General features: G+C 49.0%; 1 protein-coding gene across 2 annotated transcripts; it reads left to right on the forward strand.

The window, feature by feature from the left end:
* Nucleotides 1-3,011: 3,011 nt before the first annotated feature.
* Nucleotides 3,012-37,354, forward strand: NDUFA10 (NADH:ubiquinone oxidoreductase subunit A10). 2 transcript variants are annotated; one of them, XM_080632111.1, is made up of 10 exons: nucleotides 3,012-3,138; nucleotides 4,038-4,206; nucleotides 4,712-4,927; nucleotides 6,195-6,281; nucleotides 7,236-7,357; nucleotides 9,630-9,709; nucleotides 13,134-13,188; nucleotides 16,687-16,772; nucleotides 23,355-23,463; nucleotides 36,797-37,354. In XM_080632111.1, exons 1-10 carry the CDS (start codon nucleotides 3,058-3,060, stop codon nucleotides 36,863-36,865), a joined length of 1,074 nt encoding a protein of 357 aa, XP_080488237.1. In that variant the 5' UTR covers nucleotides 3,012-3,057; the 3' UTR covers nucleotides 36,866-37,354. The 2 variants fall into 2 exon arrangements, with proteins under 2 accessions (XP_080488237.1, XP_080488238.1); XM_080632112.1 differs by lacking the exon at nucleotides 3,012-3,138 and adding an exon at nucleotides 3,206-3,403.
* The last annotated feature ends 32,840 nt before the right edge of the window (nucleotides 37,355-70,194 follow it).

Consider the following 70,194-nt stretch of genomic DNA (forward strand, 5'->3'; position numbering starts at 1 on the left):
TCTCCAACATGAGTTCTTCCCACAGGCTGCAGCTCTTCATAATCTGCTCCAGTATGGAAACCTCCCATGGGGTGCAGTCCTTCAGGAACAGGCTGCTTTGAGCATCCCCCTGCTCTGTTGTGCATGGGGACCTTCATGGGCTGCAGGTGAATATCTGCTCCCCCATGGACTTCCATGGGCTGTGGGGCACAGCCTGCCTCACCATGGGTTGCACCATGGGCACCTCTGCTCTGGCGCTTGGAGCACCTCCTGCCTCCATCTGCGCTGACTTTAGCATCTGCAGGGCTGTTTCTATCCCATATTCTCACTCCTCTCTCTGCTGCCATTGCATAGGGGTTTTTCCCCTTCTTAGCTATGTTATCTCAGAGGTGCTGCCACCGTCACTGGTGAGCTTGGGCTTGGCCAGAGATGGAATTGTCTTGGAGCTGGTTGGGATTGGCTCCATCAGACACAGGGAAACCTTCCAGCAGCTTCTCACAGAAGCCACCTCTGTAGCCCCCCTGCTACCAAACCCTTGCCATACAAACCCAATACAGCTCCGTGCTCAGATGGTCACCGTGCCTGGGGAGCCGCTCTGCCCCAGTGCTCACTTCCCACTGTGCCTGTTAGCCACCACGCATGGGGCCCACCAAACCCTGAGAGCCCACCAAACCCTGGGCCAGCCCTTTATACAGAGGTGACCACTTCAGAGGAGCTTCCATGCATGTCTGCTGCAGGTCAATGTTCACCCGCAGGCTCACGGTGCTGCTCTCCACGTAGGATGCTCGATCACTGCGTTGTTCCTCCCCAGTGCAGGCAGGCTGGTGTAGGCTGGGAGATGTAGTCTTGCCCAGCGGCCACAGTCCCTGTGTGCTACTGGAGACACCTGAATTACTGCTCTGTTTCAACACCGACATGTTCTGTCATGCAGCCACCAGTGAAGAATGCAAAACTGAGCGGAAGGATGCAGAGAAATCCCTCATTGTCCTGCTCCATGGAATAAACATCCCCTTCTTCCTAACCCTGCCATGACTCCAGGGCTGTGCAAGATAAGCCTCCCCATCTCCCAGAGCCTGATCTTCTCACTGGGCCCAGCAAAAGTCATCCTGTTGCCTCTCACTTTATATTGCCTTGAGTTAACTCTGTCCAAAGCTTTTGCTCTTCCACCCAAAAGCCACCTTTGAAACTGAAACAGGGGATTCCCACCTGCATCACTTTTACAGTGAACAGGACCTGCTGCTTTATTGCTCTATCCTACAAGACCCCTTTAACATCATCCCTAAGATGAGTAACCACCACCAAACACAGCCTTCTCCCCATTCACACCCTATTCAGGACACTGGTGTCAAACACCAGAGTATGACCTGCTGGTGCTATGCGAACAGCACTCATTCCCATGTGGGTCCATGACACCATGGTCCTCAAGAGTCACTCTGGTCACCCCTTCAGCATCCTGACAGCCCTACAGCCTCCACTGCTGCGTTGTCCCTATCCTCTCACTGGACGGACTTGCCTAAAATGCCAGCTATGATATTCAGAGCTATTAAGGACAGAGAGCCAGAGGCAGACACAACATACATGGGTTGTTTGGGGTTGTTTTCAAGCTGTTTACAAATCCCAAGGATGAATTGTTGAAATGAATCTTGATCGCTTCTTGCCAAGGGGCGAAGCAGCAGCAGCTAATGGCATCAGAAACAGCCCAGGTCAGCAGAGCTGATGGCAGGTTCATGGGAAGCATGCTAATACGTTTGGTTATGACCTTCACAGACGCTATAGAAAGACCCAGCCATTTAGTCATGTCCTTCAATAAGGCAGGCAAGGATCCAGCTCAGCCCTGGAATCACACTCCCGTGTCTCCATCACACGGAGAAGGGAAACTGCAGGAGCAGGGCTGCCCAGTGTCTCAGCGGCAGAGCCCATGGACACCCCCAGGGTTGGGAAGGACACACATAGTTCAGCCTGTCTTTGCGCCCAATGCTCTCCTCATGGATTTCTTCTCCCCAGCTTCTACAAATGCCTTTCCAAAGCAGCTCTGCCTCGCTCTTCTACATGCACTGCCTGCTTTCCTTTGGGAAAACCACCTAGTTTACCTTTTTCCACCCATTTGGGATGGACTTTGTGTCAGAGATAGGGCAGCTTTGAGCACATCGACATCTCCTGTAAGGCACAGTCAGGCTGGGGGCACTGCACATGTTTCAAGCCTGAAAAGCAGGAACCCTTCAGGGGTGTCTCTGGCACTACCGAATGCAGCAGGAATGGGGCTGTGAATGTTCTACCTGAGCTGAAGGCCCTAAATTCAGGTGCGTGGAGCTGTATTGAACAAGAGGCAAAGCCATACAGCTGTAGCTGTATTCTGCCTGTTGGGGATGGAGAAGTGAATCACTTATCAGGCAGAAGCAGGAATATGGTTATTGATGTAAAACAGTGATTTAACACAGTTTGATAGTGAATGTGACAGTGGTTTAACAAGACTCGATGGCAAGATTTAGGTTAGACCTTGGGAAGAAGTTCCCAAGCCAGAGGGCTGGGAAACGCAAGCTCTTGCCTACTTGGGCATTGGAATACTCAAGGAAAGGGTCAGCTTGAAGGTGCATGAATTAGCACCCGAGCTTGGCATTTGATGCTTTGGGATTCAATTCCAACACTGAACCATGGAATGCTTTGGGTTGAAGGGACCTTAAAGCTCATCCAGTTCCAACCCCCTGTTATGTGCAGGGACACCTCCCCTTAGAGCAGGTTGCTCCAGTGGAACTGGATGAGCTCTAAGGTCCTTTCCAACCCAAACCGTTCCATGATCCTGTGATCCTGGACACGGGGATGTTACGGTTTGCCGGGCACAGCATCCAGGAGAGGCTGGGATAGGAGAGGATGCCCCTCGTTCTGCCTGATCCCTGCCTGCAGAGCCAGGGCAGGCAGGGCTGCTGCCGAGGGGGCGTGGCCTATGGGATGGGGGCGTGGTCTGCAGTGCGGGGGCGTGGCCGTGGCGCTTACGCTCCGCCTCTCTTCCCTGACGTCATCCTCCTGCGCCCTCCCTTCCCGTCGCGCCGAGGCGGGCCGCGTCCGCTCAGCGCCGCCGCCATGTCCTTGTGGCTGGGGAAGCTGCGCCCTGCCGCGGCTGCCGCCGCCCGGGGCCGCCCGGGAAGCGCTGTGCTACCGGCGGTGAGCGGGGCCGGGGCGGGTAGGGGTGGTTCCTGCGCTCTGTGCGGCTGCCATGGCCGCTGCGGCCTGCGGAAGGGCTCACCTTGGGGTGCCCCCACCGCGGGGATGGCGGCTGCCGGCGGTCTGTGGTGGTGGCGCCGGTTCGGCCTCCGGAGGAGCGGGATTGCGGCTCCCGGGGGGCCGTGTCTGTGGGGCTGGTTCTGCTGTGGAGGTGCCCGTGAGGAGGGGACGTTCCCCTCGTTCAGGTTTAAGGTGAAGACATAAGGTAATGCCTAGAGTGGAGCGTGGTGACTTTTAGCTGGTGAATGGGGTCTTCGGTGTAAGCAGAATATGCAGTAAAAGCTCGTGTGTAAGTGAGGCCTTTACATTGCTTAGAAGAAGGGTTATTTGGTTGTTACGAGGGTGGCATTGCTGAGCAGGGCCAGGTTTACAGGTCAGGTGGATATGTGTTTCCACTCATAAGGAGCTGTGTTGTGCAGAACTGAAGCTGTAACCCTCCTGAGAGACTGGGAGAAGGTTTGTTGTTAACATACACCCACCAACAAGCAAGAATACAAGCGAAAGCCTACTGCAGTATTTCCCTTGAGAATGGAGGTCACATCGTGTATCCATGGCCTTCAGTAAGCCTGGGGACTCTCAGTCATTGGGTAGGTTCCAGAGCAGAGTTCTGGCTTCAGGTTTAAAAAGCACTGGAAGTGGTTGTTCTCACCTGTTCGTAAAGAGCTTCTCAGCCTAAATACAGTCTCAGCTGCTAAGCTGAGGTGGCAGCACTAACTTCCTGTATGAAAGCCCCTTGTCTTAGGTGTGTGAGTGTTTATCCTCCTGCAGAAGGGCTGCAAAAGCCGCGCTTTTGAGGTGAGAAAACTGAAACATGCTCTATTGTTTGTGTTTTCTTTCAGGCAAGAATCCATCTCAGCCCCGTGCAGAACCTGGAGTATGGGTGGCTGGCTTATATGTTGGGAGACAGAGCTACAAAGAAGTTCACTGAATCCAGCAAGGTCTTTACAGTGGAGGGGAACTTATCTTCTGGGAAGGGCAAGCTTGCACAACAGATAGCAGAAAAACTAGGTACTGCTTTGGCTTATTTCTTGAACAACTAATAGGATTTAATGGTAGGATTTTTGTGTAAAACAAGTTCACTGAACCAGCAGTTCTTGACTAGCAAATTCTTAGGGAATGCCACAGTTCATGTGGAAGGCTTGTGGTTACAGGGAGAAGAGAATGTTGGTGAGGCTTTACATGACAACAGGTTGTTTGTTGCATCTGTGGGATACTTGTCTCACTGAGCTCCTTGAGAGGTGGGCTTTTCTGCATGGGTCTTTGCAGAGCATCAGGGCGATCAGAGGACGGGTGGCAAAAAGCGTTGGTTTAGAGCATAGCTCAGCTGTCACTGGTGAGGCGGAAGGTGACAATAGTTCAAATAAGGGTTTGTCTGCCCTCCATGATGTGATTGACCAAAGGATTTTGGGCTGTTGTCAAGAGCTGTTTCAAGTCCCAGCCTTTCATTTTAACCAAGTGAATAGATTCTTGCTGTAAAAGACTATTTCTGATGTGGTGGTTTCTGTTTTGTCAGGCATGAAATATTTCCCAGAAGCTGACATCCATTACCTGAACAGGATCACAGGAGATGGAACACTGCTGCCTGAGAAGTTTAATGGTTTCTGTAACCTGGAGAGGTTTTACAATGACCCCAAATGCTCCGATGGACACTCGTATCGGCTGCAGGCGTGGCTGTTTGGCAATCGTGTTTTGCAGTATGCTGATGCCTTGGAGCATCTGCTGAGCACAGGTTAGACTTCACAGTAGATAAACTCCAGTTCTAAACTAACTTCTGAGTACAAAGTGTGAGTAAGCTGCTTTGAAGGGCTTTGCTAGTAGCTTCCATTGTCTGAAGGGGGCTACAAGGATGCAGAGAGGGACTCTTTGTCAGGAATTGTAGTGATAAGACAAGGGGTGATGGGTTCAAACTGAAACAGGGGAAGTTCAGGTTGGAGATAAGGCAGAAGCTCTTCCCTGTGAGGGTGCTGAGGCGATGGCACGGGGTGCCCAAGAGAATCTGTGGCTGCCCCATACCTGACAGTGTTCAAGGCCAGGTTGGATGGGGCTTGGAGCAACCTGCTCTAATGGAAGGCATCCCTGCCCGTGGCAGGGGATTGGAACTGGATAAGCTCTGAGTCGGGTCCCTTCCAACCCAAACCATTCCATGATTCTGTGATCTGCATTTTAAAATGAAAGGCTCTCATATTCTTAAGCTTTTTATATCCCCCCCCGTACAAGTTAACAGCCCATTTAGAAAACCATCTTGCACATTGTCTGTTAGAAGGTATTTTATGTCCTTTCTAGCAAAGGAAATGTCAGTTACCAATTTAATTAGTTCTTTGGCAATCATAGACTGGATTGGGTTGGAAAGGACCTTAAGATCATGCAATTCCAACCCCCTGCTGTGTGGAGGGTTCTCTTCTCCAGGCTGAACAGCTCCAGTTTTCTCAGTCTGTCTTCATATGAGAGGTGCTCCAGCCCCTGAGCATCCTTGTGGCCTCCTCTGGGAAATAAAGCTCAATCCCTGATCTTGATTTTCAGAAAGGCATTTTAAATGTGCCAGGATAGCTGTGGGTTGTACAGCCCTTCTAAACCTTTCCCTAGGCTTGGTTCCTGATGGTGTCTTTGGTTCAGTCTTCTGGTTTCCATTAAGTACTACATTGTCATTGCATTGTTGTAATTTGAATGTCTTGTTGTGCAAAAAGATTTCCTGTGCCAACAGTGACTTACCTGCTGCTTGTGCTTTAATAAATGTTTTCTGAAAAGGGTCGAAAGTTTCAGGCACATACATAAATGTACTCCTTATATAGAGTAGTACTTCTGATGGGCACAGAAGGAGAATACATGGGTGAGACAGGCATGGTCCACACACGTACCCAGTAAGTTTCTGTGAGCCAAAACCTTGTTCTTCTGTTTTGTTTAACAAAGGCATTCAGAAAATAGACTGTAAGAGCAGTACTGTCTCTAATTTTCCATCTCTTTGAGCCGTGCTGACTGGAAGCTCCCTTCCATTGCAGGACAAGGTGTGGTGTTGGAGCGCTCTCCCTACAGCGACTTTGTGTTCTTGAATGCAATGTTCAAACAAGGCTATATCCACAAGCGATGTAAGTTCCTTGCACTCATCTCTGAAGTGTGGTAAGTCAGTTCTTCAAAAAGAAATAAGAATGCCTGCTGGGAAGATGGACTCCTTTTAAACATTCAGAGTTGTTCATAAGGTGCTTAGCATCTTGCAGTTGCAGGCATCAAGGACTAATCTCAAGCCATGAGACTTTATTCAACACTTTGGTTTTGCTTGTCATAAAATCACAGGATGTTTTAGGCTGGAAGGGGCCATAAAACTCATCCAGTGCCAGCCCCTGCCACAGGCAGGGACCCCTTCCACTGGAGCAGCTTGCTCCAAGCCCCTGTGTCCAACCTGGCCTTGAACACTGCCAGGGATGGGGCAGCCACAGCTTCTCTGGGCACCCTGGGCCAGCGCCTCAGCACCCTCACAGGGAAGAGCTTCTGCCTAAGAGCTCATCTCAATCTCCCCTGTTCTGGCAGGTTAAAGCCATTCCCCTTGTCCTGCCCCTACAGGCCCTTGTCCAAAGCCCCTCTCCAGCTTTCCTATAACCCCTTTAGGCACTGGAGCTATTCTAAGGTCTGTCTGGAGGGGACTCACTCCGACAGCTCCATGTGCTTCCTATGTTGGGGGCCCCAGAGCTGGATGCAGGACTGTGGGGAAGAGGAGTTGTCTCTATATGGTAGAACCACCCAGTTGCATAGACCCAACCTATTCCTCTTTAGATCCATTTTTCTGCATGGGAAGGTGAGGTACTCTACTTCTGTCCTCCAAAGCGGGGTCTGGTGGTTGTGGTTTTGGAGAGGAGGTCTGCTGTTGCTCAATAGCTCTGTGGTCTGCACAGGCAACAAAAACCACTCCAAAAATGACTGTAGATTCATAACGCAGTAGGTTATAATTTTAATGCTGTTCCTATTGCACTTGTCCTCATTTGCAGTGACTCTTCAGATGGGTTGCCTTTAGCTCTGCAGTGTGTTTGGTTTTGTTCTTTATATAGGCCTTGATCACTACAAGGAGATCAAAGAGATCAGCATTTGTGAATTCCTGCCACCTCACTTGGTCATTTACATAGATGTACCTGTTCCAGAGGTGCAGAAGAGGATTCAAGAGAAAGGCGAGGTAATTTTACCTCTTGCTGATACTACTGCCTGTTACTGTCTGTTTGTAGTTGTGCCCTTGTGCTTAAGTCCTGTGGGGTTTTACAGAATCAGAGAATGGTTTGGGTTGAAAGGGACCTTAAAGCTCATTCAGCTCCAACTGCTGCCATGGACAGGGACACCTTCCACTAGAGCAGCTTGCTCCAAGCCCCTGTGTCCAACCTGGCCTTGAACAGTGCCAGGGATGGGGCAGCCACAGCTTCTCTGGGCACCCTGGGCCAGCGCCTCAGCACCCTCACAGGGAAGAGCTTCTGCCTAAGAGCTCATCTCAATCTCCCCTGTTCTGGCAGGTTAAAGCCTTGTCCTGTCCCTACAGGCCCTTGTCCAAAGCCCCTCTCCAGGTTTCCTGTAGCCCCTTTAGGCAATGGGAGCTGCTTTAAGGTCTTACAGTAGCTTTCTCTTCTCCAGGCTGAGCCAGCTCAGCTCTCTCAGCCTGGCTCGAAAGAGAGCAGAGGCTCCAGCCCTCAGAGCATCTTCTGTTACTGAAGTTGCTAAAATTGAAAAGCTATGATTTTCCCATCAGGAGCAATATCTTGTTCATTGAAGCAGACACATTCAGTCATTGTCTAAACTACTGGAGGGCAGAAGGGCAGAATCACTCAAGCAGCAAACTAAGCAACTCCAGCCACGCAGATAATGAAGCAGCAAGGGCAGCCTTACATTTATGGCTTTGAATTCACTTCAGCAATCACCAGCTTCCCTCTTAAATGAGCAGGAAACTGCAAACCAAACTGCTACAAGCTCGCCCTAACAAGGATCATTTTATTACACTAGCCAAAAAGCACCCTGCATTTTCTGTCTCATGGAATACCTGTAGAACGTTAGTTTTAAGTTTGAAATGGGTTGTTTTGCTGTGTTAACACAAAAGCACCAAGCCATAATTTTCTTCATCTCAGAAAATGAACTGGATTTGCTGATCACAAGTGACCCACACGTTAATGTCTGAAAACCCTGTGTTGGAAAGCTGTTTGTTTGAAAACTCTTCCCTGTGAGGGTGCTGAGGCGCTGGCACAGGGTGCCCAGAGAAGCTGTGGCTGCCCCATCCCTGGCAGTGTTCAAGGCCAGGTTGGACACAGGCTTGGAGCAAGCTGCTCTAGTGGAAGGGGTCCCTGCCCGTGTCAGAGGGTTGGAACTGATTGAGCTTTAAAGGTCCCTTTCAACCCAAAGCAGTCTGGGATTTGATGGACCTGGGAGTTCTTTGCTCTTGTGAACACAAGTTTTGATGGCAATTTTGAGACCTTTAGGCAGAAATTGCTGGTGTAACTTTTTGGGTCAGTGGCATTGCTAAAGACTGAAGTGCTTGTTTGAGGCTGGTATTGGGGGAATTCTGCTTTCTCAGTGGATGGCGTCTTGGGTATTCAGTATGCTGTTGTTGCAGAGCAGTGGAAAAAGAAAAGCCAACTCACAGACACAGATCATTCCAACATGATGGGCATCTTGGATGAGCATTTCAAGCAGGAAATGTACTTAAGTTTTAGGATTGAATTGAAGGAATACACGGTAGATTAGAGAAATTCTTGGTATTTTGCAAATGCAGCATTAAACTACAGTGTGTAGAGAGAAACTGTTTGATAGTAGGTATGATATCCGTGCAATTAAAAGAAAAGCTTTTGAAGGAGGTGCTTGCCCACTCCTCTGGCCCCTTTAGGCACTGGAAGCTGCTCCAAGGGCACATTTGCCCTCTTATTGGAAAGGCAAACTGAGAGTCTTCAGTTTTCTGGCTATGACTTCTTTGAGCATGCAGGTAGGTAGAGTTGCTCAGGCCTTAGAAAGCTGATATTTTTGATGCTGGTGATGTATGGTTCTCTTATGTGATCTCAAGGAAAATGAGATGTTTCCTGTTACAGGCTGAAATTGGAAGAAACCTTTTCATTTTGACATTCTTCCCTTGAACCTGCTTTTCCCTTTCTAGATTCACAAGCATATAAGAAGGATCATACTCCTATGGCTAATCATTCAAACCATGGCTGTAGCAGTGCAGGGCAAAGCAGTGATTAACACAGACTGCCTTGTGGTTTAGGGCACTTTCAATATTTAGTGCCACATAAGAGATTCTGAACACTCCAAATGTCTCCATTCTCCTAATGCCCATTAACGTGTATGTGGTTCACTTGGATGTTTGACTGCTAATACAGGGCAAGCTGGTATAGCAGCACTTTCTGCTTAGGCTGGTGTCTGTACTGGTTGGAAAAGAAAGAAGACTCATTTTACAACCTTTTCTGTTTCTTTTTTAGCCATATGAGAAGAAGGTGTCTCCTTCCTATCTCCAGCACATTGAGGATGCTTACAAGAAAACCTTCTTACCAGAGATCAGGTGAGCAAACCTGAATGTTTTGTCTCTTATGTCTTCGAGTAACACATGTGCAGATCCTCAGATCTCTGCCAATGGAAGTAAGTCAACTCATGTCATGTGAGAAATCCTCCTTGTGCCATGTACAGTGTTATTTCTTAGTGATGTGGTATCACATTCCTGGCATCAACTCTGTGTTCTTGTGTGTAGTTACCTCTGGCACTGGGAAGCCTGATGCCACTGTTACAAGGTTGGAAGCTTAAAAATGAAGTCATTTTAGGTGTGAGCCTTCTAAAATAGTGCTTTGTTTCTTAATGGGTTCAGAGTGGGGAAAGTGTTGTGCAATAGTAAATGGATTGGATTTCATTGATCTATATGGTTCAAAGCTAAGGAGCCCTCATCTGCAGTAAGGTGTCATCCTGCTGGCTTGGAACATTGGAACATTGCAACTTTGCTGTCACAGAGTTGGGTACAAAGAAGCATCTACTTGTTCATAGTTAAAAGAGCACTGCAGGAGCAAAGCTGGTCTGTTTGCTCGGCAAAACCAAGTTCTGTCTCTTGACAGCACTCAGCATGTGTTTGGCATCAGTACCTTTCATTCTGTTAGCTTGCAGGAGTGGTTGGAATGCTTTCGTGGCACGATGTCCAAAATGCCATAGCTATAGCTGGGTGTTTGCATGACCTTAGAGTGTGATGAAATCCAAGGTCTTTTGGGAGAGTTCGGATGTTTTCTGTCCTAAAACCTCCTTTCAGTTGGCATAGCTTTGGCTGGTTTCTTGGTAGTGGTATGAAGGAATAGGAAGAAGTTTACCAGGGAAGGGACTGTTCCCTTTTCTAGCATTGGTTCTCCACCTCCTGAGGCATACCCATGATAGCCTTCTGCATTGAAAAGCGTTTGATGGATTCTTTAGTGCTGGTAAGTAAAGACTACAGTGCTACCCATTCTGAGAGACTAAAGGTGCTCTGCTCTGAGCTCCCCTGGCTTTCTCTTGCTTCCCTGTTAGAATGTGTGCTCTGTGAACTTGAGATGAGACTATTACAGTTTGCCAGCTCTCCCAATTGTTATGAAAGAGCTCTATCCGTAATCAAATAATCCTAAATTCCTAAACAAATGGATTTCTGGAAGGGAAACTCTTACAGGTCACAGAGCTAGGCCTACTATACGTGAAAACAATCTGTAATCACTCAAGGTTCATGTGCGCATGAAGCTGACTGAGTTACACTTAGGTGTAAGTAGATCTTTGGGTATGTTGTGGCCTGCTTGTTTCCCGCTTGCTTTCTTGCTCCATCTCCCAGTTTAACTGCACTGTCAGCAGCTGACTGAATAACCTTGTACAGAAGTTGTCATTCACACAAGGCGGTGTGATGTATGGTCAGCTGCATCCCAGTGTATTAGCAGCCAGCACATGGCTCTCAGAAGGGAATGATGGAGGCTAAGGATGGAGAGGAAGGGTGGGAAGTCTTGAGTCTGTCATTGCCCTTAGGGGAGAACTGGTTTGAATGTATTGGTGAGGAGCAAAATGCTGCTTGTTCTTTGAATCAAATCAAGTGGTGTTGCACGAGGCTAAAGCTAGAGCTGGTCCTGCTGTGATTTCAACTCTTTCCCCTCTGTCTCTGCATGGTCAGTACACTTGGAAAGCAAACACCCTCTGGTCGGCACCCTCCTCAGCAGATGGGCTCGCAGGAGCTTGTCAGATCAATCTTTGTGCTTGGATCTGAAGGATGCCTCTGCCCTCTTGATGTAGGGGAGTTGTGATGGTGTGAAGCTTCAGCTTTGTGTGTCTCTGGACCTCACTGTTGGCTTGTTTATTGGATGAATATATCCAAGCTTCAACTGTCTTTAACTGTTTGTTTGCCGAAGTGATCTAAAGGCTGTTAGTCTTTGAGCAGACTAAGAAGTATTTGATTCTGTAACTCTTGAGGATAACCAAAATCTGATTAAAATAGGCTTTCCTGGACCAAAGCCTTAAGATTCCTAATGTTCTCTTTCATATCCAATACTGCCTCCACTGAGCAGCTCTTTGCTCTTAATGAAAGCTCTAAGAAGCTGCAGAGTCAAAGCAAGAGCTGAAATCAAGTGATTATAAATGAACTTTCTTATCAGGGCAGTTTTGACTGACAAGTGTTCATGCAGACCAGGAACTAGTTTGGCGTGCTGCAATTATGGGTTGTTTGATACTGTGACTACTTAGAGCAACCAAGGTTGCTGGCTTTAATGTGATTGAACTTGGGAGTGCCTGGGCTAAGCAGCAGTCTCCATGCTCTTCAGCTTTTCAGTGTGGTGTCTGCTCTGCTGCATATTTGGCAGCTATTTTATTTTCTCTTCAGTTTTTGTTAGCTAAAGGAAAGGTTTTCCAGAGCAACTGGTGCAGGTTTGGGATCAACTCTTGGAGCAGGTTTTGGAGCAGCTCTGCTCTGGAGCCAGGCTGAAAGAGCTGGGCTGGTTCAGCCTGAAGAGGAGAAGGCTTCTTAAGTGGAGACCTTAGAGCAGCTCCAGTGCCTAAAGGGGCTACAGGAAGCCTGGAGAGGGGCTTGGGACAAGAGCCTGTAGGGACAGGCCAAGGGGAATGGCTTGAACCTGCCAGAGGGGAGACTGAGCTGAGCTCTTAGGCAGAAGCTCTTCCCTGTGAGGGTGCTGAGGCGCTGGCCCAGGGTGCCCAGAGAAGCTGTGGCTGCCCCATCCCTGGCAGTGTTCAAGGCCAGGTTGGACACAGGGGCTTGGAGCAAGCTGCTCCAGTGGAAGGGGTCCCTGCCCGTGGCAGGGGGTTGGAACTGGATGAGCTTTCATGTTACTGAGGGTGCCTCTAAGTATGTAGTAGTGAAATATGTTCATATAGGAGCTCCTGTTGTGGCTCTGCTCTGCAAGTGACTCTTCCGTGCTGTATGAATAAGAAAATAATCATGTAACCAGGAAGCTCTTACCTGTTTTAAGTGTTCTTATACTTACAGATCCTGCTGCCTGCTGTAATAGTGGTTGAGGTAGCTCAGTCATGGTAAATAATGATGAATGAAGCTATTCTTCTCTTAAAAATTACCCCCAGGTATTAATGTGCTTTTAAAAAAGAAGGTCTATGGAAGTTTGGAGTTAGACTGGTTGAAAGTTTCACTTGGCCTCAAACAGATTGGGAATTGTAATTGGGGCCAGTTATCCCCAGTAGTGAAATGGAAACAAAGAAATAGGTGGGATTTTGATTAATTTTCAAGTTTGAACTGAAACTCTGTAGGTACCATAAGCCATTTGTTCTTTAAAAGCAATTTTCCACCAGGAAAGAAGCAGCTTACAGGTCTGACAGGAATTCAGTGGCAAGACCTCTATAAGCACTCTGAAATAATGATTCTGGTTCTGTGTGTGGGCCTTTTCACTTCATTTCTGCTTCATTTTGGAGCAGGGGGAGAGGATGGGTAGAGCAATGAGATCAGGGCGATTCACTCTTTCTCCTCTTTGCAGTGAGACCAGTGAAGTTCTGCAGTACACAGCAAGTGAGGCAGAGGATGTGGAGAAGGTAAGAGTTTGCTGTGTATAACAATTAGTTGTTAAACTTTTAAGACTGAAATGTAAAGAGGACATAATGCAAAGAGGTGAGTCACCCCCAGCATTCAACTGAGACTTTGTCTTCCAGTCTAAGGTCTGTCTTGGCTTCTGTCATTGTGCAGCTTCCTATGATCCGGGTTGGTGCAGAGGTTCCTATATGATAAGGTAGCTGTTGTTATCTAAAAGCTACTCGTGATTTGGTTATAGCAAAGAGCTGGATATCCAGAGCTGTTACTAGCTCTGTAACCTTGGATCATTCATCTGTATGACGTAGCACATGGTATCTAAACTGCTATTCTGTCTCCAAATGGTTTTGCCACGCACTTTAGCCCTGGACCAAGCCAGATAAATTGCCTTCTCACTGCTAGAAATAAGCCATCACTTACGTGGCAGGATTTACATGATATCAATGCTTCCGCCTACGTAAGTGTCTTAAGTTTTTGAAGTAGGTGTAATACGTTTCCCTTATTTCAGCAAACATTCTTGCTTATGGAGAGTTACTAATGGTAACAGAAGCTTTTTGCTTCTCCACTGTTAACTTTTCTCTGTAGCTGCTGTCCTCTGCTGTTAAGAGCAACAAGCTTTGTGTAATTGTGGGCAGGTTTGTAGTGGTCCCATTTCAGTTCTAGGGATGAATGCTCCATTGTGAATCCCTACTTGAATTCTGCAGTAGCAATAAGGATGTCAGCTTGCACTAAAAATACCTTTTCAGATATGTCTTGCTGGTTTTAGTATTTTTATCCTCTGTTTCTTGTTTGAAAACTGATAATCCTTCTAGAGTCCACTTCATGCTCTCCTTACCTCTGTCAGAGGGGAAGAGAAATATGAGGCTGGTTATATTGCTTTAGGTCTAGCCCCCAACGCAAGAGAGGTGTGTGTTAGAGTGAGTTCAGAGAAGGGCCACAAATACGCCCCGAGGGCTGGAGCAGCTCTGCTCTGGAGCCAGGCTGTGAGGTCTGGACTGGTTCAGCCTGGAGAAGAGAAGGCTCCTCAAGAGGAGACCTTAGAGCAGCTCCAGTGCATAAAGGGGGGCTACAAGAAAGCTAGAGAGAGGCTTTAGACAAGGAATGTAGGGACAGGACAAGGGAATGGCTTTAACCTGCCAGAACAGGGGAGACTGAGATGAGCTCTTAGGCAGAAGCTCTTCCCTGTGAGGGTGCTGAGGCGCTGGCCCAGGGTGCCCAGAGAAGCTGTGGCTGCCCCATCCCTGGCAGTGTTCAAGGCCAGGTTGGACACAGGGGCTTGGAGCAAGCTGCTCTAGTGGAAGGGGTCCCTGCCTGTGGCAGGGGGTTGGAACTGGATGAGCTTTAAGGTTCCTTCCAAACCAAGCCAGTCTGGGACTTTTCCATCAATGGGTAGTTTTGTCATTGGCTTTTTACTTTATGTGAAATTACATTTCCTGTGCTTTCAGCTCCAGCATCTGATTTGCGACTTTGCCTCTTGGTAAGACATCAAAAATGGCTAAAGAACATCTGTACTTGCCTGAAACTTTCCTTTTTTGGTGATGTCATGTCAACCATAGGTTTTTCAAGTCTTTATCAGCAAAATTAGCATTTAAGAAATACAATACCTCAAGGAAAATGCTAATGCAGTCATAGCTCTAAGCTGTTATTTCTTACCATAAAACCAATACTGGTAATAAAGTGGACCTTTATAGTCAAACCTACTTTGTAATAGCGCTTTGTTCTTGCCTTTGAAGTGGTAATAGATGGCATTTAGTGTTTGCTGTGATTGCAGGGAATAATTATAGTGGACTTAACGTACAGTCAAGAATAGCATTTTTCATTTCTTTTTTTGTCACTCACTGTATTCCTGGTGTCTGCTTACTTGTCATTAATGTGTTCACAATGTGTTATCAGGATTTTGGTCCTGACCTCCTTGGTTTATCCCTTCCTTCTGGAAAAGGCCTCTGAAAAGTGATGTTTGGAGCTGTAGCAACCTGCTCCTTCCCAAGTGGCTTCTATGTAGTATCTGCACCTCATTGTGCATTGCATCATCCCAATACTAGTTCAGGTTTCCTTCATATCTACTCAGTTGTGTTTGATAACCTCAGGCTCGTGTGAAGCAGTTTCCCAGTGAACCAGCAAAGGTCTGTTTTCCAATGGAGCCAAGCTGTAAATGAAGCTCAAACATGGGATTGAAAAGCTTGGAGATGCTGAAGGAATGATTTGCTGAGCTGGTGTTCTATGTTTGAATGGTTCTGAGTGCTGAGCTGGCAGTTTTGCCTTTCTGCTCGAGGTGCATGCATGGGTAGGTCCTGATGAGTGATGAAACTGTGAGCCTTTGGATGGCTGCTTTCAAGGTGTTTAAGTTTTCCAGCCTGAAACATGCCTCAGGTTCTGTGCTGCAAACCACACACAGCAACACAAGAAGCAGTTGCCATGATTGCTCTACAACCTTGTTGGAACAGAACAAAACAATAAACAGGTTTCTTATGTAGCATGATGGGTTTTACTTAGTGTAAGCAGCAGGTCATGGAGGAGATTCTGCCCTTCTGCTGCACTCTAGGGAGATGCCCCCTGCAGTCCTGATCCAGCTCTGAGGCAACAGCACAAGAGGGACGTGGAGCTGTTGGAGTGAGTCCAGAGGAGACCATGGAGATGCTGGGAGGGCTGGAGCAGCTCTGCTCTGGAGCCAGGCTGAGAGAGCTGGGCTGGTTCAGCCTGGAGAAGAGAAGGCTCCTGAAGGGGAGACCTGAGAGCAGCTCCAGTGCCTAAAGGGGCTGCAGGAAACCTGGAGAGGGGCTTGGGACAAGGGCCTGTAGGGACAGGCCATGGGAAATGGCTTTAACCTGCCAGAGGGGAGACTGAGATGAGCTCTTAGGCAGAAGCTCTTCCCTGTGAGGGTGCTGAGGCGCTGGCCCAGGGTGCCCAGAGAAGCTGTGGCTGCCCCATCCCTGGCAGTGTTCAAGGCCAGGTTGGACACAGGGGCTTGGAGCAACCTGCTCTCGTGAAGGGTTACCTGCCCGTAGCAGGGAGTTGGAGCTGGATGAGCTTTAAGGTCTCTTCCAACCATCACCGTTCTCTGATTCTGTGGTTTTCGTTTGCAACACAAGATGGTTAAATTTGGACTTTTTCCCATTCTCATTCTACCTTAGCATTGGGGCTGTCCCTTTTGTCTTTCCGTTCAGCCCCAGCAGCAGTTTGAAGAAGGTAATAGGGAAGTACTTGGAAATAAGGCACCTCTCAGGTGATGTATTTGCTGCCTTCCTCTGCTGGCTGAGGCTGAAGACACCAGCAACTCCGGTGCTGACCTCTGTGTGCTTGCCCAGGGAAGAAATACGACTGGGAGATGATGTGTTAGCTCCAAACATTGGCATTGTCAATACAGCTTTAGCAGCTAAGTGGTTTTGCTGGGTGACTGAACAGTAGATTTTGATCATTCCATTGATTTTGGGGGGCGTGTTCATTGATGATCATGTTCATGATCAGACCGCCTCTCAGATGTGACTTTTGTTTACTGATTCCAGGTCGTTGAAGACATCGAGTACCTGAAGTTTGACAAGGGGCCATGGCTGGAGCAGGATGATGTTTCTTTCCATCATTTGAGGCTTTAGTAAGTATGATGTCTTTCAGGAACTGCACATGATTTAGCATCAGATCTCAGGGAAAACAGTGAAAGCCTTGAGTTTTTAAAGGAGTACTTTTATCTGCACTCTGACTTGGTTTCTGTCAGAAGGTAGCAGTGATAACAGCAGGCTTTTGTACTATATAGGTGCTTGGCACTATAATATGCTGTGGCATTTTGCCGCTGCTGATAATCAGACAAGAGACTCTTGAGGAACAGATTCCATCCCATTCACAAAGCACAAGAACTCTCCAGGCATTTCCTCAGTGCTGTGACCTGTGGCCCTTAGGAAGGTATTGTTGTGAGCACTTCTGTTCCTGGGTGATCATAGAAAAGCATTTTAAACCAGTACACCTCTACAGTTGCTTTAGCTGGAACACATGGATGAAAGTGTAGGTGTGAGCTCTCTACATACACATCAGTGGTTTGGTTCAACATATTTTGGAGTTGGAGGACTGCATCTCTTTCCTGCTCATCCCTGTGAGGGTGCTGAGGCGCTGGCACAGGGTGCCCAGAGAAGCTGTGGCTGCCCCATCCCTGGCAGTGTTCAAGGCCAGGTTGGACACAGGGGCTTGGAGCAAGCTGCTCTAGTGGAAGGTGTTCCTGCCTGTGGCAGGGGGTTGGAACTAGAAGAGCTTCAGCATCCTTTCCAGCTCAAACTATTCCATGATTCAGTGTTGGAATTGAATCCCAAAGCATCAAATGCCAAACTTGGGTGCTAATTCATGCACCTTCAGGCTGATCCTTTCCTTGAGTATTCCAGTGCCCAAGTAGACAAGAGCTTGTGGTTCACAGCCCTCTGCAGATGTGTAGCTGCCCCATGCCTGCATGGACTTTTCCTTTTGGAAAGACTGGGGGTATTTTAGCATGTGTGTGCTTGCAGCCCACAAAGCCAGTGGTATCTTGGGCTGCATCCAAAGGAGCATGGCCAGCAGGTAAAGGAGGGGGTTCTGCCCCTCTGCTCTAGTGAGCCCCCATCTGGAGAATGGAGCCAGTCCTCTTTGGAGTCCTCAGTACAGGAAAGACATGGATGTGTTGGAGAGGGCCACAGTAATCAGAGGATTGGATCACCTATGAGGAAAGGCTGAAGATTTGGGGTTGTGCAGCCTGGAGAACACTCCGGGGAAACATTATTGCAGCTTTTCAGCTGTTAAAAGGGGCCTATAAGAAAAGATGAGGAGATACTTTTTATCAGGGCCTGTTGCAGAAGGAGGAGGGGTGATGGTTTTAAACCAAGAGAGGGAGATTCAGGTTGATGTGAGGAAGGAATTCTTTACAATGAGGGTGGTAAAACCCTGGCACAGGTTGCTCAGAAAGGTGGTGGATGCCCCATCCCTGTAGACATTCCAGGCCAGGCTGGATGTGGTTCTGAGCAACCTGATCTAGTAGAAGATGTCCCTGCAGGGGACCCTGTCCCCCCTGCAGGGGGGTTGGACCAGATGAGCTCTAAAGGTCCCTTCCAACACAAAGCATTCTGTGACTCTATGCTCCTGATGGATGTGTGTTCCATATGCTGGCACATGCTGCCCTCTCGTGGGTGTTCCTTCCTGGAAGGCTGCACCCGGTATTTATTGTATTCATCTGCAATTGCTTCCTTCACTGACCTCATCGTTTTGCACAGCCCACTGCTGCTTTGGGCTGTCTCACATCTGATGCTTGGCAGAGGAGCAATATGCTCTGTATGAGAGGGTGCTGCAGTTGTAATCCCACTCTGGTGCTCCTCGGCTGTTGTCACTTTTGCCTCTTTGACCTTCAGCTGGCTACAGCATTTTTGGGCAAAGGGGTTGATCAATGGGCAGGGGTCAGAGTAACTTTTTCATTGTGTGTTTATAGGGTCTACTGTGCACAGAGACAAGGCCAGGTTGGACAGGGCTTGGAGCAACCTGCTTTAGTGGAAGGTGTCCCTGCCCCGTGGCAGGGGGTTGGAACTGGATGAGCTTTAAGGTCACTTCCAGCCCAAACCAGACCCCAGCAGGGTTTCTGACTAACTTGGTAATGCAAGTAAGTTAAACTGGTAAGGCAAACCTGTATAAGCCTGAGTTGCGCAATGATACCTTTCCTCTTCCTGCCTTGCCCTCTCTTTCCCTAATAGAATAGTGTGTTTGTGGTGTATAACATGACTTGGTAAAAGGTTGAACATGTATATATTTGTGTATGGAAGCTGAAGGGATCTTCCAGAGGATGCTTTTCATGATATTCCTTTCTCTCCAAGTGCTGAGTCCAACAGAAACCATTCAAGGAGTTCCTCTGTTGTCACTGTACTGTCTCAGGCATGTTTTTGTCTGTGCCCTTGGCAGTGAAATTGGGCATCTGTCAAAGCAGTACAAAATCAGTGGCTTGGAATGAAGAGCTGTAGTTGGTGTGATGTTGCCTGTGTTACTTTACTAGGCTGATGGGGGGACCTTACTGCATTGGACTTGTTTCATCAGCCAGGTCCACAGTAAATCTGCCCAAAGCTCCTTTGGAATTTGCTAGAGCAGAACATATTTTATATGGGCAAATCTTTGGCTTTTTTCAGCCACCACTAATTTAATCAACAAAAGAAAAAGGCTGGTATTAGCCTTTGTTTCAGCTTGATGAAGTAGGAATCTAGTTCCATTTAGGGTCAATCTAGCTGTCAAATAGCTTGCCATTCTCATCTGTTCAATTGTGTTCAGTAATAACTATTAAGTGTGCCCCAAACCCTGTGTATTAAATCCTCCAGTATTGTATTTGGTGGGACATAAGGAATAGATGTTGAGGTTATTACTAAAGGGCCTTGTTTCTGCAGTAACTTGTAATGTCTAAGTTCTCTTAACGTTTGCTTAGCTTCTTGGAGCTATTGCTGACCCCTGAGCCTGACTCCTGTTTCCTTCCTATACATTTTGCCCTGGTTAAAGGCAATCTTGCAACAGGGAAGCATGAGAGCGAGTGAGGGTGACCCTTCAGTGCTGTTTCACTGTGCCATCAAGCATGCTTAGCAAAGGGAAGAAGTGTCCATGTGTGAATGTCTGTCTTGGCTGATTTGAGATAGCAGGACTGTGCTGATTTCAGATAGCAGGACTCTGCTTGCCAGAGGGGGATTGGACTTACTTTTGAAGCTCTTTGTCCTGGAGACTCCAAAATCTCGTAAAGCAATTGTAAAACTTCTGGCAGCATTGAAAACACCTTCGTAGAATCCCAGCCTGGTTTGGGTTGAAGGGACCTTAAAGCTCATCCAGTTCCAACCCCTGCCACAGGCAGGGACACCTTCCACTAGAGCAGCTTGCTCCAAGCCCTGTCCAATCTGGCCTTGAACACTTCCATCTCTCCCACCCAGCTCTATGTGGCCATGGCGTAAGTCAGGAGCATTTCTCCTTCCCCCTGCTCTCACAAGCATGGGTAAAATGGAGAGTATATCACATGCTGACAGGCTTCACTTCCATGTGTTGGACCTTTCCCATGGGAGGCAGGGAAGCTGACGGCGGCAGTGGTTGAGGAGCTGTGGCTGAGTTGATAAGGGCGTGAATAGCAGAGGAATGAATGCCACCCACTCGATCAGATTCCAGCCTGGAACACAACAACCACTTAGTGAGAACCTGCTTTCAAGGTGTGCAAGGGAACCATCTGTTTTCCAGTGGGATTCACTTGCTATTTCTCAAGTTACTAAAATGTATAAAGGCAGGATTTAACTAGATATGTTTTTGTGTCTATGCCTCTCAGACCAGTGAATGCTTCTAGGTAGGAAGAGTGGTTTTCTTATCCTGTATATTGTCACTTCAGGCTTTGTGACTATGCCAACATCATCAGTTGAGAAATTATGGCTCAGGCTATGTGAGCTGTGCTTTGTTTGGCTAACCGGTTTGTTTTACTTCTTCTTTTCAATCTCTGCTTCCTTTACCCTTCCTTTTTCAGAAGCCTTTGCAATGTCCTTAGTGGTAGGCAGTCTTGGGACATTGTTTTGTACATAGGTGGAAGAATAAGCTGAGCTATTGGTGTGTTAGCAGGTTTCTTCAGGGCCAGCATGCTCTAAGCTGCCTGGAAGGGAAACAGGACTTCCTTCCCAAAAAGATGCAGGAGTGCATCAGTCCCAGTTCCTCCTACCTTCTCATGTGTGCACTGCTCAAAGTAATGTGTGCAGGAGGTGTGTGATGGATGCTTTTGGGGATGAGTTACCCATTGCTAAAGTGTACTTTACAAATGTGATTCCTGTGTAGCAATGGGGAAAACCTTTCCTAATAGGATTATGGATGGTTGCGATGATCGTGAGCTGAAATCTAATGTTCCTACAGCGTTAGGATCACGCCGTCACTTACATGCTCTTTAAGTTTGAAGTGTGACATAATATTATGGGTATGTAAAGCATGCTCTGGGAAGCTGTGCTGCTGCATGGGGAGAGCTGCTTCAAGAAAACACAGTTAGGTGCCAGAAAAGGATAAATAGTGCTCATTTAGTGCTGGGAGAGAGAGAAAATGAAGGAAACATAAAGGTGCCTTTAAACACTTCCTGCTGAGCAGTGGATTAGTTCTGGCAAGCCAATGTGCCTCTGTGGTTGAAGACGTTGTGGCAGGTATCTTTGGGTGGTGCTTTCAGTTAGTGTTCAAAGTTACTTCTTAAGGTACAGAGCAGAGCTGAACGTGGAGGAGCCCCCTTGGGTTGCACTAGGTTTGTATGTTTTTTGTGGTGCAGTGATTTCTTTGGAAGCAGTGGTTGTGAGAGCAATAATGTTTTAGGAGCAGCAGGTTTCCCTCCTTATCATTATCTGAGGTATATTATGCCTGGGAATTGGCCTCTCTTGTCTTTTGGCTGAGATTCATGGAAGAATGGATTAATTGTAGACTGGTAGACTAGTGTCAAGTTCTGCTTCATATATGCCTGGACACATCTGCTTTCTCCTACAGACTTGGAAGGTCCAGAACATCTGCTGCTACTTGGCAGGGAAGAAAGGCTATAGATGTTTATTCACTGAGAGATGAGTGGATTTGCCACAGCCTGTGCTGTTAAGGCTGAGCTCAGTGAGAGGTCTTCAAGCACTGAGCCCTTGGGTGACATGGTTTAGTGTGGGGTGTCCCTGCCCATGGCAGGGAGGTTGGAACTAGATGATCTTAAGGTGCTTTCCAACCCAAACTATTCTATGATTCTATGATTGCCTGCACTTAGGGAACAAAGGGCTGGTACCTGAAGGGCTGCTTTCTGCTGCGGTCTGTTTGTTTTAGTTCCAGGTTAATCAGCAGTATTAGAGCTGATACCTTCTCAGCAGAACCCCAGGACAGGAGACTTTGTAGGGGCAAAGCTGCTCTTCCTGAAGGATGCTGGCATATAGAATTCAAACCAATTGCATCATCAGATCGCTGTTCTGGGTTATTCCAAGCTGGCATGGGGTGGGAAGGCTGGCATTGGCCAACAGGAAGACCAGTGCTAATGAAAAGAGCTCTTGCTGTATTGGAGAGGAGGCAGAGGAGGGCTCATTTCCTTTGCTTGCAGCATATGTGAAATACACATTTAATGTAGGTGAAGATAGCTAATGTGGTAGTTTATAGGAATCCTTTTTGGTGTTCGTCCTGATCTTGTAAAAGGGCATTTACCTTCTCCTATCTCAGTTTCTACTAGATTATTGCATGTCATTATTAATTTGTCTGTAGTAGGATAATCTACAGTGGATTATCCATCAGGCTACATTAGCAGACACAGTTTACCTCTTGAAACTCTTCAGTGCTGTGCGATAAGGTCCCAAAAGCTGGGATTTAGGGGAAAACAACGAATTGCTTCAAGATGATGAAGTGTGTGTTGCTGAGGGTGTTTGCATTGTGTGTATGTGTTTGTAAATGCCGTTCACCAAACCCAGCGCAATTTGCAGTTTCAAGTGCTCAGTTTGGTCACCATTGCCTGCAAATGGATGTATTTTGCCCCCAAAACATGCAGGTGGCACTGTTGCTCTGTGTATAACACCAGAATGCAGAATGTGGCTTTCTAGCAGTTTCTCAGACATCTTAAATGGGGGGTATTTGAAAAGGCTGGTGCTGTGCAGGATGGAGTTTTGGTGACCCCGGTTACCTGTTTTGGTGCAGCAAGCTTCTCCCAGTTAGAGCCAGGGAAGATGCTGGAGGCACTGCTTCCAAACCCTGGCATTGCCTCAGCATCTTGCCATTTAGGCTGGGAATTTGGGGAAGAGCATCACCTTAAATGAACTCTGAAAAGGAGTACAGTGTGCTAGCTAATCAAACAGGAGGGAATGAAATGAAGTTGATTTAGCAAGATAGTGTGTGGGATTCAGCTTTTCCTTTGCTTTTCTAGGAAAGCAGAAAGCTTAGAGGTGCCCTAAGGATAAGGCTCCCAGGAATGACAGTGTCTCCAGGGAGGGAAGAGAGAAGCAGGGAGAAGTTGGAACAGGAGCAAACTGGAGGCAAGGGTGAAGGGAAGAAACACAGTAGCTGTGTGAGGAAGAGGACTAAGTATGCATCATAACCAGGAAAGAGCCAAAACCTTGTACAAGTACTTAACAAAAAAGGGAGTTCTTTAATATTTGATCCAACTCAGAATTGATGTCGTTTTGGGGCAGGATGTGGACTAACTTCTCCTTTTCCTTTCTTTTCCTTCTTGGTTCCCCTGCAGTGTTCAGGACAAAGATGGAGTGCTGGATCCTTCAGCTGTCCCCATCTTCATTCCAGAGGTCACAATTGGAGGCACTGAGTTTGATAAGATCTACTATGAGTATCGCTCGGTAAGTGATCCTAGGAGTGATGAGAGCCAAGGGGTGAGCAACATGTTCCTAACTGGCCTGTGCATAGCCTGGCTCTCAATTCCATGTGCAGGGGTACCCGGAGTTGTGGATTTTGCCCAGATCCCGACCTTTTTGAAAGCCTAGCTTCCTCAAAAGGGGAATAATGAAGCATGTGGAGACCTCAGAGCAGCCTGACAGTGTCTGAAGTGGGGTACAAGGATGCTGGAGAGGGACTATTCATAAGGAACTGTAGCGGTAGGACAAGGGGTGATGGGTTCAAACTGAAACAGGGGAAGTTCAGGTTAGGTGTAAGGCAGAAGCTCTTCCCTGTGAGGGTGCTGAGGTGCTGGCACAGGGTACCTAGAGAAGTAAATGCTCCATCCCTGGCAGTGTTCAAGGCCTGGTTGGGCAGAGCCTTGGATGACATGGTCTAGTGTGAGCTGTCCCTGCCCATTGCAGGTGGTTGGAACTGGATGATCTTAAGGTTCTTTCCAACCCAAACCATTCGATGATTCTGTATAAGCTGGTTTTCAGTTTTGATCTTTAGATGTGGGCTGAAGGATAAGTGGTTTTCGTTTGGTTCTGTTTGTGCTGCTCTGATTAGTCTTTGACCTCTGACATGTAAAATAATCCGTTGAGTCAAAGAAAAGAACTGAAACCCATGGGCACTTCTATAAAGGGCACTTCTAAAATCCTGAGGGATGGGGTGTTTTTCCTGGAGTAGGCTGTGAAGGAATGAATGTTACATTGCTTCCCAAAACTGGTGTTGCTTTAAATAGTGGGTTTCTCTAGGAAAAGCCTGATGTGGCCCAGTGCTCCCTTACACCTCATGCAGGCTTCCACACAACGTTTTAACTACCTGCTTGCCTTTCTGGTTCTGGAGGCAGACAGACAACCTGGCTTCCAATTGTCTTAGCACTTTGCCCTGTTGCTTACTGTTATTTACATGGGGTCTTCTCATACTGTGTGTCCAGACATTGTAAATTCTCATTAGAGAGTTTGTGGCACTGCTGACAGTTGCAGGTGATGGTCCAGTTTCAGCTGGGTTGAAATCTCTGCTGCTGCATTGGTTTTTCCTTTCCCCCTCCAAGCTGAAGACAAATGAAGATCTCTATAGAGTGTTGTAAACCATGATTTGCTTAGTCAAAATGCTCTAATTTTTTCTCTTCCTGTTACTATACAATCTCTTCCTGAAATGAAAATCAGAGATTCACAGAATGGTTTGTGTTGGAAAGGACCCTAAGATCATCCAGTTCCATGGACACGGACAAAAACTGCAATAGATAGGCTGGTTTGGAAACTCTGACCTACCAGTGTGTTCCTCTTGGAATATCAGTTGAGAAGTCCCTGTGGATATGTAACATAATTTGTTTCTCTTCATTTAGCTATGTAATAAAGAGGCTCCTGAATTCACTCTGTTCTGCCTCAATCCAGATTTAGTCTTTCCAACGTGTAAACTGGGCTCAAGCTAAAGGTTGGAGCAGCAGGAAGCATCTCAGTACTCCCTGAAGTTCTCCAATGGGTCTGAAAACTCCCTGGCCCATCTGGGAAATTTGCCATCAGAATTCCCTGCTTCTTGCTACCACGTTTTGAAGTCCAAACCCTCAAGCTCAGACTGAGGATTTTTGGAGCCCTTCGCTCCAAGAGACGTCTGTGCTTGTGCAGCACATATTTCAGAGGGATCTGCTGCATGACTTGTTGCCAGCATGCAACATCCATCTGTACTGGCAGTGCCTTTCTTCCTGAAGATGAGAGGGTTTTGGGGGCTGAAATAGCACTTTGCAGTGGAGCTGGGAATTATTGAGGCTGCCTGACACACAGCTAGATGTGACCTCGGTGCTGTGTGCTGAGAACCAGTGGTAATACTTCTGAAAGCTAGAGGCTGTACAACAGCACGGTCCTCTTTGTCCCCTGGCTCATCAAATAGCTGCCTTCCAGGCAAAAACTGTGCCTTGCCTTGCAGATGTAGCAAAAGGGATGCTTAGGAGGAGGAATATGGATACCTGGGATGGAAAGCTGCACTCTTGGATTGCTCTGCTCGATGCCAGTTAGTTGGCAGCAGAAGCTGAGTGCTGTCAGTGCAAAAAGACTATTGCCAAAATCTAATCTCCCTTCTGCAGGCATGCTTTTAGGCCCTGGATGAGAAAACTACTGTGGAAAGTGATAATGTCCTTTGGAATAAGGAGGAGTTGTACACTTTATGAAGCATTCTGTTCAATTCAGGCAATACTAGCTACTCACTGGATGCTTAGACACTTGAAATCCTTCAAGGATGGGGGATCTGTAGGGATGCTGTACAGTGCAAACGATGCTGAGTTTTCCTACTCCTATTAAGCTGCTGGAAGGGGAAGCGCAAAGGCAGCCACACATGTTTCATGTTCTAGGAATTGTATTCTTTGTGTTGAAAGGCCTTAGAGCAGCTCCAGTGCCTAAAGGGCTACAAGAAACCTGGAGAAGGGCTTTGGACAAGGGCCTGTAGGGACAGGCCAAGGGGAATGGCTTGAACCTGCCAGAACAGGGGAGACTGAGATGAGCTCTTAGGCAGAAGCTCTTCCCTGTGAGGGTGCTGAGGCGCTGGCCCAGGGTGCCCAGAGAAGCTGTGGCTGCCCCATCCCTGGCAGTGTTCAAGGCCAGGTTGGACACAGGGGCTTGGAGCAAGCTGCTGTAGTAGAAGGTGGACAGGGATGAGCTTTAAGGTCCCTTCAGCCCAAACCAGTCTCGGATTGTATGAAACTTTGAAGATCCATGTTTTTCCCTCCAGCTTTGATTAGCAAATAAAGGTGGGAATTTCTTTGTAATACAAGCCTTACGTTCAGAGGTGATACAGCATGAGACCAACCAGTGCAGGCAGAACTTCTAGACATACAAATCTTGGCTATGAGGCTGCTGGATCTAACAAGAGGGAACCCTAAGTCCTTGCGCTTGCCCATGTCTATGATTACAGTAGTGCAGTTGAAGACAGTGGGATTATAACTCACATGACTTGTAAGTAAAGCCTTAATGATGGTATAATTACAGAACTTTAACTTTTCCTTGTGGGAAATCCGTGCTTTGAAGGTGCCTGTAATGATGTTTACCCCAGAAACACAATCCTTTGCGGAGGGGATTTTTGTCCTGTAACTACTCATAAACCCTTGATCATACCAATGGGCAGCGGAGTGCTGTGTTTTACAGAGGTGCATGGACACACTTCATGCTGTCTAATCACGGTGCTTTTCAGGGATTCACAAATTCCAGGCAGAAGCTGGGTTTGCTTCATAATACTCATTAGTCAGGAGGAACCGAGGAGGAGGAGGAAACACTCTTCAGAGTCCAAGGTTTGCCTAATGTGTGCTTTTACACAAACGAATGAGGTAGCCACAGAGAGCTCTGAATCCTAGAAACGTGCTATTTTGTTCTGTAAATCCCCTAAGTGTTCTTTTTGCATGTGAGGAGGTGGCTTTCTGCTGCCTTCTCTTAGCAGCAAGTCATCTGGCAGGGTTCAGCTGCTCTGCTCAAAGCAGTTGTAAACTTCTAAAGATGCTTTGCTGGCAAGGGAAGAGTAACCTTTTAGTCAGGATCTGCAGATCGGAGATAAGCATGTTCATTCTTCCCTGAAGCAACAGTATTTTAGGAACTGTCAGACTAGTAAAGACTTGACTACTCCCTTTTTCCCCCCCTTAACAACTGCTGTATCTCTGCTTTCTTCCAACTGCGCACAATCCCTATGGATAACGCTCCAAATTCCATGTGCGCCCTGCGAAGCTGGAGCACTTAGGCAGATGTGTTTGCAGAGCGGATGAAAACAAATGGTTCTGTTTAATGGAACCAGTGTACTTAAATAATGTACTTATGTACTTCACACTCCTGAATGCTGTTGGCAAGTCCTGCTGCATCTCCTTGGGGTGCTGAAAAAAGGCTTCTTTGACGTGTGCAGGCTCTTTGCTGTATACCTAAAAGTGCAGCTGTGCTGTCTAAGGTTCATATTCAAGTCATCACCTCTGTCTTTAGCTCTGAAAACAAAGCTGGAGACGTTTAAAATAGCCTTTGCCACTTCTTTCACTGCAGAACATAAGGAAATGATCAGCTTATCACAAAGTGTTCCAGAGCCTGGAGTCCTGGAGATCACTCAGTCCCTTGCAATGGGGAATTCCTTCGCTTTGAAGAGGTGAAAAGCTCTGTTCTTATGTCACCAGAGAAGCTGTGGCAGCCACATCCCTAGCATTGTTCAAGGCCAGGTTGAACGGGGCTTGGAGCAGCCTGGTCCAAGGTGTCCCTGCCCGTGGCAGAGGGTTGGAACTGAATGAGCTTAAAGGTCCTTTAGGATTTGGTTCTTTTTCTTACCTCAGCCTTTCTCTGGGGAGGATTAGATTGTGCAGTAGGAAAAGTATCCCATCCTCTTTAGAGTTTGCTGGAATTGTGTAAGTGTATGTGCTGGGGTGTATATTAAAATGCCCAAATGCTTGGGCACAGATTCTTCTTCAGACAGGCCTAGGCACCCCTAAAAGCTCCCTTTGTGCTAAGGCAGATCCTGTACCAAAATGTTATATCTTTCGTTAGCCTGACTTCCAAAGGAAGTCAGGGATTCGTACCGTATCCTTGAAGCAGGCAGTTGTGATGAATCCTTTGAAGGATTTATTCCATCCTCTTGAACTACCCTTCAAAGTCTCTTCCTATCCCAACATGACTTCCAGATCCAGCGGGTGCCTGTGCTGGTGTGTGTAGGGCTTGCTTAGAATAGCTTTAGTTGGCATCTTTCAACCTGAAGTGCTCTTGCGCTGTTGAGCCATGTGCTTCCCTTCCTTCCTTTACTCTCTCACTGCTTTTCCCTGCTACGCACTGGCTAGGTGCTGATTGTGGCACATTTTGGCCCTTTGACTCCCTTCCTTCATGATTCTCACTGTCCTGCTTCAAACCTTCTCCTTGTGCAGTGTCACTTGCTGTGGTGAGCTAAACTTTGCATGTGGGCCATATCCCCTGTGTGAGGAAAGCAGAGCCTTTTATTGAGCAGCAGTAATGATCCTGCTTTGTCCATCCTTGTCAGTGCAGCTCTGGGTTGAGCAGGGACAAAATGAGTGGCTTGGATTTTTCCACCTAATACTTAAAGCAAAAGGTAGAGAGGCTCTTATTTTGTTTCCCTGCCCTTTTCTCTTGGTGGAAGACTGCTTTTGGAGTATGGGGATGCTGACCGTGAGACAAGGAAAGCATGAGTTAGTTACTGCTATGCGATGCAGCCCTCCTCCCACAACTGTGTCTCTGGCAAGTCCCTTCAGCTTGCTAACCTAGTGGGGATTGGGTTTTTATTCCTTACATCAGCTCAGCTGCCTTGTTATCCTGCTCCTCATCCTCCTCCTTTCGGCCTCAGGACCTGGGAGTGTGTGGCTGGCAGCCCCCTGCAGCCTTGCATAGCAGTCGGTGTAGAAGAGGCAACAGGTTAGAGGGGAGGAGAGTCCCATGATTTTCTCCAGGCTTTTTATTACCCTCTTTTTCATAAGGATGCAACCTTAGGAGGGGAAATCCTCACGGGTGCGATGTCTGCCAGGCCCCCAGGTGTTTAGGGAGATGCAGAGAACTAGCTGTAACACAGAGTGAGCTTTTGAGTGGTGGGAAGGTGAGCCCGTGACATTAATCACCTCTCAGCCTCACAACCCAAACCCGAGAGTGTTATAAGAGCATGTGAAGATCTTAACTAGCCCAACAGGGAGAACATTAAGGGAAGACTTCCTCCAGAGTGCAGAGCACTCCTGGCTTGCACACAAATCTCCCATTTAAAAGACCCTGAACTACAGAAGAAATCCTTGAGCTTTGAGGAAGCCAGAGTCTTGCTCAACAGCAGGGAGTGTTTGTGTCCAAATGATACAGTGAGGTTCAGTGTGCTGATGCTGTGTGCTGGGGTCCTCAACATCTTGGCCTTGGACTGTTGTATTGGGTTACAATAAAAGCTACAGGCTTCCCTAAAAAACAGCCCCTTTGACCAGTTATACTTGTATGCACAGATGATATTACCCATGTATGCATATAAAGCACAGCTGCTGTGATAGGCCTTATCTAAGCCATGAATTCTCTTCCTACTCTGCAGGAGTAGGGAGATTGGGATATCTTTGTTCTCCATGCTTGTGATTGTTGCCAGAGTGGCTGTCTTTGATACAATCTGCTGTTTTCTCTCTCTTGCTGTCTTGGCTTGGTGAAGATCCTTTTGCTTAGGGTCAAGGTCTTCCTTTCTAATTCTTATATTAATGGAGGGATTTGACAGCTCTAATAGCCAGCCCTCCGCTCTTGAATCCAGGGAGGAATGAAAACAGACCCATGATAAATAAGGAAAGGCTTAATTTAAGTTGTTCTTTTCTATCTGTTTTATCTCTGCACAAATATTTTTAGCCCTTTCTGAAGTAACAGGATGCTGCCTGGCTTAATATTGGTAAGAGCAGAAGATCCAGAAGGATAACTAAAACCTAGGAATGACAAAACTGGAATAGGTTGCCCAGAGAAGCCGTGGCTGCCCCATCCCTGGCAGTGTTCAAGGCCAGGTTGGACACAGGGGCTTGGAGCAACCTGCTCTAGTGGAAGGTGTCCCTGCCCATGGCAGGGGGCTGGAACTGGATGAGCTTTAAGGTCCCTTCAACCCAAACCAGTCTGGGATTCCATGAACCTAAGGAAAGGTATTGTAAGAGACTTGATGCGTTTTACCTGTCCTGTTAGAAAAGCAAGCTTGTGGTTAGTGTAGCACTTCATCTGGCTTGGATATACTTACTTGGCTTTTTCCTGTAGCAAGTTTATTCTCTGTATTGGATAACTGGTATTTCTAACGTATCTGCCAAGGAAAAACGAAGTACAGGTCATTTTGCTGCTATGGAGAATAGCCTTAAGGGCAAGTAGGCAGTGTGGAGGAACACTGCAATAGAGTATTTAGCTGGGCTCTGTTGCTTGCTTTGTCCTGCAAAACCAACACTAGAGATTCACCTTAGGTTGCTTGTGGTATTTGTAGTTGTTCAAATTGTCACACATTCACTTGTCCAAAAGGGATTCCTGCTTAAGCTCCTGTGTCCTCCTTATGGACGCTCCTCTTTCCGACAGGTTTCTATTGTCTTGCCTATCTTTTCCAATACCTGAATGAAGGGTAAGCCAACATTCACTGAGCAATTTCAGCAAATTGGATTGGTTTTAACCTCAATTCAGTAAAGGTTTTGGGTCCTCTTGTTACTTGGCCTTTAATGAAGGCTAACAGCCTGAAGAGTTCTTGTATGACTAAAGAATGGCGTGAGTGAAGCTGTAAACAAGCATCTACCCAATGCTGTGCCAATCCTTTGGGAACCGAACCAGATCCACCTTGAATGTGTGTTTGGTGAGTGTTACGCTCCCCTGCCCTTCTTTTGAGCTGTTGCTCTGTTACATAGGAACCAAACTCTTCCAGAATACAGCCAATGCATGAAGCTACATGCTCCTAGGTTATAGGTGTGTGCCAACAGCAAACACTGACAACCAGCTTCTGGAAGTCAGGATTTCTACTGGGAAGAGCAATAGCCTTAGTTAACAGCAGTGCTGGAAGATGTTATTGTCCTTATTAGAAACAGCCACTAACCAAAAGGATTTGGTTATTGATGAAAGAGCCCATGCTTGCAGAGCAACAGCTCTGGTTTCAAGTGCTCTTTGATCAGTGCTGCTCCAAACATGCTATTTATAGATCTAATTTAGATGTTAAGCTAAGCCATGGGTAGAAAGCAACATAGGAATAGAAGGAAAAATAACTAGGAGTTCCTTCTGCTCCTGGACTCCTGGCAAACCACAGACTCTGCCCTGATGGATGGAGACCTTTTCAGCTTGTTCAGACTCTCCAGAGCTCTCCCTGTACCTGTCTGCTTGGCAATCACTGTGAGGAGCTCTGAAAAGCAGGCACAGCGTGTAGCAAACAGCCGGCTGCTGCTGTGTGCTGCTCTGCAGCCTGAACCACTTGATAGGGCTTTTCATCATGTTTATAGCTTTGAGAGACACTTCCATGGCAGGGATCTTCATTTAACTGAGGAGAGGATCTTGTTTTCATCTTTTTGCTAATGCTCTTTTCAAGTTGAGCAGTTTCATTCCTTTGAGCTGGCTCTACCTTTGGGTACAGCTCATTTCATTAGTTTCATGCTCTGTGTGGTAGATTTTTATCACATCCTTTTGGAGCTAATCCTTGCTGCCAAGTGGAAGTTCTGCACAGTGTAATGCAGCAAAGCGGGACTTGAGTTTCTGTCTCATCCATTTCCATGGAGTGGAAAAAATGTGTGACTTTACAAGAGCTCACGCTTGTGTCCTGCATGGAGATGTGTGTGAGCTGTTGGGTTTGTCCACTGGGATCTCTGTCTTCTCTGCTGCTTCTAAGAGCAGAGACTGAATTCTTGCATTGCAAAGCATGTGTCTGGGTGGCTGCTGTGATAAGAACATGGCTTTTCTTACTCTTCCTGGGAAGGATGGTTAAGCTTTGATGTGATGGTCAACTGCTTTCTGTGCCACTTACTGCTGGACCTGCTGGTGGCTTCATGGCTGTCTTGGAGCTGATGTTAGTGAAGGACCTTAGAGGGTTTGAAGGGATTTCGTTGACCCTGTATTCTGCTCCTTACCTGTGGAGACGTGGAGTTAATAATTGATCGTGCATCATAGAATACAGTACTGTTATTATTAATGTGGCCATTAAGTCACACCTTTGCTTTGGCCTTATTCAGGTGTGATTTGCAGGTAACACATGGGGACTGTTCCTGTGAATGTGCCAGCCACTTGGAAATGATGAAGTGACATGGCTTTGATTGTCGTTATAGTTCTGATTGGGAAATGTGGATGTAAAGCACAAGGCTTGTGGAAAAGACAAGTCTCTTCCAAATTCATACTTGGTTTCCCATCAAACCTTCTAGTTTTGTCAGTAGTATCCTTCAGCGAGGAGTCCTTCAAGCCATTGACTACCTGTATCTTGTACTCAAGGCTGGCCGCTTGTTCCTGCTCCTGCCCTTGTCCTTGCTAAGCAGCTATGTGCAGAATAGGCTGGGAACTTAAGCTGCATGCCATTTGGAGCACCAATTTAACCATTTCTTGTCACAAAAACCAGCACTTTCTCCATGCCCACATCTTCCTTGGTGCTCACACCACTCTTCTTTGCAGGCTTAGTGAGCCAAACAGATACCAGAGCACTGCAGAGTCACCTAAAACTGACCTAGCCAGGAGAAGTGAATAGCTTCTCTCTGGGCAAGGGGGTTGATGGACCTTGTGGAATGATCCAGCCAAGCTGCAGGGCTGGCTTGAGCTGTGCAGCAGAGATGAGAGGATGGGTACGGTACTGTAGGAGCTGCTCTTGTAGGCATTGTATTCTTCATTCCATTCAGCCATGCTGTGCAGCGTGTTTTAATTTGGCTGGTTTAATCCAGGCTCTTTGTGACATTGGGCAAATGTTTGTTCTGGCAGGAGGGGGCAGAAGACCTCAAGAACAGGAATGAACCCTGCTCCAGTAGTTTTTCAAATCATAGATTCATGGAATGGTTTGGGTTGGAAGGGATCTTAAAGCTCCTCCAGCTCCAACCCCTGCCACGGGCAGGGACACCTTCCACTGGAGCAGGTTGCTCCAAGCCCCTGTGTCCAACCTGGCCTTGAACACTGCCAGGGATGGGGCAGCCACAGCTTCTCTGGGCAACCTAATGCTCAAGAAGTGCTAAAAGATCCCCAGCTTCCTCCCCTCTGGAATGGCTTGCTCCTAGTAGTGCAGCTTATTTGCTGTGGTACATAAGTGAGCTTTGAAGGGCCTCTTCTTGGGAACTCATCTGTTCCTTGTACCTGGTGCAGACAGTGCACAGACCATAAATTCACATTCATCTGTTTGTTGGATGAGATGGGATTTGCTTATTGTGCCTTCCTCTTCCCAATTCTTTTTTGGGGGGCTATTTTGAAAGCTTGGGTGTAACATACCCCCAAACTGGACTGCTTCTGCCAAGCCTCACTGTGAACACTGGAGTATGAACAAATACTCATTCTAAAATTGGCTTTGATGTAGTGCATGTCTTTAAGCAAAGGCACATGGGGGATTTGTTTTGGACAATGAATAGAATTCTCTTGGGATTTGTATTGTGTCTTGTAAAGAGGGCACATTTACCCAAGAAACAAAGCTGTCAACTCCTGTGTTTTCCCAGAGAGCTCCTGTTGCTTTAATAATGCACTTATCGGGGACTCTCTTCAAGTATCAAAAGGCCATTATGTGGTGCCTGGAGAGGCCCAGGGAGAGCTGGGTTTGTGCTTGAATTGATAGATACAGGCTGGTCACAGCAGGTCTGATGTCCTCCCCAGCTCACCACTGTACGTTTGCAGGGCAGAGATAGCAATCATTTGCTTTCATCTCACATCTCTTTGCTCAGCTGGAGGGGCTCTTAGCAGGGCAGCATGGTTTCTGCTGCTGTTTAGACAAGACATTAAAGACAACTTTAAATGAAACCCCTTGGAAACAGCAATCAGGAATGGCTTGTGACAAGGCAGAGGAGAGGATGCCTCACGAAGGAGGTGGAAGTCGTCTTTTAGGCTGATGTTTTAGGGCAAGAAGCATCTTATTTTCTGATCTTCAGTTGGATTATAAAGCCCACCCCATCAAACATCACTCCCCCCTTTTCCTCAGCACAACAGGCTTCATCCTGGAGTCAATAGCTGGGATTGTGGAGTTGAGTATAGATTTCATCAAGTTGAGTCTTGCTTCTCTCTGCAGGGGCTGCTCTCTCAAGCAGGATCCTCTTACAGCCTTTTGAAAGGGGAAATCATCGGGCCAAGTCAGGGGTCCTGTGTGAAGCCAGCACTTATGTGGAGATGAGCAGATGATCTGTGCTTCCTGATTTGTAAAGGCTGCCAGTGGAGAGCTTATTTATAGAGGAAGAGTTTCATTAGAACAGCGTTGCTTGCTTCAGGCTTTCTCCCAGAGCTCATTTCCTTTTGCTTGGTGGGTTTCTTCTTGATTCCATTTTTGTATCCTGAAGATGAGCACTGTTTTATCATTCCTGGAGATAGGAAGGAGAAGAGGCTTTGGACATAGATTCTGCTTTTGGAGCTAGGACCTCTGCAGCTCTGACATGCAGGTCATGGTCAGTACTGTCTGAAGGGGATTGCTTTATCACCTGAGACTCCCTAGGATCCCTCAGTTCAGAGCCATTGCCAAAGCAGCTCCTTCATGCGCTGCATGTTGCTGGCTGGGTTGGTTCCCATGGCTCAGTTATGTAGTGGGTACAGAGCCTGGTTTCTGTGTATGCAGGCTGAAACTGCACTGCAAATGTGTGTTGCTTTTGCAAAGCAACTTGTTAGGGGATGGTTTGATGACAGTGTTGTTGGCACGCTTGTGGGGAGTCTTCTGTCCCAGGAGTGTGTTTCTGCTGACCCAACACAGCCTGCTTTGCCTGGAGGAGCTCTTCCATCGCCTGCAGAGAGAGCCCATACGCTGTGTAAAGGGAGCTTGCTATTTCAACCATCCTGGCAGGCTTTGTCTTGTAGTTCTGGGTGTGCTGGGTCTGTAACCTCTTAAAATGGCTGCTACTTCAACAGCCTCTTTGCCCACAGCTTTAAAGCTGAAGGTAGAACAGCTTGGCCGCTGGGTTTTGTGTCTGGAACACTCCCTGAATGCTTTTGCACTGTGTGTGCACGTGGCAGCAGGCTGAGAGGGCCAGGCTGGCCTTCCTGTGCCAATGCACCATCCACACTGTTGTGTGTACCCTCTTCCTCCTGACCATGGCGTTGAGGTTATGGCTGTGGGACATCTGTTTGGTTGGCCCAATGGACTATAGCTCTTCAGTGTCTCAGGTCCTTTCAGAGGCTTGGAGGTAACAGACTCTTACCTCTAGGTCTAGACACAACTCCTTGAGCTCCCAAATAATAGAGTGGTTTGGTTAGAAGGGACCTTAAAGATACCTGCTTGCAGCTCCCCTGCCATCAGCTGTTGGCTCAAATGCTAAGGCTGCTTAGAACCACAGAATCATTGAGGGTGGAAAAGACCTTTAAGATCATCAAATCCAAGCACTGCCAAGGCCACCACTAACCCATGGCACTGCAGGGATGGTGACTGCAGCCCTGCCCTGGGCAGCCTGTTCCAATGCCTGAGCACCCTTTGGGGCAGGAATTGTTCCTCAGCTCCATCTAAACCTGCCCTGGTGCAGCTTGAGGCCGGTTCCTCTTGTCCCATCCCTTGTTCCTTGGGAGCAGAGCCCAGCCCCTCCTGGCTCCATCCTCCTCTCAGGCACTTGTAGGGAGCGATCAGGTCCCCCCTGAGCCTTCTCTTCTCCAGACTGAACCCCCCAGGTCCCTCAGCCCTTCCCCATCACGCTGTGCTCCAGGCCCTGCACCAGCTCCGCTGCCCTTCTCTGGCCCTGCTCCAGCACCTCAATGTCTCTCTTGTGAGGTGCCCAGCACAGGGGGACAACCCATTGCCATGGCCCTGCTAGCACACGGATGCTGATACAGGCCAGGGTGCTGCTGTCCTTTGGCTGCCTGGGCAAAGGTACTGCTGCTGTGATTTACCTCCATTTGTTCTCATCTCAGTGATAACTTGCTTTGTCTCCGTGATGAGAGTGCAGACTCTCCAGCTTCCCCAGTATGTCTAATGTCCCCCTCCCAGTGCTCTAGTACATCTGATGTCCCTCTCTGAGCACTCCAGTCCATGCAGTAGGCTCAAAACTGCTCCTTGCATGTCAGCTCTTGTAACCTGTACAACCAGCCCAAGCTGCTGAGATGCTGCCAGAAGGAAAGTGTGCATCCCAGTCACAGTGAGGTGCAAGTCAGCCATCCAGAGGGATAACTTGGTGTGGCATTACTGTGCTTCTTCCAGCCCTGGTTTGGGAACTGTGGCTAAAGGCATGTCCATGCTGCTGAATTTTGGGTAGGGGGCGAGTAGTGGTTTCTGGCTTTGCTTTTGGAGACAGGCAGATGATGCTTTTGCTTTAATGAAGTGAAGTTCAGCTCTTGAAGTCTAAAGATGTGATTTCATTTGAATGGTTTAATTTAATGTTGTCATTAACTCAGTATTTCATGTCTGAAATATTTCATGTATTTAATAATGTATTCCTATTTTGGCATGAGATTCTAGTGAGTGATTGCTGTATGCTGCGGTTAGAGGTGTCATTTCTTCCTAAAACTGGGGACTGGGGTGTGTAGGGGAGAAGAGCTGGATGAATGCAGGTGCTGTTGAGATTATCAGCCTAGGTTTAATAGCCGTTATGGCATAGTGGGTTTTGTGGGTCCCCCCTGCAACTGCACAGCTCAGTTCTTTCAAAGAATGGATTTTAGTCATTGTGTGGTGAAAACAAATGTAAAAGTTTCCATAAAGAGCAAAAAGAGCCATGTTTCTGACTGCCCTTTCTGCTTTCTCTAGCTTCCTGGTCGCAACTTCAGGCAAGGCTACAATGCTGATGTTGGTGACAAGTGGATTTGGCTCAAGTGAAGTCAGCTGCCTTCAGAGCCCTAACAGTGATGGACCACAGCACTTGAGTGGAGCAGCTGAGTTCAGTGTGTGCCTCCTCTCCATCAGTTGTGTAGCGCGAAGAAAACACTGGTTACATCATCTTCCAGCATAAGAGAATAAGCCCTTAGAAGGGAAATCACTTTATTCTGTTTTGTTCTTCCCTGATGAATTTGGGGTGCTTTGGATGTTGGCTGGTTTATGTGTGATAACAAAGTGATCTGGGATTACAGGGGTGGACTTGAGATCGGCGCTGGACTTGCTGTTCATCAAGGCTGTGGTTTATTATCCAGGATTCTGGTTGTTTTGCTGAATCAAAACAAATTAAACCCGTCTCTTCCTGGCTCTCACAAGTGAGTTTCTTGCTGTGTCATGCATGGGGTTTTCTTAGTTTCGTTAGAAGAGTGCACACGCTAAGAAACCCCAAGCTTGGATCATGTTCTGAAAGCCTCTTACCGGACATCAGCATCAAAGGAGGAAAGCAGAAAGTTCACTGAGAGAAGGGAATAAATGTTGATCTCAATTGAAACAATATAAAACCCCCTCCATGCTAATTGCTACCAGTTGTACTCCGAGCTTCTTCCATTGCATGGCATGACAGGAAAATGTTTGTTGGGTATGAGGGACAAATGTAATCACTATTTTTGCGAGTCCCTGAAACTTCCAAGTTGGAATTCTTTGTGAAGAGATGATTCATTTGGTATGAGTTAGCCCCAGAACTGAGGCATCTTGGCACGGGTTCAAGCAATGCTGTCCAGAGTTAGGCTGCAGTGATTCTGTGTTTCCAACAAGGGGCTCACTCCTTCCCTCACTCAGTACAAGTGCTGCCAGGCATTCCACTGCCTTTGGATTCAGCAGCCAAGCCCCTTTCCATATCAAAACTAGGATGAAATGATTCCTTCCTTGAGGGCCTGGTTGGATGCCTGAGCAGTGGGTTAGAAATGTGACTTATCCCATGATCCCTTAGCATTTTCTTTCTGGGTTTTATGGCTTTAAGGAAGCCAAAGGGCTGACTGCTTTGATGCCGCAGAGCCAGTCCTGCACTAATGCAGCTGGTGTCCTCACAGTGATGAGCAAGTGCTGGGCTGCAAGTGAAAATGCAGCAAAACTGGTGCAGTTCTATAGTTCTGTGCATTTCTTGAACTGCTGCAAGATGAGCTGTGCCTTTTCACCTTCCAGAGCTTGGTTCTTGGGGCACTGGACCTGGTGCAGCTCAGCAATGGGCTTCCTTATCCTGTATCTCCTGCAGGAAGGGGTATCTTGGTGCTCTCGTGCCTGAGGAGCTGCCAGCCCTGGCGGCTGTTGTCTTCTCCTATGCAATGGGATCCTGAGCAATTAGTGTTGGCTGTTCTTTCCCTATCCAGAGCAGCATCTCTCAGCAGTGAGTAATGAGCATGGAGATGAAAAGAACATCTGCTGTGGCTTTAGGTTGCCTTTGGAGCAGCCCAGCTCTGTTTTTACAGGTGTCCTCCACCTCAGCCTTGCTGTGTCCTGCAGGTACTGTAACTCACTTGGGTGGTGAATCTCCTAGAAGGTAAAAGCACTGTTTGGGCTGGGTGTAGTGCTGAGGAACCTCTTGGCTTCAACTTTGCCATGATGGGGCACAAGGGAGGCGCAGAGCATTCCTAAAAGCCTGCTCCAGCAGCACACTGAGAGCTGACCTGAGCTTTGGATGGAAAGGACTTGAATTCCAAGCAGGAAAAGCAGTGGGATAAGACAAAATGCGTGTTGAGATTACTTCTTTTTTTTGTCCTAATCCAGGGTTTAACTCTGCTTTAGAAGTAAAACTGTTTATAAACCGAATCTGTAAAGGAAATGGCTTTCTCTCCCCTTGCTGTAGGAAGGAGCTATGTTCTTCTCTTCCCTCCTTCCCACTCCAACACCTCAGAAAAACCCATCTCTTAGCAAACCAGCTGCAAAGATTCTGCCTTTTGAGGACTGTGCTGTGCCAGTTGGATGAATCTGTCTTCATGGGAGGTTGGAGAAGCTAAAATGGCCCAAGTCCTCTCCGCTCTCCTGCGTAGGTGCGCATGTGATAGCATCTGCGGTCTGTCCTCTTATCCTGAGTTCCCACTGCCTGTGTTAATGTGTGGGGAAGTCTCCCTCTTGCCTATCATACCCTGTGCTTGATTCTGCCTGCTTTACAAAGGCAGATCCCGGTGGTGGTTCTGTTACAGCCATCAAACCATGGGCAGAACCATCAGTGTTCGTGGTGGCTGCAGTCCTGCAGGTAACTCCACCTTGGATTCGCTTTTTGGTTGCATAGAAAGGGAAGAGGAGATGAGTGGGAATGTTGGTGGGTCCTGCCACCAAAATGAAGGCTTGACATGCTACAGCCTCACATGAGGTGGTGAAGATTGCTTCTCAGCCTCGGGGACCTGTGAGTTCATGCCAACACCCATCCTGCTCTGAAAACTCTGCTTACTGCCTTTCAGGTTTGGTCTCTTCACCGTCCACCCATGGCCTTTCCTATGGTTGACTGGTGCATGTTTGTGCTTTCCCAGTATGTCCATTAGGAGCTTCTTGTCAGCTGGGGGACAGCTGGAACCGTTACGGGTATGACAAGGTCAGCCTCTGTGCTTACCTGCGTGTGTCTGAGCCTCCTTGTGCTTTGCACTTCACGTTGAGGTATTCAGGTTGCCCAGAGAAGCTGTGGCTGCCCCATCCCTGGCAGTGTTCAAGGCCAGGTTGGACACAGGCGCTTGGAGTAACCTCCAAGGTGTCCATGCCCATGGGAGGGGGCTGGAACTGAATGAGATTTAAGGTCCCTTCTAACCCAAACCATTCCATGATCAATGAAGAGGATTGTCTCTCCTCCCTCTGTTCATAGTTGATGTGCATGTGATGCTGGGCAAGCTGCTCAGAGGTGCATGGCTCTGGGAGATCCCATCCATGTTGGTCAGAAAAACCCATCTCTGACACTGTTGCTTCCCCTGACCCTGCTTAGCTTGGATGTGAAATGAGTGCTTTATGAAGCACTGTCTGCATGATGGAACAAGCATTCCAAGCTGTGTTCTCTGCTGCTTTCCTTGGGCTGAAGGGAGCTGCAGCCTGGCTTTCCCTGGCAGAAAGGTCCCACGCAGTGATGAGAATGTGCCATACATCCTTGCTGCAGTACTGAGCAAAGCCTTGGCTCCCCAGCAGCCTGCTTCACCCCACTTTGGTGGTGTGGGTTGGAAATCCATCCTCTTTCACAGTAGAGAAAGCAGCTTTCATGAGCAAGGGAAGTGATTTCCCCTTGCAGCCACTCAGTGAAAAGCCCTTAGAAGCCTCTATTGCCCCTGTGAAGTGGTCTACGTTGATTCCATAGCTGCTGCCTGGTGTCATGGCGGGTGGCAGGATGTAGGGAACAGGCAGGTTTTGCTCCAGTTCCCACCTTTCCAAGTCTCTATTTGCCAGATCCATGTTCACAGCGAGATCAAACCAAGCCCATTGCCTGCTGGTGCTGTGTGATTCTCCTGCAGGTGCTGGAGCCCAGCCTAGCTGCTTCTCTATCTGATGGGCCCACTCCTGGCTCTTTGATCCCTGCTGATGTTCTCCACGCTCCCAAACAAAAGCTGCAGGTACCAATGATACCTGAACTTGATGTGTCTGAGAGAGGCAGACACCACACCTCATTCCTCCACCTGCTTGTGGAGCACCTCTGATCTACACGGAGCATGGCCTGGAGACACAATCCCAGACACCGGTGCTGCTGCATGGGGGATGAAGGCTGCGTTAGCTGGCACGCAGGATGCTGCACCTCCAGGACGACGTTCCTGTATCTGCGCACATTGCTGTAAGCAGGGGAATGCGAGTGTGTGGCCAAGGAAGGGTTGCTGGTGGATCAGGCTGCGTGTGTTATCTTTGTTGGGTACGGGTAGAACGTGGCTGCTGTTGTCCTCGGTGGCCAACTGGAACAGTCCTGGAAGTCAGGCTGGGGCTGGGCCTTCAATGAGGATGGGAAAGCAGAGCCACTGAGGTCCATGAGAGGTCTCACAAATCCCTGCTGACTTCTCCGTAGGGATCATCATCTGAGTGATGAAGGGATACTGCAGCTTGACAGCAGGAGGGAGGTGAAGGGTTCAACTGGAGTGAGGCATCCGAGGTTAGGGGGGATGAGCAAACCCTGCTGGCAGGGCATTGAGCTCAAGCATTGTGTTCAGCTGACTTGCTCCAGCATCCAGGTAATCCTTGCTGCTTCCAGCAGCTCACCGGAAGGACCATCATTGCCATGTTTGGACAGATTGATGCCGTGTTGCTTTCCGTATGGTGATGAAGAGCAGCAGGGTGGAAGACTGTGTTCAGTGTTGTGGGTGCAGCTTACAGGAGGCAGCGTGTCTGACAGCTCCGCATGACCTGCCCATACCATTAAGCATCCCTCAGGAGACGAGCTCCTGAGTCCTGTCAGCGCCTCCAGGTCCTTCCACCATCTCCTATGGATAGCCCCAAGTGTTCCCTGTGCAAAGCCAGGCCGGGTTGGTGAGTCCTGGGACTGCTCCCATGTAACCTCCAGCTTCCCTTTGGGCTGGTGAGGTTGGGTGAAGCACATCTGGTGGTGCAGCAGGCACAGCGCATCGATCTCTGTGCTTTTGTGGCACAGCCTCTCCTCTTTATTCCTGGCTGTGGTGATTGCCACCCCATGGACTGCTGCTGGAGTCCCTGTGGGGCTGGGTTTGCCCTTGGTGTCTGTTATTCCTCTCTGGAGGGCTTCAGCTTGCCTGGGGGGAGCTGAGCTTCATACATGGGCCTGCAGGTTGCTGTGGGGTGGGCTGGGGCAGGCAAGGCTGTGAGCATGTAAGAAGGGCTCTTTGCTCCATGCTTTTAACTCTGCTTTGGCTGCTGACACCCAGAACAACCCTGGAATTCCCCATCTTATCGAATCATACAATCATGGAATGGTTTGGGTTGGAAGGGACCTTAAAGCTCCTCCAGCTCCAACCCCTGCCACAGGCAGGGACCCCTTCCACTGGAGCAGCTTGCTCCAAGCCCCTGTGTCCAACCTGGCCTTGAGCACTGCCAGCGATGGAGCTTTGAGGTGCTCAGTAGCATGCGGTCAGCTTGGGCCAGCCACAGACAGGATGAGGCTCCTGCTCCCCATCCTACCCAGCAGGCTTTCCCAGGCTCTCAGAGGATGGAAGGAGGCACCTGCACTGCCCTTGGCCAGGGTGCTCCAGCTCTTGCTCAAGAAATGGGTGAGTAAAGGGCTCATCTGGCCAAGTGCTGACAGGCTGCTGGCCAGGGGACTTCCAGCATGGCCACACACAGCAGCGTTGCAATAGAGAACCACAGAGGAGCTGTGGCTGCCCCATCTCTGGCAGTGTTCAAGGCCAGGTTGGACACAGGGGCTTGGAGCAAGCTGCTCCAGTGGAAGGGGTCCCTGCCCGTGGCAGGGGTTGGAGCTGGAGGAGCTTTAAGGTCCCTTCCCATTCCATGACTATGGGCCATGAGGAGCATCACCTCTGTAAGTGCCCTGTGTAGTGGTGGTAAGGAGCTGCCTGGATTTCAGCCAACAGCCTAGAGGCTGCAGGGACCCCCCTAGGGGAAAGCACAGGGAGCTGGAAGACCCCATATGGTTGTGGATGCACCCAGCTGTAGCCCTGTGCTCCATCACCCGCTTTCCTGTGCTCTGCTGGGGTCATGCACCCCATTACCTGCCTCTCCCTTGTTTAGCTAGGATGTTATCTGGAGCTTGGTCCGGATCTGGAGCGGAGCAGCATTCCAGGTCAGCCTGGCCGAAGGGGAGCGAAGAGATATTAAAGTGTGATGTTTCATTGCTGTGTAATTAACTTCACCTCCTTTCCAGCTCCAACGAATCACCCTCCGAGCCCGTGTTTGTACCGGGGAGAACTTTGAACTGAGTTACCAGCCCTTGTGCTGTCTGGGAGGCTGCTCCTTCTGTCTGCGTGTGGTTTGAGATACCACAGCGTGGCCCCATCCAGCCCCGCTGGGGCGGGTGTGCCAGCATCCAGGGTAAGCAAAGGCAGAGCTTGTTGGCTGGGGCTGTGATTAACCCCTAAATGGAGAGCCCCAGGCATGGGAAACCACCGCAGCATCCCAGGAGAGCCTTTGCCTCCTCCCTTGGTGGCTTCCTTGCTTGAAATGGGTGGGAAGGGCTGGCTGCTTGGTCTGGATGTGCCATCATCCCCAGGTCTTCCCATGTTGATCTGTGCAGACTAATCCAATTTGCTGGGAGAGGGAATTCAGCTTAAGCTGCTTTATCTTGCACCTGAGAGAAGGGGGCTGGTTCAGCAGGGACCTGGGCTGCATCAAAAGGTGTGTGAGCAGCAGGTCAAAGGGGGTGATGCTGCCCCTATGCTCTGTTCTGGTGAGATCCCCCTTGCAGCACTGTGTGCGGATCTGGTGTCCTCAACATCAGAAGCACACGGAGCTGCTGGAGCAAGTCCAGAGGAGGCCACAAGGATGCTCAGGGGCTGGAGCAGCTCCTGTATGGAGCCAGGCTGAGAACATTGGGGCTGTTCCGCCTGGAGAAGAGAAGCTGCGTGGAGACCTCAGAGCAGCTTCCAGTGTCTGAAGGGGGCTACAAGGATGCTGGGGAGGGACCCTTCATCAGGGACTGTAGCGATAGGACAAGGGGTGATGGGTTCAAACTGAAACAGGGGAAGTTCAGGTTGGAGATAAGGCAGAAGCTCTTCCCTGTGAGGGTGCTGAGGCGCTGGCACAGGGTGCCCAGAGAAGCTGTGGCTGCCCCATCCCTGGCAGTGTTCAAGGCCAGGTTGGACACAGGGGCTTGGAGCAAGCTGCTCCAGTGGAAGGGGTCCCTGCCCGTGGCAGGGGTTGGAGCTGGATGAGCTTTAAGGTCCCTTCCAGCCCAAACCATTCCATGGTTCTGTGAAAGCTGCAGGAAGCTCTGCCGCCTGTAACCACGCTGTTCCCACACCATATTCCCAAGAAAGGAATTTTCTCCTTGGGGGGACTTCTCCAGCGTGGTGCTTCATGTGCAGAGCAGCCCAGGTGGGTTTTGGTGCCTGTGTGTGGCTCCCTCAGCAGCTTTCCCCACTTGTGTTATGGAGTTCAGTGTTTGATCTGAATCACAGGAGCAGCCAGGGCTGAGCTCAGCAGTTGTTGATCCCTGCCCTTGCCTGCATTAGATGACATTGACTTCCCCTGGAGGCAAATTGTGTCAAGAGATGCTTTTTCCTTTTCACTACTGGTGAATTTACTGCCTCGGCACTCCTGCTGAATGCCTCCTTGTCTGCAGAGCATCAATACAAGCTCTGTCCCTCGCCCCAACCATTGGGCACCAAAGGAGCAGCCTCAAAGATGCGCGCTCTTGAATGCACTGGTTTTCAGTCAGCGCCATTGCTCTGGCTTTGTGCAACATCCTCAATGCAGGAGATGGCCCAAGAGGAAGATGGAGATGGAGGAAGAGCTCTGATCCCTTCTTTGTGGTGCTGCGCTGTGCAGCAGGGACCCTGTCCTTCCCCTGCCCTCCAATGGTGTGATGCTCATCCCCTCCTCACCCCTGCCCTCCTCTGCAGGCTGCTCTCTCCCCTTTGCTTTTCACCCTGCTCTATCTGTTCATCCACTTGGAATCTGAGTGCTCTCTGCCTTTGCTCCTGACCCTGAGGTCTGCCCTTGCATCAAGAGATCAGTCCCTGAGCATCACAGCAGAGCCCCACAGCGTGGATGGATGGATGCTCCCCGGGACACACAGCCTGCTCCACACATGGCCTGGCCCCATTCCGTCATCAGCTCCTGCTTTGGTACCTCCTTGGGGACCACAGCATCCCCTCAGCTGCTCCGGGGATGGCTGCCCCAGCTGGGGTGCTCTATTTTGTGCAGCTCTGGTCCATGCCCCATCCCTGGCAGTGTTCAAGGCCAGGTTGGACACAGGGGCTTGGAGCAACCTGCTCTAGTGGAAGGGGTCCCTGCCCATGGCAGGGGTTGGAACTGGATGAGCTTTAAGGTCCCATCAACCCAAACCGATCTCTTCCGTTGCTAACTCACCTGAGCAGAAAGGGAATCCTGCCTCCTGGTGATACAGGAGCAAAGGGCGACGGGCTCTTCAGAGGAACAACATAAGGCTCATGTATTGCCCACCTCTTGGACTTCAGCAGGTACCTGGGCATCAGGAGGATGCTGCAGCTCAGCTCTGAGGAGCAGGTTAGTGGCAGGGAGGCTGGGGAACAAGCCAGAGCACTGTGATGGGGACCCATGCACAAGGTCAGCATCCTTCATGGTAGCCTGTGGCCAGGTCTTTGTCCCTACCCCCTCGACATGGGGACCGAAAAGAGTCACTAGAGGTCACTGCCGCACTGGAGCCGGAGCCTGCTCCCTACCTGAGCTGGGGGGGGGGGCAAAGGCAGAAAGCCCCAAAGCACTGGGACCGTGCTCCATAGCCTGGTGCAGGAGAGGCTGGCAGGGACAGAACTCACGTCCTGGAGGTGCTGAGCAGGGAAGTGATGCTGCTGGGCACCCGTGGGCCGTGTCCCATCCCACTGCAGCTCCAGGAGCCAAATGTGTCCCCTCCTGGCTCTGAACAGAGTGTGGAGGGCAGGGAGCGGGCGATGCGCTGCCTCTGTGGGCATCAGGAGTGAATGGCTTGGTGCTCTCCTCCTTGTTGAAGGGGATGGGGCAAAGAAGCAGCTGGGTGTCCTCCTGTGCGTGAGGGTTGGAAAGAAGCTGGATCTGGTTCCTCTTTGTGGGTAAATGTGGGCAGAGTCTGGGGGAAAACCGGGAACAGCCAGGTTGGATGGGGCTTGATGCAACCTGCTCTAGTGGAAGGTGTCCCTGCCTATGGGACTGGATGAGCTTTAAGCTCCCTTCCAACACAAACCAGACTGGGATCCTATGATTCTATGTAATAGTGTTATGCTCTAAGTGTTGGGAGCCCATGTGGGGCTCAGTTTGGTGTGTTTGTATAGTTATTGCTTGTAAAGGGTGGGGTTTGTCAGTTCTTTCCTCAGCAGCATCGCGGTAGAACCTCTCCGATGCCTTTGATCCGTGGGGATTTGGTTGGTTTGCCCTGACTTGTCTCTTTTACCTTGCAGCTCTCTGCCACTGCCGCAGTCACAGGCGGGATCACATCTCCCTTGTCACACCTGCAGAGGGATGCTCGAAGCAGCAACCCTGCTCCTGCACAGATCCCATGCACGTCAGGCACCAGATCTCCATCACAGTTGACTTCAGCACCTGCACAACCCTCCCCAAGCCAGCTCCCTATTGCCATGCTGGATGAAGGACAGCAGGTACCCACTGGGGAGCATCCTGGTCAGCCCTGAGACCAAAGACATGTGCGGGGCACGATGGATGGAGGAGGGTGGATGGAGCGGCCGCTCTTCCCTCCTCGTGTCTCATCCCTGTGTGCTGCTTGCTGTTACCAAATGGAAGCTGTGGCCAGGGTCTGGAGGTGTTTCTTCACCTCTATGGAGACAAACAGGGCTTGTTTGTCTCCTAATTCCTTGTCCAGGGGAGCTGAAAGGCTTTGTCTGTGTGGGGTGGGAGCTGCCAGCTTTGCTCCCTTTGATCGGGTGCTCTTTTGCCCCAGCTTCAAAGATCTCTTTGCTTTTCTGCTCCCTTTTACATCCCATCTCTCGAAGCTCCACTCCTGCACCAAACAAGCCCGTGATGGCTGAAGGTTCCAAATGCAGGGTGTTTCAAATACATCAGCAGCTCATTCTTTGCCAGGCAGCACTTTGCTTTTCAACTGTGGTATGCGTTGGACATGGGGATGCCAGCTTGGGAGGCCAGAGCAGGGCATCATTAGCTGGGATTCAGCCCTGGATGGCACTCAGCGCAGCTTTTAACCCAGCCAAACAATGCTGTGTGAGCTCATCTCGGTTGGAGGCAGCTGCAGGTTGGAGTTTGCCATGTAGAGACGAGTTGTTCCATCCAACGAGTTGCCCTGTGAGATGGGAATGCAAAGTCCCAGTGCTCAGAGCTGCAGGAGGGTTGGCACCGAGCATCGGCTCATAGGGTTTTTGTTCTAATAGCCTTTTATTTATGCAGCTACTTCAGAGGCTGATTCACTTGCTTTGCTCGATATTTATTAGTGCTTCACCTGCCCTGAACTGGGAACTGCGAGCACTTTGATAAATGGATTGCATTTCCTGGAATGAGGGCCCAACATCAGCTAATCCATGTCCTCAGCGTGGCTGCCAAAGCACCACTCTTGTAAATCAAGGGTGGCAAGGATGAAAACCCCACGTGCCAGCAGCACAGGGCTTGCTCGGGGGCAGGACCAAGCCCCCATCTCCATGGGGTTCAGTACCTGGATAAAGAATCACTGCAACTGAGCTGTCCAATTCGGGATGCTCCCAGAGGGAACTGCACCCCCATAGGCAGGGCCTGGAGCACAGTGTGATGGGGAAGGGCTGAGGGACCTGGGGGGTTCAGATGGAGAAGAGAAGGCTCAAGGGGGGACCTGATCGCTGCCTACAAGTGCCTGAGAGGAGGATGGAGCCAGGAGGGGCTGGGCTCTGCTCCCAAGGAACAAGGGATGGGACAAGAGCTCACGGCTCGGGATACAGACAGTACGGGATTACTCCTCAGTCGCTGCTTTCCCATCTTCCTTCTGGAGGTGGGTAGGGGAAAGATGTAGCATTCCCTGTCTGTGGTTAGGGGATGCATCTATAGCTATGTCTAAGTGTTGCTATGGCGAAGCTGGATGGAGGCCACCAGGAAACAGCACCCAGGTGAAAAGGGACCATGGCCCCATGAGGATGCTCTTGTGCAGCTTTCTGCTTGCCTTGGTGCTGGCCCCCAAGGGCAGGGGTGTCCATGCAAGTGTGATGCAGGCCCTGATGCCCCCAGGTATGGGTGATGTGGGCTCTGAGCAGAGAGGATGGGCAGGCAGAGGAACTACACAGACACGTGTCAGCAGCACTGCACCCATGGCTGTCCCCTCTGCATGGTGAGCTTTGCTTTGAGGAAAGAAATCTCTGTCATTTATCAGAACTGTTTCAGGCCTTTTGGGTTTTCCCCTGTGATTAAGTCTGAGGAGAAGAGACAGCAGAGGATTTACCAGTATCTGCTCGCTGATTCCAGCTTTACCTCTGTTGTGACACGAGATCTAACGCTGTTATCCCTGCGCGAGGACTTCACGCGGTGTGATCGCAGCCCTGACGGCAAAGCGGTGTCCTAACCCTTTCCTGGCTGCACCAGTGTGGCTAGGGGGGAAATGAGGAATTGGGATGGAGGAAAATGTTATCTGGACCTTGACAGCATTGCCATGGCAACGGGGGAGCTGCCAGCAGATGCTGCAGGCTGGCACCGTGGGCAGCGTGGCACTGCGGGCAGTGTGGCACACTGTTATGCGGGCTGCAGAGGGCCGGTGGGATGGAGAGAAGCTGTGATTTCCCTTAGGGAACTTGGGGAGATGCTCTGGGAGGTGATGGCAGGGTGAGGGGAAGGTCTGGGAAACAATAGACTCCTAGAATCCCAGACTGGTTTGGGTTGAAGGGACCTTAAAGCATGGCCATCCCCATCTCCTTCCCCACCTGCCTGCCAGGCTTTGCTTGAAGGCAAAGACAGGCAGAGGAACCCCTGTTCCAAATGGACTCACACAGTGCCTTGGTTCTTGCCCTGCTCATGGCTTGTGGCCAGGCTTCAGCAATGAATGCAGCCCCTTTGGCTTGCTCCAGCACCCTATTGCCTTCCTGGGGCTAAAGTGCAGTGGGATAGAAGAGAGGGTCAGCATGAATTGTGTCCCTTGGGGCGGTAGTGTCAGGATGGGAGTGCATTTGGCTGGAGGTCTCTATCAATAGGGCTGGGTGGTGTTGGCTGGAATAACCTCCCTGTATTCCTAGTGGGAATAACCCATGGAGCAAGGTTGCAAGCAGTAATTGATTGAGTGATGCTGCACTGCAATTAGCAACAGTGTGTTTGCCCCCAGCCCTGCTGTGCTGTAGAGGGAGAAAGCGCCCTTCCATCCGCTCCTGTGCTTGTGGGGTGGGGGATGCTCCCTTTACAGCCATGTGAGAGGCAATGTAGGAAAGACTTAAAGTAAAAATAAACCAGGGTAAAAATAGTCCCACGTGTGCTGCTTTCCACAGGAAACGGGGGGAGTGTTCGGCTGAAGCAAAAGAAAGGAGAGCGAAACTCACCCTTTGGATGCAGGGGAGAAGTGGTCCACAGCCCTTGGATGATGGGCAGAAGCAGGCAACGTCAGCTGCAGCGAGTGACCATCACTGCATGTGGGGAGCTGCACCCCCGTGATGCAGGCAACACATCTGGGCTGATGTGCCCCAGGTAACTGCTGCTGTTTAAGAGGGAATGACAGGAGCTTCAGTGAGAGCTGTATCAGGCACCCCTTGTGCAGTGCTCCTGGTACACCTCAGGCATCCCTATTGATGTGGCCAACGTGAAAGGCAGCTCATGGCCGGTTTGCTCAGGTCCTGCCTTAGCTCCAGGCGGCTGCAGGCTGCGCTTTGAAGTCCAGGGAATGCTGCTCTGTCCTGAATACAGAGTTATTACACACCCAAACAGGACAAGGTGGAAAACCTCTGCTATTAAGGTAAAATCTGGGGTGGTTTCTTGGGAGTTTCACATCGGAAGGTGCCAAGTCTGGATCGAGGATGTCACAGGGGAAAGACTCCATCTCAGCCTGTGCTAATTCCTAAAGTATGTGAATGCACCTCTCCCCTTTGCATTGCTGCTTCCCTCTTCTCTCCAAGCTGCTGTAACCTTCCTTTCTGCCCAGCTGAGCTGTCTTAAGCAATGCTTCTGGGCTGACCTAACTGTTACGTACAAAAGGAAACATCAGGATTCACCCTTAACTGCCCACTGGGGAAAGGAAGTGTGGATGGTGTTATAATGGCAACAACTCCACCTAGGTTTGTACACAGCCCAGGCAACAGAGGCTGGGCATACAGACAGCGTTAACCATACAGACATCAGTAAGGCATTAATAACCCCAGGCAGAATTCCCATCCCAGATCCATGCAGGCTAGTTATGCCTATATGGGATTGCTGGTTTGCCTTTTGCTTTGCCATGGATTGTTTCCTTTATTAGGGAGCAAACCTCACCATAGGCTTAGATGGGCTGTGAAGCGAGATAAGGGGGTACTCTGAGTGTCCTCAATCCCTTTGCCCCGGGTATGATGCAGATGCCTCCAACTTCTTGATAGGTAATTGAGTCGCATCTCATAGAATCCCAGCCTGGTTTGGTTTGAAAGGGACCTTAAAGCTTATCCAGCTCCAACCCCTGCCACGGGCAGGGACCCCTTCCACTGGAGCAGCTTGCTCCAAGCCCCTGTGTCCAACCTGGCCTCGAACACTGCCAGGGATGGGGCAGCCACAGCTTCCCTGGCCTTCCAACCCAAACCAGTCTGGGATTCTATGGCCAAACAGCAGCAAATCTGAAGCCACTTGGGCTGAGTAATGGTCTAGGTCCCTACTTAGGTTAAGGTGGGAGAGGTGACTTTGCAACGAGAGCTATGACAGCCGCTTGCTATGGATATCTTCAGGACTGCTTCCCCCCCATCAGTGTGCCCTGCAGGGCTCTTTCTTCCAGGGACAAAAAGGGCTTTAGTCAGATGCCACTGGCCAGAACAAGCTGCTTTGGGATGTATGAGCTTGCCTGCTGCCACCAGATGGTCCTAGCTGTGTGTGGCTGGAGACACGTGCCAAGGATGCCCGATGGATGCTGACCTAGCTGTTTCTTTCTGGTTCCTATCTTTACAGCTTTAGTTGCACCCTGTAAGGAGTTGCCTTTGCTCCCCCTTGGAGTTTCCTTTTGCAGTCAGAGAAGGGGGGAGTACGTTTGGCCCCATCAGGGAAGAGTTGAGCGGAAATTCCCATCAGTAGGAATGATGAACCACAGCATGGGAATGGCACCCCAAAATCACGTCTGCTGTGATATCCCCAGCTCACATGGAGGAAAGGCTCCTGTAGTTAGTTACTTATGGGCTCATAAAGATGCCCATCTATCTACCTATCCAGTTAACATCCATCTATCATCTAGCTACCATCATGGATGTCCCTTTGGTTAGCTCAGCAGGAAACAAGCTGGTTTACTCCTGGATAGCAGTAGCTAAGAACAGAGCTCAGTGAGCGATTAACATTAGGGTTTAGAGAAGGAGATGTTGTCATGGCTTTGGGGAGGAAACCTCATTTAAAACGTAATGGGGAGGATATCCTGCCCCAGACAGGGGGTATTTTTGCCCAGAGGATCTCATCTGAGGTTTAGGTCTCTTGGTTTAGGCTGACTGAGCCATGGGGGCGAGCCTGTGCCCTTCAGCTTCTCTATGTTTTGGGGAGAGAAAGAGGGTTTATCTTGAAGTTAAAAAGATAACATCCATCATCCATGTAGTTCCTTATTTCCTCAGCCTCCCTGGCAAGCCCAGCCCCATTAATGTGTATGAAAATAATTTACAACCCTTTGTGCTGGCATCTTCTCCACATTTAGAGCATTATCCAAGTATTTTACAGCCGTTGAAAATAAGCTAAGGGCTTGGGAAGAGCTGCGGGTTATATTCAAGGCTTCTGAATGTGTGCAAATGGGTTTTATTAGAACTGGAGGGTTTAAAATAGAATTACTGCTCTCTTCTCTAAAGGCTCTGCCCATGGAAGGGCATCCTGGAGTGGGGTGATGGTGGTGCTGCCAAGATGTGCTCTCACATCCACTCCCCATGGCCTGCATGGGCTTGAACGTGGGCTTTATGGCTTGATGCTTTAGCCAAGCCAAGGGCTCAGGTTAGATAGTTCAGCCTCCTGTTGAAATAGGTTGATTTTGCTTCCTCGGAATGATGGGGGTGTGATAGAACAGGTCATCCCCATGCATTAAGATGAATGAATTAAGATGCCTGGACTATTCGTGGGGTGCAAGGGCTCATTCCATCGTCTCAAGGAGCATCCCAGAGCTCTATACCTCTGAAGCCTGGACAAAGCCATTGTAGTCCAAGCTGTCTGTTAGGAAGTCCAACAGGGAACAGCATCTCTTCTGGGGCAGCCAATCTTCCTCTGGGCAGGCCATAGAGTGGAGGCTTTGCTCCCATCTCTTGTGCCAGGGTAGCAAGGATGCTGTGCTGCTTGACCTGTCACCTTCTGCAGCTTGTGGGCTGGCTTGCGTAGCACCTGAGCTGGTGCTGTTCTACACTCGGAGCATCCCTTTCGCTGTTTCCAGGATGGAAAAGTGTGATAAATCTCTGAGCTCCTCTGCCTGGATGCACGATGCAGATGGTCCCACGTCGCTTCCATCCAGCCAAGCTGCTATTGGGATGCTGTAAGTCCTGTCTGAGTGGAGGGCTGCTGGGAGCACAGCTGTGGTCCAGATCTGCCCCCACCTCGTCTTGCTGGCACGCTTCCCTGACAAACGAGCTGCTACGATGGGGAGCAGAGTGGGGAGGAGAATCCATTGCCCAGACCTCACGCAACGGCTGTGATCTCGACACGGGCCCCCCTCAAGGCTGAGGCACTCTCTCTTCATGGGGGGGAAGGTCTCACTTGGTAGGGGATCCGCAGCCTCCTCCCCTAGACCTCAAATCCCCCAGCGTGCTGGAAGAGAGGGTGCTCTCCTGCAGAGCTTGGCTCCATCATCAGCTGTGGGTCTCTACTCTGTGCTGGCGCTGCGGCTTGGCCCTGGGTTGCTCTGGTTTTGCTGCCATTCAAGTAGCTTTGCCCCTGGCAAAAGGGTGCAAGGGACAGCTTGTGTCCCCTAAGGCTGGTTTATTGACCTGGCTGATGGCAGGCATCTGCTGAGAGGAGCCGGCAGGTAATTTTCCATGTCCATGTTGATAAAATTATGTGGATATCCATGTGGATAAAATTAGGGAAAAGGGAAGACTGGGAAAAGAAGCAGGCTGTTTCTGCAGGAACAAATGAGTGTATTGAAGGAGAAGGGGAGGGAGGAGAAACTCTGCCCTTTTCCCAGCTCCTTTGCAGATTGAATAAGATGTCCAGTGCCTTGAGTACCGAATGGTCTCAATTTGCTCCTGCGTCAAATAGCGCTGGGGCTTTGGCAGGGCCATTAGGATACGTTTCATAACAGCAGCTCTTGTCAAGAACAACAAAAACAACAGCATCAAAAACCTGTTGAAACTGTGCTATGCTCAGAACAGAAAACACATGCAAAGAGGGGAAAAATCCCTCAATGGGAAAGCCAATGCAATTAGCCCTGACAGGCTCTGCAGGCCAGAGGCAGCCAAGTGGTAGGAAGAGGAGTGGAGAAATAACCCGACGTCGTTTCATAGGCAAATGTGAATGGGTCATTAGCTGTCTTCGAACAAAGTGTTCCTTGGTGGAGAAAGCAAGCGCTTGGCTATAGGGAATACTGCAGAAAGCCTGGCAGAGCTTCCTGTGGAACAAGCTTTTGCGGGATGCTGGGTGAAAAGATTGCTCTTGTTGCCTGGGATCTTTGGTTTTGAGCTAACGTTAGGCACTTGGAGCATTAGGTGAAGGGAGACTGCTCTAAGCCTCTTCACATCGTCTTCTCCATCAGTAGAAGTGTTAACTCGCTCTAGGGTCTCCTGAATGGCTGGCTGCAAGCTGAAGGTCCTCCTGATCAGGATGCTGTGCTGAAGATCTCTCCTGATGTTCGAGCTCAGCTGGAGCAATGTGAGAGCAGTGGGTGTAAAGTGAGAGCAGTGGGAACAAGAGGAGGATTGCATCCAAACCCAATGCATGCTTGTCCAGACTCTGAATCAAAACCCACCTGAATGAATAGTACCTGATCCCCTGCAACCCACAGCTCTGCTCTCCAATGGAGACAGGACAGGAGCGCCATAGCTTTCAGCTTCTATTTCTATACCTAACAAGGAGGAACCTTTGGGCTTTTCAGCCGAGACCAAGCTCAATCCCTGCTTCTGGTCTCAGTAGAGAGGCTGACGTTACCTTTCCATGTTGTTAACACATACACCCTAGGAAGAGTGACCCTGGTGGATTCTGCTTCTCTTGGATTTATCCCATTTTCCCTCAGTGATAAAGGCACATTCAGAAATGGTTTCAAACTGAAGAGATGGACTTGGCTGCTGCGCATCTATTCAGCCTGTTTGATACATAACTAACCTGTGTGGTCCTATCAAGGCCACTCAAGCCAGCATCTGAAGCCCTATATACTAGAAGCATACCTAAGACTGCTGCACCCTATAGCTTCCAGTTCAGCTTCCCGCATCACTCTTTTGGGGGATGTCCAGGCCTGGAAGTTTCCATCAGATCCCAGTGTTTAATAGGCATTGTTAGATCTATTGTCTTCACATGGGTCTAATTCTCATTGAGCCCTCTTTTATCCTTGAGTCCCACAAAGTCTTGTGGGAACGAGTTCTGCTTTTTAACTGTGTGCTGAGAGAAAGAGATGCTTCCTTTTGCAGTGTTAAACCCACTGCCTGATCCTGGCGCTGCAGGTCCCTTAGGCCTTGGGCTGTACGGAATAATGACCAGCTTTTGTCTCCCTTCAGAGCTGGTTTTGTTCTCTCTTCATTCCCTTTCTGTTCATACGTTCTCCAGGCTGAAGAACAGCATCCTAGTAGTACTTGGGTTGGTCACCATTGCATTTTCTACCATCTCTTTATGTAAGGACCTTAATTTAGTTCTTTTAAAAGCCATTGGAGGATATCTCCCTGCATCTTCCACTCTGCTCTCTTGCATCTCTCCCTGTCTAGCTTGACATCCACTATAGTGCCCAAGACTTCTCCTGAAGCTCTCTTCGGATAGTCTAGTGTGAGGCATCCCTGCCCATGGCAGACGGGGTTGGAACTGGATGATCTTAAGGTCCTTTCCAACCCAAACCATGCTATGATCCTGTGTTGCATTTGCCACTTTAGATGTGGTTTTGATTCAACCTGAGCAGCACTTCCCATTTTCATGTCTAGGGTCTATCAGAGCTCTTAGGTGAATCCACACCTTGGCTTCGGGCAGCTCAGGTCTCTCATGACCTCTTTGCCACCAACACAGATTGCAACAACCTTTCCTGTGCTGGTCTTAGTTTCCTGGGTGTGTTTGACAATCAAGTGTATATCACATGCAAGTGTTTGATGCGAGCAGAGCCAGCATCTGTTTGGATGCTTTGCTCCTGGTGTCCCCATGGAAGACCTGAAAGGTTCAGTTTCCTTGGCCTGCAAGGAGGGTGAAAGAGCTGGATTCAGATCATCGCCTCCTGCTCAATCTCTCTTAATAAGTCTTGAACTGACTCATAATACCCTCTATCTTACCCAGCAGTGTTGTCAGCAGCCTGTTTCCAAACAGCCGGCTGCATCCCTGGCTTGGAGAGAACCCACAGAGTGGGAGGAAGGGAGCCCTCCCCTTTGTCATTGTGCAGGAATGCTGGTGGATGGTTTTATTCCCATTTTAAGTCTCAGCTACTTCTACTTGCCTATCGCAAACAACAGATGAGTTGCAGGTACCAAGCATGCACCTTCTCAGCTTGACCAGTACAAACACCCTGCTGAGCCTGTGTCTGGAAGTACACAAATGAGGTACTTGTGCTAGCATCGCTTCTGCTGTGATCAGTGATGCACCTGGATGCTTCCTCACATCTGGAACTCTGGGAAATCTCCTGTGCTCCCCTATAGCCACAGAGAGACGTTGTACAAACTGATCTGGCCGAAAGCCTTGCCTGGAACTTCCCAGGGACACAGCCTGGATGAACAGGGCTTGGCACCAGTTTGCACCTGAATGTGCAGCAACCAGGCAATGAATCCCTCTTGCCAAGGGAATAAAAATTCCCTTCAATGGAGCAGGAATTTCATTCCCAAGTTTCACGTGTTTGAACAATGACTTCGAGGACAGGGAAAACTGGCCCTAGGAGGTCACAGCCTAATGCCGGTGAGAGCAATGGGAACCGAATTGCATCACCGATGTGTTGTCCAGGCCACATGCAGCCCATGTCCCACCTTGGCTTGCTGTTGGGGTTTTCCCATCCCCATCCACTGACAGACAGCACACCCCAAGGGAAACAAAGAGCCAACCAACCCACAAAGAAACACACAAATAGATTTACAGTGGTGAGCTGCTGCTTTTAAATGGGCTCTGTTTCTCTTGGGTTTCCTTCTTAGGCTTCCATTCCTTCTTCCCTGGAGACTTCTGCTGCCTGCAAACAGGTCTCAGTTGGTCATTTTCGTGCTCCTACCCTGTTGCATCTTCTCATAGCTCAGTGAAGGACCCTGTTGTTTCCTATGGAACTGGTGGGATGCTGAACCACCCATCTCCTCCTTCCAGCCCATGCAGCCTCTGGGTAGGACGCTGAGTGAAGCAGCTTTGGATAGTTTGTTCAGATGGTGTGCATGATGCTGCCACAATGTGGAATGACTTCAGGGGGATGATTATAGTGGCCTAAAGAGCTTCTGGATGCTTGCTTATCCCACCCTATGTCTTTTCATCACCTAAAGCTGAGGGTTTGAGGAGGGGTCATATGAAACCCATCCTCTTGCCTCTTCATCTCGCCTGCACCTCCTTCTGAAGCCCACTGGGAATAGCTTGATTTAAACCACAACAGCGACATTTGGCTCCAAGTAAGAGCCTGCCCATTCTGCCCTGAGGATTTAGCCTGTTGATGTTTTGCTGTAGCAGGGGAGGTTTTCATAACGCTTTCCAGCTCATACCCAGATATTGGCTTGTAGCTCTTTAGGCTATAAACTTCCAGGAATTTGTAGGTGGGAATCTGGCTTGCTTGCGTTATCAGAGCTTGGTGCTGCTGGTGGTGGTGAACACAGAGGATGCTGCTCAAGCTGTGCTCTGCTAGCAGGGGATCCTCAAGTTTAATAACAGCTTTGGAGCCAACGGGAGAGCAGCTATTGTTCTCGAGGCTTTTTCATGCATGCTTCAAGGTTTTCCCCCTCCTTTCCGCTTAAGTACTCGGGGATAGAGGAAAGAGGGAAGCAAGCTGCCAGTGCTTAATGTGTATTTCTTGGAGCAAATGGGTTGGTTTATTTTGTTTTAAACAGCTTCTTGCAAATGTGGAGCAGCTGTGGATTTTGTGATGACTTTGGGGATTTTTTTTTGGGAAACACAGGGTCATCTTCCTATTATTTATAGCATGCTTGCTATAGAGAAACCTCTGACATTGAAGGGTTTCAAAGCGGTTAGATTCAGCCAACTGCTTTATGTTCATCATTCCCTCATCTATTAAAGTGTACTCGGTACTCAGCCCGATGAGGAAGAATCTGGGGTTTCCTCTTGCACTTCCCTTCTGAGGGACTTCAGGCAGCTCACAGTTCTGCAGGTCAGATCCATAAAAGGATTTAGGTACCTGAGTCTTGGCTCTAAATATGGTCTCATTTACGTAGAATGATTTGGGTTGGAAGGGACCTTAAAGCTCCTCCAGCTCCAACCCCTGCCACGGGCAGGGACCCCTTCCACTAGAGCAGGTTGCTCCAAGCCCCTGTGTCCAACCTGGCCTTGAACACTGCCAGGGATGGGGCAGCCACAGCTTCTCTGGGCACCCTGTACCAGCGCCTCAGCACCCTCCCAGGGAAGAGCTTCTGCCTTATCTCCAACCTGAACTTCCCCTGTTTCAGTCTGAACCCATCACCCCTTGTCCTATCGCTACAGTCCCTGATGAAGAGTCCCTCTCCAGCATCCTTGTAGCACCTTTCAGACACTGGAAGCTGCTCTGAGGTCTCCACGCAGCTTCTCTTCTCTTTATCTCCTGTTCTGCTCCTCTTCTGCAAAAGGGAGATAACTGCGAGCCTTGCAGGGCCAGCCATGGCCCGTGGACCTGGGAGCCTCGGTTGCTGTTAGGTTCTGCAGCACAGGAGATGCGGGAACCCCCCCTTCCAGCTCACAGCACTTCTCAAAGCTGTTTCCCCAAAGGAATTTAGTCTGGATCTGAAGTTATAGCTGCTGCAATCACTGCCGCAAACTCATCTCCACTTGCCTTCTGCAAGGATGCTCTGGGGTCTCCATGACCTTAAAGGTCTTTTCCAACCTAGTTGCCTCTATGACTTGCACAAGACCTGCTGAGGAGAAGGGGGAACGGGGCAGTTTGCTTCCCAGGGTTCATATCAGCCTTCACAAACCCTTTGCCACCCCCAGCTCCGCGATGCACTCGCCTCCGAAGTTTGGGATAACTTCTGACCTCCCACACAACTCCAGTTCCAAGAAACAATGCCCTAAATCTGCTTGCAATGACAGCTCACTGATTCCTCCAGCATGGCTCGTTAGAAGAGCTGAATCTCCTAATAGGAACTGGCCTGATAAAAGTGGCTTTTTTACCTCCCCACATAGCAGCTATATGCAGCCCGGGGAATCTAGCAATGAAATTGGCTTGGCTTCAAACCTCTTCTGTGCACCAGAAACGGGTCCCCTGCAGCGCAGCGCGGTGTTTCCAATTATATTCTGGGGCATGTTGCTGGTTTTTGGCAGGCAGAAGAGAAACGGGCCAGGCTAATGGCAGGTGGCTGTTTTCATGGGGGACGGGAGAGGGGAGAAGGGAGCTCGGAGCTCTCTGCCAAGAGCTGCAACCTAGTGTGAGTGGAATGGTGTTGGCACGTGCTGCAGGATGGAGGGATGGGAAGGGATGGCCGGGCCCCGTTTACATAGGGAACACGCATGCACAGCACTGAAATAAACACGCTCGTGCTCCACATCTGGATTTGGGCATCTCGTGGTCCATGTGATGCTCCACTGATTGGGATCGTGGCGCACACTCGGGATGCAGCATCATCTGTGGGGTCGAGCTCCACCACTCTGCTGTTACGTGTGTGTCTCCTCTGCCTTCGCCACATAGGGAGGGAAGAAAAAAGGAAGGATTGGCTTTTGTTCATTCGTTTGTTCATAACACAGCTAATGGATTCAAGATGGCACGGTCTCCGGAGGGCTGGGATGGTTTTCCAAAGCTATTACACAATCTGCATCTATGTGCATGCACATGTGGAGCGAGGGGTTTAATAACCAGAAGCTAGTACCCAGGATCTGAATCTATTCCAATGTGTCTTCTCCTCCCCCTTAGCACAGTGAATGGATTTGAGGAGCCAGAAAGGTCGCTGTGGTGGAGAGGAGCAGTCAGAGCTGGCCTGTCTCCAACATATGGACCAGGAGCAGAGCATCCAGTGATACACCAGCCCAGGAGGACTTCGGGGGGCAAAAGCACCAGGATTTGGCATAGAGGCTTCTAGGTGTTTAATTTAGGAGACAAATCCCCAAAACAAATTGGAAAAGCCATGAAAGACAGTTCTGAGACCCCTTAATCCAAGATTTCCTTGGGTTGAATTTATATTGGTGTGAATTGGGTTCTAATTGCTGAATTTTGGTTTACTGCAGACAAGCAGAAGTCTTTCCTTTTGGAAAGCCTGTAAGGAGAGACTGGATATGGGATGATAGGAAAAACATTGGTGAAGTGGGCATGACGTTGCCATTTTGTTTTGGTGGAATTGCATCTTCTGTAGGGGACATGCTGAAGCTTTATTTCAAGCTGGCTTTGCTCCTGGGTGCTTAGATCTATTGTGGAACTGGATGAGTTTTAAGGTCGCTTCCCACCCAAACCAGGCTGGCGGTTCTAGGTCAGCTCTGGCTAGAGTGGGATGAGGTGAGCGTGGCTGCCCATGTTTCCCTGTTTGCAGTAGGAAAACCACCCTGCAAGCTCTTTGGTTGGGCCTTTTAAACTGTTCTTGGAGGTCTACAGGGATTTGCAAAGCAGTGATTTCCCAAAGATGCATCCAACCCTTGCGCTGCCGCATCCCCTTCTAGCCCATGCTGGTTTATTCTTCCTGGCAATGGAATTATCCCAACAAACAAGATCTCAACAGCTCATTGCTGCCTATTCAGTGACATTTTATCCTCAGCCTCCTTCTCCTGCTGCTGTTTTGCCTTAGGGACAAGGCCGGATATTTTTGGCACCGGTGCTAATGTTCTTGCAATGTCTTTGAGCTGATAGAGAGCCAGCTAGTTAGGAACTTGCAGGCTCCTCAATGACCTGATTTGAGGGTTTTCAACCTGTTAATGTGCTTCAACCTCTTAAATGCTGCTAATGTTAATGTGGAGGGCCTGTAAACTGGGGTTCTGGTCAGCTTAAGGCCTCGCAGTGTGCTTTCAGGAGGAGGGGCTGCCTGAGCATGGAGGGGTATTGTTATTGGCTTGTTCCACTGCTAATGGGAGCGTGGTTAATAGATTGCAACCTTCTGTTAAATATTTTCCAATCCCATGTCTGGAATGGGATGACAAACAATTTGCCATTAGACCTTCTGTATAGTTATAGGCTAAATCTAGCTCTGGGCTTCACTGGTTAGGTTCAGCAATGCTCTATTGACTGAGGGATGCTGGAGGAGAAGGTGGCTTTGATGCTTTATTGTTGAATCTGTCCCCTGTAATCCATTTGCTGTCAGTGCTGAGGAGCAGTGTTTTGTTATATAGCCTATGCGTGGTTCTCTGAAGGGAAGTCAGTCCTTTTTCACTTACGGAGCTGAAAAACCTTGTAGAAATCTATGGCCCATCTGATCTGGCTTTGGTCAGGCACTTTATATCCACTCCATACTGTGGGAATCATGCCTGTGACAGTGGTTCCAAGCCATTCCCCATGGTCCTGTCCCTACAGGCCCTTGTCCAAAGCCCCTCTCGAGGCTTCTTGTAGCCCCTTTAGGCACTGAGTACCCCAACACAAGGTGGTTTTCATCTGGGAATGGTCCATGTTGGAAGGCGGAATGTGCCAAATGGTCTGGAAAATGACTTCCAGACCTGATGAGTCTGGTGTATGGAGCCAAGTGGTTCCTTAGGGCTGGGGCAATTGATCACCCCCACATATACACACCCATGCTGGGGCAATTGTTGCTTGAGGTCTTCAACCTGCTGGTGTCAGAATAGTTGTGGTTGTCTTCAGAGCTGCTGTTCTCTCTACCTTTCCCTCTGCAGTAATGGAAGGGTTCGTGTTATCAATCTCTGTTAGCATACATGGAGCCCTGGCGAGCCTGATCCACCGCCTGCAGTCCTTCCCAACCTCCCAGATCCATTTGTGTGGAAGTCTTATCGCTAACCACATATTTACTTTGCTCTGGTTCCAAATGGTAACCACTGATTTATAAAGCCTGTTTGATCCTGAGGCGAGGCTCAGTGCCCCTGAAGGCTTTGCCTTATCTGCAGGGAGGACTGTTCTGTCCCAGCCATAAGGCCTGTTGCACATCTGGACAGTAGAGATTGCTGGACAGGATCAGGCTGCCGCGCTGTCTGTTCCCGTTTCCTGTCTGTGACAGTGACCTGGACTGGACTCTTTAAGATTATCCACCCCAAGGAAGCCAGATCCTTATTCCTAATCAGGGTTATTCCAAATCCTGAAGCAAAGATGAAAAAGACAAGTTCAGTGAACACTGAATTAAATGTGAAGAGTGCTATTGGCCCTATGAATGGCCAACACAGCTTCAAACGCATCCTTCCTTTTCCTGCTTCACTTCCGACTTGCAAAGGTATAGACCGAAAACCTGATTGTCTTCTACAAGCTGTCTTTGCTGGTCTGCTCTTGAGGCCATTGGAATTCACTCAGGACCCTCAGGCACATTTGGATCTCCAAAATCACTTGAATTCATCAGCTTAGCTGCCAAACCCCATGATGCTGGGCTCAGCCTCTACTTCCAGCATCTTTGTGCCCTTTCCCCTTGCTTATTTCTGGAGTGAACATAACCAAACAGCAACGTGCTTGCCCTGGTACCTGGAGCCTTGTGGCCCAGTGGAGATTGTGTTCCATTTACCTAGGGAACTGCTTGTAATGGCCTTAGGAAAGACAGCCAAAGCACTTGGAAATTATCAGGGGAGAAGCAGGATATATCCCCAATTCCTCCACCTCATGAAGATCTCTCTCCCTGTACCTATGATTTGCAAACCTTTGCCAGTTCCATAAGGAAATTGGGGAACTCTCCATCCACAGCCTTTTGGGTTGGTTTTCTTCTTTGGATGTAGTTTTCAAGCTGTGATTGAAAGTATGAAAGCTTCAGCTCTGCTGCCTGTGACTCGTGCGCCTGTGTTTGTGTTGGCATTTGAGCTAGAATCGAGTTGTCTTCATTAGGAACCAAAGCGCAGTTGAGAAGAGGTAGGAAAGGGAATATACCCCTGGAATGATAATAGCTAAGCACTTGCAAACTAATAAATTTAGGTGTTAATGCCTTGGTTTTGTGCTGTTTGGTTGCCATAGAGATGGGCCCTGACTAATGGGCTTGTTGTGAGAAGTTCAATACACATTTGCCAAGCGTTCTGTTTCTCTAGTTACCTCTCTGCTTTCTTCCCATGCAACAGAGCAAATGGGTTTGGAACCAGACCCCTTCTTGCCCCCTGTCAGCTGAAAAGTGAGGGGTCGGTGGGTGAGAGCATCCAAGGAAACAGGGCTTGCTGCAGGGTCTGCAGAGCTACAGCAATAGACACAGGAAACATCAGGGAGCAGCCCTGTTTACTGTGCAACCCTGGAAGGCTATTTTGGAAGCTGGCACACGTATTTATAGCACATATTCCACGAAAGGCTGCAAATCAGTGTCAGTACGAAGGGAACAAGCAAGGGGGAGCGCTTACCTCGCAGGTAGAGGCTGAGATTTCTCCTCCCACTCCATAAGGACCTGCAGTATAGAAACCCTGATGGATCCACTGGGAAGAAATACCAACTACACTGGGGTAGATCTGCCTATCTCGTTGCATGTACTTGGTATTCCCTCCGATTTGCACTGTTTCTTGTTCCTCCTGCCTAAAAAGAGACCTCTATAATGTGGGTCCTAACCTGCTCAGATGCTTGTGGTGAGCTGATGCTTCCGAGTTGGATGTTTCCATGTGATGACATCTGAGGTTCAGCTGCAGTCATTTGGAAAAGCCCTTCTTGATTCTGGGAGTGAATTTATCCAATCCTCGGGATGGATTTTTGTGGAGATGAGGATGGGAGCTTTCTGGATTTGTTTTGAAAGGCCCAAAGAGGTTGTTTTACCCCATTCTATACATCACAGACAAAAGAATAGCAGGAGGTGTGCCAGGGGCACCTTTCTTTCTGCACCCATTTCATTCCTGCGTGGAGGGTTTCCATTGTTCGGCTTAGCTGACGTATGGAATGCCTCGTTAGGAAATCATGTTTGTGCCACGGAGCACTCACCGCGAGCATTTTCCTTCTGACAGCCTTGAGAAATGAAATAAATAGGTGCTTATTCCTTGGAACAATGACTTCCCTGTTCCTGCTTTGTGATAAATTTCATCCCCGCTCTGTTTACAAAGCTCGATTTCTACTCTAAGGTTGGAGTCGCTCTCTGCCCAATTATCCCACTGCCAAAAGAGGCCTTGACTCATTCATCTCTGCTGCAAAGGAAGCGGTGTTCCATGGAGCTGGGGAGTGTTGCAGAAGTGTGCACTGGGACCGGCAGCGTGGCATGGGGAAGGTGATGGGAAGAGGAAACCAATGAGATGGTGCTTTTGTGGGTCTCTAACACCCGTTTGAATGCCCTTTGGTGCAAGCTGAGAGGTATCTGTTGAGGGGGAAATAAGCTCCTGCAGCTACGTGTGGTCCTCCTGGCAATTTGGGCTCAGGCGTTAGATTTACATAGCTTCTGCCTTAAAAATCACTGCCAAGTCACTGCAAATTCACTGCTGGTGAGTTGTTGTGGGTTGTTTTTTAGTCAGAACCTCCTCCCTCCCAACGTGCATTTAAACAGGAGGGGGGGGGGGGAAAGCAGCAGCAAAATCCAAAGCTCTGAACAAGTTCTCAAAGCTCAATATCCGGTGGCTGCCAAGCACTGAGCTCAAAGGTTTGTTGCCAAAATATCCTTTTCCAAACTCGCCTTCTTTAAGGTGTTTAAAAAACCCCAAACCCATCAACAGCAAAAAGGGACATTTTCTGATGCAGAAACGTTATCGGCATCATTTCTTCTGCTGTGCTTATCATAGCATGTCTGGAAAGCTTGATCCAAAAGCAGAAGATGTCTCGTTTTAAAAGCGAGTTTGTTCTATTTGAAATCCTCCGTGATTTTTGTCCCTATTGGAGGCATGGTTTTTGTGTGCTGGGGAAGTTTTTCCATATCTCCTGGCAAAAAAATCAGTGCCTATTGATGCTAGGTCAAGTGATTCACTAAATGATGCAGGGTGATGGGACTGAGCATTGCCTGCTCCTGCCCTTTGGCTTCTTTTGGAGCATTTTTGGGTTGTTATTCAGCTCTGTGGCTGCCTGGGAGCCCCATCTGCAGTCTCATAGAGAAAAAGACACCACCCAAAGCAATGCCTGAGCCAGCATTGCTGGGTGTAGGATATCCACACTGGTCTTAAGCCCTGTGTGCCACCAGAGCAAGGAGTCAGCACCTCAACAGCCCCAATCAGTTCAGCCTTATCAATGACCAGTCAACCAGGAAGCAGGCACAGCATCTATAGGGCAAAGAGCACGTGAAGTTGGGGCTGAGAGCACAATGAACTGTGGGTTGTGTTAACTGCTGCTGGGTGAGCTCATGGGCTGTGCTGGTAAAGGGTTTGAATAGAGATGGGGAGTCTAACAACAGGGTCTCTTGAGCTGGCTGGGGACAAGACCAGTCCGGGGGGGACTGGTTGCCGGGTGGCATGCCCATAGCCTGGAGGAGTGAAGAGACCCAATGCCAGTACAAGCAGAATTGCCCTCTCATGCATTACAGATGCAGCACTGGTGCCATTATGTGGCCCAGCAAGGCAGAGGACTTGCAGAAGGACCTTGGGTTAAAAACCTGGAGGCAGACGCTGTGCCCTGTACCCTGTACCCTGATTTGAGGATGCTATGCGGAACTGGGGCTTGAAGATGGGTTGTGCTGGGCTCAGTCTGTGTTCCCTTGATGTGCCGGGCCAGCTCCCATGGGAATTTTAGAGCTAAAATCCGTGGCTTTCCCGGGATAAAAGGCTGACGGATATTGGTAAAGGTGAGAATGGAGTGAACTAGGTAAGAGGACAGTTCTGGATGCTAGCAGATGTGCTGATCATTAAGGTGTGCACACACAGCTTGCTTTCCCTTTCCCAGCTAAAAGCAATGCTTTTCAACCAGGATCTTTCTTTGTAACGGGATGTTTCCGACCATCGGTTAAGGTTAATTCATCAGTGGCTTGTGAGGGGTGGATGGGATAAGCTTGTTCCAGGTGCCATCTGCAGCTTCTGATAGTGCCTCCTTCAGCTCAGAAGCTGGCGGTGGCAGCACATTCCCTGGCACAGGAAGGGATTTGTTTTGGAGGCAGTGATGGGGAAATGACTGCCTTGTCAGGAAACTTGGCTTGAGTTCCTTGAGCAAAGTGTAAGGCTGCCTGGAAAACAACAGCCCATGCGGAAAGCAGAGCCCTCCCTCTGCACTGGCAGGCTGGGACTGAAGAAGAGTCCTGTCCCTGCTTTTCCATAAGGAGAAATGCAACAAGACATGATTGGGAGCCTGGGAGGCAGAGACCTGAGGTCCCTCATGCAAGCATCCTGGACCACAAGTCAGTCTCTTGAGGTCTCTCTTCCATCAAGAGTAACAGCAAGCAAAGCCTTGTAAGGCTGGTTCGGAATGAAACTGGAGGCCAAGTGCTTGCTGTGGTTTGAGGCAAGGTTAGAAGGAGTAGGTGAGAAGTGACCTCTGCTTTTAAACCCCTTTCTATATAAGTATATAAATAAAATCAGATAAAGTGGACAGATAAGCCCAAACTGTCCAGTCACGCTAAGGCCTCAGCCAACACTTTGCACAGCCTTTGACTTACTTCGGATGGTAGATGAACACCTAATAAACTTAATTAAAGTTTAATTAGTGTAAGTAGGCTGAATGTGGTAGGTCAGCAGGCACAGCAGAAGCTCGGATCCTGTTGGTAATAGTCAACGTGACCAAAGAAAGGGAGAAAATTCCCTTCTCAAAAGAGGAATTGAAGGGACTAGTTGAGACGAGCTGCTTTGTCCCTCACTGCTCTTTGGGGCTTCATTTCCTTCATCTTTTCTTTCCCCAGGCAATACTGACCAGTGAAAGGCAAAGGCTGTTTCCTCACATCGGTGCCTAAAATCTGGTTTCATCCTTCCCATTCCTACTGCTCTGTGCTCTGGAATTTTCCCCAACCCAGTCTTCTTAAAGTCTTGGCATCTGACATGGAGAGGTATGTCTCACTGGTTTCTGCTGTTCTTTGCTTTCCAATGAAGTGCTGGATGATGAGTGCTGTGGTTAGACAGCCCAGCTGCGTTTATTAAAGAGCTGATAGTCATTTATTAAAGGGCTTAAGTGAAACAAGACAGCCTCACCTGTCTTGCCAGCCATGGTTGGTTAGGATGTCCTTCACAGCTAAGGATGATGTGTACTCAGCTTTGGGTTTAATGTGTGCATTTTGTCATGCAAATGCCTGTGTTGGCTTATGGTGATCTCACCTTTTTGTCCCGACCCTAACTGGATTGCTCACCGGGTGCTGATAGGCAGCACAGCCAAGCCAACAAGGTCTGGTGATGCGTCCTTGGCCTCTTCAGTTGTTTCTATATGAAGGTGGGCTCTTTCTGGCCAAGAAAACTTATGGATGGCAAGCTAATGAAAGGAAGCTTGCCCATGGCTTGTTGGGCCAGTCTGTTGTATTGTCTCTCATACAGTACAACCCAGCACCACTGATCAAGAGTGTGATCCCAGTTGCTTTCAAGTGCTTATTTGGACCAGAGTGCTGGGCTGCCTATTGTATCACACCAACATCAGCCTTTGTGCATCAGCACTCACATCACCTGGCTGCTGTTCTTCAGTCCAGCTTCCCATTCAGAGCTGTTGCACATTCTCTTGAGAGGCCACAGGCTGCAGGGAATTCTGTAGCTCATAAACAGGACATATCTGATACCCAGAAAGCGAGATACCAGGGAGAGGGTCTCATTTGATAGCAGGGTTTGAGAGCTACTGAGTTCAAGGCCCCACTCTGAATGAGGTCTATCAGGAATATGTGTTCATCTTTCTTGGCTCAGTGATTCCACTCTGGCCGGGAGACCAAGTGCTGGTAAAATCACAGCATTTTGCAGTCAGCCCTAGGAAAGATTCAGCTCGTTTCTTATTTTATCTGTCTCGATTTGATCATCCCTAAAAATAAGCTGCAAGGCAAGATACCGCAGTGCTGAATTCCCCAGCTGAGCAAGTGGAACATGCTGAGAAGAGTTTCTTGGATCAAAGTCCTAGGAGAGGAGCCAAAACCAAAAGTCAGGCTAAAGTTCAGGAGTATCCTTCAGATATAGAAAGTAATGGCACACAAAAAGCTGTTGTTCTCATGAGGCTTTATTAGGTGCTGGAAGAGGCAACGCGAGTCTCCGGCTCTGCTGCAGTGAAGTTGGAGGGAATGTGAAGTGCCCTTTGGGATCATATAATGTCTGGGAAAAACGAGAGGAGGAGGAAGTATTTAGGGCAACGGTCTCAGACACAACAGATGAGATCCTCTGCCCCCAAAAGCCGTGTGTCAGACACAGGCTAAAGATTCCAGTGACCAAAGTCTGCTCTCGTAACACACTAAAGCCCTCTCGTTGAGTCAGTATCATGAAGCATAGGCAAGAAGCTACTGAGGGGGAGAAGTACGGGGTTTTATTATGGATAATTAAAGAAGTCTCAAATAAATGGAGATCTCAGCCTTCAGAAGCAGACAAGCAAATGGATGGGTGGTGGGCTACAAGTCCTTTTAAAGTGTTCTTAAGCCTAAGCACAATAAACTCCATGGCAGCTGGAGATGTATACAGTCATACAGCTATTTCCTAGTTATAATGATGGGCAAGGAATGGTGGGAAAGCTGATGCCTGGGATGCTGGAAGGGGCTGAAAGGAAAGCGCAGTGCGGGAGATGAAGTAGAGCCACTAATGCACTAATGCTTCTCCAGGAGTCCTCCTCTAGCAAGTGAAAACATAATCCCTGGTGGATTGTAGACTGTTCCAGATCAAGCAGCAACCACTGGATTCAAGCTCTTGTTGTGTATTGTGGAGTCTTTCCCTGTTTACATCTGTGTTTCCTTCTACCTTGCCATCATTTGAGTTTACTTATGCAAGCATCAGCTGAAGAGAGCATTTATGCTTATCTCCAAGTATCTGATGAGTATATGTGTATCAGTAATGTCCCACACGCCTACCATCAGCATTGTCACAGAATCCCAGCCTGGTTTGTGTTGGAAAGGACCTTAAAGCTCATCCAGTCCCAACCCCTGCCACGGGCAGGGACCCCTTCCACTGGAGCAGCTTGCTCCAAGCCCCTGTGTCCAACCTGGCCTTGAACACTGCCAGGGATGGGGCAGCCACAGCTTCTCTGGGCAACCTGTGCCAGCGCCTCAGCACCCTCACAGGGAAGAGCTTCTGCCTAAGAGCTCATCTCAGTCTCCCCTGTTCTGGCAGGTTAAAGCCATTCCCCTTGGCCTGTCCCTACAGGCCCTTGTTGAAAGCCCCTCTCCAGGTTTCCTGCAGCCCCTTTAGGCACTGGAGCTGCTCTGTGGTGTCCCCAGAACCTTCTCTTCTCCAGGCTGAACAATTGTTCCTTAAGAAAGGAACATCCATTGCTGCCCAGCAGTTTTATTCAGAGAGGGGTTCTGCTTTGCTATCCTCATTTTGCTGTGCGTGACAGTGGATCTACCACCCCATGCTCTGATGTAAAATTGCTGTTGCTGCCCCATGTTAGGTCTCTGACTGCCTGGTAGGAACTGCAGTGCATCTGAGCACAGCAATCACTTCATGGCTTAGAGGAACAGCAATGGAAAATGAGTTTCTCACATCTAGAAAGTGGAGGGATTGTAAGTGGGACATTTGCCTCCGTTTCCTGCTCAGGTCTCACCCCCTCCGTCCATTTGGCCAAGGAAGAGATGAGACATTTGGTGTGAGCACAGATTGATGCTCATTTATGATTGTCACCTGCCTCAAACCCAGATGTGTGGGTGCTTCTGCCCACCCTCCTTCCCCCCACCATGAAATGTGGTTTTCCAACAGGGAAAACCTCATCTGGAAACGAACATCCTCTGCAAATGGCCTCGCCAGTAGCGCAGCAGGACACAAGGTCACTCACTACTTAATGATGTGCTCCAAGGAGAAGGCAAGCTTGGTTGCAGCATTGCAGATCCATCCTGAGCCTTGGGTTGCCTTTGAAATGGGTTGAAAATGCCAACTGCTAAACACAATGGTATGGAATGGGGTAAAATAACCAAAAGCTTTTTATCCACAATGTTGTGACTCTTTCAATTTGTCCTAAGTGCTTTTCTTTCAAGTGAAATCCGTTTGATGCATATCTGCAAAGAACTTTCATCAGTCCAAACCCTTACAAATGATGCTTGTGTTTCACATCTGTTTATTCCCTCCCAAAACATGTGGGAAAAGTAGCCTGCTCTCTTCTGGTCCTTTGCATCCTGCTGCTCACTCATGGCTTTAATGGCTTGATGGAAGTCCAAAAGCAGTATCTCTTTGGAAGGAAGTCCCTGGAGCACAGAGAGACCAGACCTTGAACAACCTAATTGAAGAAGGAAAAAGAAATCAGCCATTTCTACTTCTATTTCACCATCACAGACAAGGGCATGGTTAGTGCTGGTGAGGCCAGTGCTTTCTGGGAGCTTTGGTGCAGTTAGCAAGAGAGAATCGCATCACATGTCAATTGAAATGTCCATTGCAAGACGTGGGGAGCCCATAGAGAGATGTGAAATGATGCATCCCACTTGTTCTCCCAGCTGGGCTGAACCTGTAGCTAGAAACACGATTTTGGTCAGGCTAAGCAGGTGCAAGTGAGGTTTTAGAAGGGAGCAGATACCCTGACTGAAAAGCTGGATCCTCTGAGCCCAGCTGCATCATCTGGACCTCATCCATGACAGGATCCCCAAAATGTTTTCCTGAAGCAAGCTTTAAGCTGAAGTTCTTTAGATGGTTCCCAAACCCATCTTTGCTGCTTGCATAGAAGCTTCTCCACCACCTCTTTACATGCTAGAGTATCATTCAAGTGCGATCTCCTGAGCTGAGGTTGGTTTATCTCATTGAGCATCCTTATTTCTGTGCCTCGCCACCAGATCTTCACCAGGTCCCATCTAAGATGCTTTTTCTCCCCCAGTCCAAGCTTGCCTACACTCAAATCCTCTCACTTCCTGCTCTTACCCTCAAATTCCTGGGAGGCAGAGGGCAAACACAGCTTGCACTTAGCCTTGTCGGGGAATAGAGCAAAATGCTCCACCACACCTTAAGCTTTTCCTTACCCCGACGTGAGGTACCCGGGCTAGGCACAGAGCCCCAAGGTGCTCCAGCATGGTTTCCATCAGGAATCTGGCCAGCAGCATTCACCCTCCAGCACATGGAGCAGAGGCAGGAAAGAAAACCACTTGGGAATGAGTGCTCATGTGTTTGCCAGTGTTGCTGTAGCCAAAATATCCTGGGAAGTATGGCACATGCCCGTGATTCATTTAACACAGCCCCAGGCTAAGAAGAAAACAGGAACTGCCCTTCTGAAACCCACTTGGGGACCTTCTCCTCCAGTCTCCTGTTGCTGATAAAGCCCAACTTCATGAGCCACACGAGATGTCATAAAACTGGTGTCATGAGCCCAGTGCTTGAGCCAA

Source organism: Psittacula echo, assembly GCF_963264785.1.
Source record: "Psittacula echo genome assembly, chromosome: 20".
Taxonomy (NCBI): Eukaryota; Metazoa; Chordata; class Aves; order Psittaciformes; family Psittacidae; genus Psittacula; species Psittacula echo.

What these genes read in the sequence shown, in the direction of transcription:
- NDUFA10 (XM_080632111.1), top strand. Translation starts at nt 3,058, where the DNA reads ATGTCCTTGTGGCTGGGGAAGCTGCGCCCTGCCGCGGCTGCCGCCGCC. An exon ending in GAAGCGCTGTGCTACCGGCG is followed by an intron (nt 3,139 to 4,037) that starts GTGAGCGGGGCC and finishes GTTTTCTTTCAG; the next exon opens with GCAAGAATCCATCTCAGCCC. An exon ending in AGGCTATATCCACAAGCGAT is followed by an intron (nt 6,282 to 7,235) that starts GTAAGTTCCTTG and finishes TTCTTTATATAG; the next exon opens with GCCTTGATCACTACAAGGAG.